This window comes from Rhinolophus ferrumequinum, chromosome 5 (assembly GCF_004115265.2).
Source record: "Rhinolophus ferrumequinum isolate MPI-CBG mRhiFer1 chromosome 5, mRhiFer1_v1.p, whole genome shotgun sequence".
Lineage (NCBI taxonomy): Eukaryota > Metazoa > Chordata > Mammalia > Chiroptera > Rhinolophidae > Rhinolophus > Rhinolophus ferrumequinum.
Genome location: NC_046288.1, coordinates 51,216,930 through 51,276,988, shown reverse-complemented (window position 1 = coordinate 51,276,988; position 60,059 = coordinate 51,216,930). Strand labels below are relative to the sequence as shown.

At 38.8% G+C, this 60,059-nt stretch overlaps 1 protein-coding gene across 1 annotated transcript; it reads right to left on the bottom strand.

Annotated features, from left to right (window-relative positions):
- Positions 1 to 671: 671 nt before the first annotated feature.
- Positions 672 to 51,615, bottom strand: DAPP1 (dual adaptor of phosphotyrosine and 3-phosphoinositides 1). Its single transcript, XM_033106662.1, has 9 exons — positions 51,402 to 51,615; positions 32,923 to 33,045; positions 28,807 to 28,940; positions 18,004 to 18,134; positions 11,761 to 11,808; positions 7,076 to 7,138; positions 6,358 to 6,443; positions 3,594 to 3,681; positions 672 to 2,271 (listed from the first exon to the last, which is right to left on the bottom strand). Exons 1-9 carry the CDS (start codon positions 51,500 to 51,502, stop codon positions 2,203 to 2,205), a joined length of 843 nt encoding a protein of 280 aa, XP_032962553.1. The 5' UTR covers positions 51,503 to 51,615; the 3' UTR covers positions 672 to 2,202.
- Between the last annotated feature and the right edge of the window lie 8,444 nt (positions 51,616 to 60,059).

The following is a 60,059-nucleotide window of genomic DNA, read 5'->3' as shown; positions in this document are numbered from 1 at the left end:
GATCGTATCTCCCGTGGATAACGGTGGACTACTGTAACGTAATTCTTGGACTGTGTCTTAAGAAGTACTTCCTATAAAGATAACCACATTCCTGTTTGGAGACATGGTCTGGCACAGACACCCCACAGGCGATTCCCCCAAACAATCTCACTCAGATCTGGCATTGGCACAAAACATTCTCCCTCATCCTGGACTTGTAGAAGTAGCTGAGGGCCCTTCACCAGGCTCCTCTCAGGTGAAATCACAACCACTCTTCAGGGTGGCTGAGAGCAGGTGAAGCGTCTAGCATAGTGCTAATCACATGGTGGATATATGTTAGCTCGCCCTTTTCATGTCAAACCCGCCAAAACATGGCTTCATCCCACTGCAGCACATCCTCCAGCATATAGCTTCGTGTGCCTCACCTGCAGTATTTATCTTACTTCTGTACATTATCAGGTATTTATTATTATCTTTTCCATATTGAACTAAGAAACGCTTGAGGACCCAGACTACTACTTCAACTCCAAATCCTTTGTTGCTCATGGTCTAATTGACATGAATTCTTCACTGCTATTTATGATATTAATCAGTTGTAATGATTTTAAATTACAGATATTAAAAATATATTTTAATAGCAAAATATTACAGACACAGAAAAATTATGCTGTTTTTAATAAACAGAACCAAAGAATATAAATAAACGTGACACATTTTACAAAAGGTAAAAACAACATCACCTACACAATGAAACATCCTGTATTCTAAGAAAACAAAACATAAAATCACAGCTCAGGATTCATTTGTAACTCCTTACTTTGCAAACTTAACATAATACATTTTAATGTGACAGCTGCTTTATATCAGACGATAGAAACATAGCAAAACACATTAAAAATCTTTTTGAAATACACAAAAATTTAATGTACTTTCTGAGTCCTTGATGTTTAAATAACAGAAAAACTTATTTAACAAAAGTATCCCTTTGGACTGCAAGAGCAGTGTTGTATCACAGCTTTGCACCATAATCTTTTTGTTTTTTGGGTTCCTCCTCCATTTTCTCTCTCTACAAACTTCTATCTTAAAAAGGAGTATTAATAAAGATAACAACAGAATCTACTTATGAGTTCTGGATGACAGTCTCTCATTTCCCCCTTTTCAATCCCCTTATTCTAGTTTGAAAATACTATGTAACAAATGCATCATTACACATTGCATGTGGATTTAGTGTTGTTCCCTCAACTGGCAACAGAAGTTGCTCTTGAATAAGGTACCAGGTGCTCAGCCATCTCAGTGCCAACACCTACAGCTCACTCTGGGGAAGGCATTGTATTAACACACTCTCCTTGAGAAAGCACTTTCAGTCTGTTTGGCGAAATGTTGAATAAAGATAACTTAGTGCTTACAAGTGCTCTATTATTGTTATTTACAAGTCATCTACTACTTTATTATCCTTCCTCAACTTAGGTTTTCTCACTTTTTAAAACATGTCCGCCAAAATGATTCAAAGAGATTTTTTCAGATTATACCTTCCTTTATCATCCTACCTAATTGTCCATAAGACATTTCATTCTCACAGGTTTATCAGTATAAAGGAAGGAAGGACCCACTAGATTTTTACAAAGAGAAAATAAGTACTGCAAACATTTTCCATTTTAGTTTTGGAAATTGTTTTTCAGTTTTTTTAATATAAAGGAAAAACAAAAGCAAAACAACTCTCTCCCCTCCCCCAATCTTTGATGTTTGCTATCTTAATATACTTTCTGAAGAGGCAGCTTAAACCTCAAAGTATACAGCTATTTCCCTGCTGGTCCATAGCACAGCCTGGATGTCAGATGAGCTGTCCAGGACACAGAGTGGGACTCCAGGCAAATAACGTCCACAAGCGTAGTGACCACAATGAGGGAAAACACAGACCCTTTATCTTATGTGTCGTGTTCTAAGAGTGAGCACTCTGTGCATGATGGTTTCATCGGTTTCCATCAGAACGGTGACTACTCGGTATTCTCAAGGAGATGACAGCATCTTGAAGGGCAGCGGTTTTCCATGAGTCAGCAAATGTGGTGTGTTCTGGAAGATCCCAATCAGCATCTGCTTTTGATTTTTTTTTTTTTTTTAAAGAAAAATCCGTAGTCAGCTTCCAGCTGAAGTTTGCTGTGGTTCAGAGCATCAGGGAGCATGCCACCCTACTCCTGGACTAGGGCATCCTTCGTCAAGAAAGGTCTATTTAAAGATGAATGACCGAGATCGGATTGTGCCTTCCCCTTGCCCGAGCTGCTTTCTGATTTGAGACTGTAATAAAACACATATTCGTGTGTATGTATTATTAACCAATTTTAAGACAAGAAACTCTGTCTTGAACAAATATGAAATAAGACATGCTGGCCAGTAAGGAAACCATCCAACTATAAAAATTAATTATCATGTGCTCTCCCTATGTTTGAATCTGGGTTTTTTTGGTATTTTTCTCAGGAGAAATATAATAAAGTGGCTGCTAAAACAGGTACAAATTGGGAATTAGCCTAATACTTATAATAATCCACAAATGCAATACTATTTAATGAATCAAATGAAGATACAGATCTAAATTTATTGATAGGGAAAGATGTTTATAATATATTGTTATGTGGAATAAGCAGGTAAAGAACACTAGAGAATGATTCTATTTTGTTTTTTAAGTATTTATTTGCACTGAAAGTGTGTGCATTTGATATATTTTTACCTTAACTTTTCTATAATGATTATATGCCACTTGCAAAATTACAAAATAGAAAGAATAAAAAATTGATTCATATCTGTGCAAAAGCTTCATATGGCAAAATATTTCCCATTAAATATCAAATACATTGGAACTATCTCAAAATGAGTGGTATGTTTCTTTGGATTTCAAACTGGAAAGAACCAAAAGCAAAAGTCTCAATATCTAGACAGGATCATTCAACAAGATTCTATATATAAGCTAATTTCATAAAAAATAATTAGAAAAGTTGTTTACTTTTGAAAACATCAAGGGTTTCAAGATGGTATCTACAGGATATTTTATAAAGCTTTAACGACAAGCTCTTGGCTAACAACTCACTAACTTACAAACACATTCTTAAAAAGTATGAGATTAGCAAATTCTTATAAACACTTCATCTCCCTCCCTGGGGAGCATATAGACAACAGATAAAGTAAACCACCTTTTGTTCTTGACTTGCAAAAAGTAATGCTTACACTGGAAACTAAGCTAGGCTCCCCTGGCAAGCTTCTTTCTCTGGCAATTTTAAAGGACTTTCTACTGTAGAAATGTATCAGCTTTCCTCTATCTGACCTCCTGGTCCCTCATGTCCTCCTCCTGGCAAATTGGGCCAGCCTTCACACTTAAAGGAAGACGGATAGTCTCAAGTCTAAGGGTGTGGGGCTGGGACCCCGTGCATATCCTCCTTTCTCCTTTTACCCGTCTCCATCCCTTCCATGTCCCAGAAGAACAATAGACTATTCCGCAAGTCTGCAAGTAGACATCCCAGTGATTCCCGGGTATAGTCTGATTCATTCAACAGAAATATGTCTCAAACCATCAGCGTGCCATATCTGAGTACTAGGCATCCACCCAGAAGACTTGTATAACTTACCAATTTCCAACGTAATATCTTGATCCACTCATCAGCTTCTACTCCTGTCTTCGCACAGAGATAGAATGTCCTGAATGGAAATACTAAGCTGATAAGACAAAAGAAAGAAGGTAAGATACTGCAGATGGTTACTTGAACATGTATTAGTTGGACACTAATTAGAGTATTCCAAGGAAACATGAATTGACAAAGGGCCTGGGGAAGCAATGTGAAGAACTGGTATATTTGCAGCTGTTCCTGCCAGCACGCTGCAGAAATGTCGGGGACTTGGAGATTCATGTTATTATTATAGGCCAGACTTATATTCTCTAATGAGAATTCAAGGGAAAAAAGAGGTCCCGGACACCCCCAGATCCCTTTGTTTTTCATGTCTTAGACTGAATACAACATTTCCGTGTTTATTCAGCTGATACGTCAAATGACTCAGAACCTGTGGTATGATTTGAGAATAAACAAGAAAGAGCAGAGAGTTTGATGAAGGAACGCATTTGGGTTATTAGCTTGCTTCAATAAGGGTAACGCTGCCCTCTGCAGTGGTAACTACCGTGTTTCCCTGAAAATAAGACCTAGCCGGACAATCAGCTCTAATGCGACTATTGGAGCAAAAATTCATACAAGACACGGTCTTATTTTACTATAATATAAGACCGGGTATAATACAATATAATATAATACCCGGTCTTATATTAATTTTTGCTCCAAAAGACGCATTAGAGCTGATTGTCCGGCTAGGTCTTATTTTCAGGGAAACACGGTATTTAAGACAAGAAAAAGAGACAATGAAACGTCTCAGCTCGTCACTTTGCCCACTTCCAGCCATGAGTTAAGTCTCTGCTGGAGGAAAGATGACCTTTCCTACTGATACGAAAGACTTGTTCCAGGAATATGATGGTCTTCATTTGATTGTCTCTTGGCTGTAGAGTCAAAGTCACTTGACTAATAGAGGCAGCCCTAACTTATATCTTGCCCATACTTCCTGCCTTACAGTTGAGATGCAAAATACCAATAATCTTTTTCCTTTTCATGAATAAAAAAGAAAGAAAAGCCTTGAACTGAAATTCAGCAGGGTTTCTAAATCCTGAAGCCTAAGCAGCATATTTTGTTTCTACCACTAACTAACGTTGAATAGATGAGAGGTCAGTCCCTGTGTATGAAAGGAAAACCTTGATGTGAGGTCCAGTCGACAGGTGAGTGGACAGTGGGGGGAGGGAGGAAGGGATATTGCACACACACTACAAAACTGGTTTCTGGAATTGCCATTGTTTTGTAATCCCTGTGGGAGACATAATTAATTGGCCATTAATACAGATAATTTTTTCCTTTCTTCTGACTAATAGAACTCCAGGTGATAACTTATTTGTTGAAGCTAATTATAATCATACCAGTCCCCTTTTCTGGCTTCCTCTGTTGTCACCGATGGCCAGGGGACCCAGTCTAGAGATAAGAGGGAAAAATCTGATAGGAGAGTTTCTGGGGAAATATCTGTTTTCTTGATAAAAATGGACAGACATGGTTGATGCCATCCTTACAACTTTCTTCATGACTTCCATGAACTCTGGAATAGCAAGCATGAGGAAAAGGTCAAGAAAATTGTGGAGACACGGGACCTGACATTGTCAAGGCAGCTGCCGGCTTCCCAATTTTATGTTATATGAGAAATACGAACCTCTGGTAGCTCATATGTTCCTTTACGCAAATTTTAAAAAAGATATTCACTACTGTTAATGTTAGAATTAATATTAATTTTTTAGGTGTGATAATAGTATTGTAGTTCTATAGGTGATATTTGTATTCTTAGGAGATACATATTCCAGTAGTTAGTGGTCAAGTTCCACGATGGCTGCAACTTACGTTCAATGGGTTCAGGTAAACAAAGTACATGGAGATAAAGCAAACATGGCAAAACATTAACAACTGATGCATGTATGTGAAGGGTATATGGATATATAAGTCTTTCAAATTTCGTATGTTTGGAAACTTTAAAATAAAAGTTGGTGGAAAGTAAGACACTTCTTTCTCAAAATATTTTACTTCTCCTAGTTAGAAAATTGTCATGGTATACCAATCGTTAGAACAAAACACTTTTGTGCCATCTGCCAGAAATTGTCATAACGATACAAATCACCCATCACTGGAGTCAACAAACTTATAACTAAAATTGAGGGAAGAATTCCAAAGGAATAAAGCTATTTAAAATGTGAATGGTATCCTCTTAGGTGTATCATACCTGTGCAATGTGCAACCTAATCAATTGAATCCAGCAGACCTGCCTATTTGTTTAAGATACTTTCAATGAGGTATTATGTCACACTCAGCTGAAAGCATATGTGTAATATATATATATATAATATACACACACACACACACACACACACACACACACACACACACCAGGCGTGCCAAAAATATATATATACATGACTTGTATTCATCTTTTGTTATAGGTATATATTGACTAATACAATTTTAATACAGTTTTTTCCTTTCTTAAAATGTAATGCATTTTTTGGAAGTATACACACACACACACATATATATTCCAAAAAATGCATTACATTTTTTATGTATATATATATATACATAAAATGTATATAGATATATATGTATATAGATATATATATATATATCTTACACATGCGTTAAACCCATGTCCCTCAGATCAAAACATTTGTACACATTAAAACACACACTTTTTTATTCCTCAGCTAAAGTATGTGTCTGGGAGGAAGACTTTTAAAAATATTTCCTTTAAAAAACAACTTACCAAAAACAGTTTACCCTTTCCTGTGAGTAATCAAATTGTACAGCAGAACATGCTGTTAGGTCTAGGATCCGAATTGGTTCTGGTGACTTAAAAAAAAAAAAAGCAACCTATGTCATCATAAAAAACACACAAATCTGTTCATCACCTATTCCCCTAACAAATCTTCTACCATGTGCAACTGTCAATTTTCCTTTCACCAAGGAGATGGATAATAGGAAACGTACTAAAGGAAGTCACAAACTCCCTGTTTGGAAGTTGGCATTCATGAAACCAGGCACTAAGAAGACACTGATTTATCAATTTAAATTTGATGGAGATGGATTTTAAACAAGGAAGGGAATCATTTTTCTCTTTTGTTTTTAAATCTCTACTTGCTCAGAAATTTTGTATCAGGAAAGTGAGAAGAAACGGAGTAAATTTAAATTGGCTTAATGAAATGAGCCTGGGAAATGGACATGTTTCTAATAAAGGGGAAAATTTCCACAAGAGACAGTTAATACGTTGTGGTACGAGAATAATTTTATTGCCCTAGTTTAACCAGTCCCAGAGAGCAGTTTCCGGCATACACATTTCATCTTTGCAAAAGAACTCACATCTCCACTTATTTATTGGGTATTTCAGGTACTCATAAGGAAAATCTTAGGGATTTTAAAGGTAGATGTTCCTTTCATCTAGAGAGCTGATTTTTAAAAGGCAAATGTATTATCATGTTTCTCACCATCTGGTCTTTGAAATATTTCAGTTCATTCCTGTGCAAGGTGAACCATCTTGTTTTCCAGGTCTGAGAAAAAAAACAATTAAAACATGTAGGTTTTGAATACAGGAGGGCAATATTTGAACTAGATAATTTCCTTTTGTTTTAAAAGTATTTAAAAGATTAGACACAATAAAATACTCTTGTGATGTCATTTCTGAAGAAAAAGTTTTAAAATATCTACAAAAATTAAAATGATTCCGTGCATTAGCTCACAGTGAAAGCAAAGATATCATTAGCATATTTAAGCAAATTAAAAGAAATAGTCTATCATAAATATTCAGGGTGATTTACAACAAACCACTAAATTTTTCATCTTATTAACTTTATAATAATAGATATTATTTTTTGAGCACCTGCTGTTGAGCTACATGCTATCCTTGGAGGTTCATATATATTATAGCCAATCCTTATAAAATGCCAAATATTATTCTTGTTTTACAAATATGCAAATTGAGGTTTAGGAATCTCAGACCACATGATATTCTAAACCTTGGCATTGGTAGCAAAAACTGTCCTTCCTCACTATCTCCTTCTTCTTCTTCTTCTTCTTCTTCTTCTTCTTCTTCTTCTTCTTCTTCTTCTTCTTTTTTTTTGTCTTATTACATTTATTTTTCGACAATTAAATAAACTCTCATTTGTTTTACAAAAAAATTTATGAAATCCTATCAATCTCACATCCTCATTAGCATTGGCTGTTATCCATATATTTTTTAAAGATTTTTATTAAAAATATAGTTAACATAAAATATCATATTAGTTTTAGGGGTACAACATAATTATTTAACATTAATATACCAAAAGAAGTGATCGCCATGAAAAGTCCAGCAACCATCTGACACTGTACCATGCTGTCACAGTATTATTCACTATATTCCCTCTGCTGTACATTACATTCCCATGACTTGTTTGTTTTATACCTGGAAAATTGGAATTCTTATTTCCTTTCACCTTCCCCCCTTTTTTAAATTACAGTTGAAATTATTAACTTCAGGTGTACAGCACAGTGGTTAGATATTTATATAATTGAAGAAGTGATCCCTCTGACTAGTCTAGGACCCACTTGGCACTATACATAATTATTACCATATTATTGACTATATTCCCTGGGTTCTACTTTACATCCCCATGACTATTTTTTAACTACCAATTTGTACTGCTTAATCCCTTCACCTTTATTCACCCTGTCCCCAACCCCTCTCATCTATCACCCCAACAAATCTAGTACCCATCTGACAGCATACATAGTTATTACAATATTATTGACTGCATTCAGTATGCTATAACCTACATCCCCATAACAACTTTTTAACAACCAATTTGTACTTCTTAATCCCTTTGTTTTTTTCATACACACACCACAACCCCACCCCCCAATCTGACAACCATCAAAATATTTTTTGTACCTATAAGTTTGTTTCTGTTAATATTTTGGTTTGATTAGTTTGTTCTTTAGAGTCTATATATAAGCAAAACTCCACTGCATCTGTCTTTCTCTGTCCGATATATTCCACTCAGCACCGTACCTTCCAGGTCCATCCATGCCACCACAGATGGCAACAACTCATTCCCTTCTATGGCCGAGTAATATTCCACTGTATATATACAACATGTACTCTTTATCCACTCATCCATTGACGGACACCTAGGCACCCTCCACATCTTGGCCATTGTAAACAATGCTGCAATGTACATATGGATGCACAGAACCTCATGAGTAGCATTTTGGGTTTCTTCTGATAAATACCCAGAAGTGGGTTTACTGGGTCCTTCTTTGTCTCCTGTTATAGCCTTTGTTTTAAAGTCTATTTTGTGTGGTATAAATATTGCTATCCCTGTTTTTTCTTTTTCCATTTCCATTTTCTCCATCTCTTTATTTCAGTCTGTGTGTGTCTTTCAATCTGAAGTGAGTCTCTTATAGGCAGCATACGTGAGGGTCTTTTTTTCTTATCCATTCAGCCTTCTTGTGTCTTTTGATTGGAGCATTTAATTCATTTACATTGAAAGTAATTGCTGATAGATATGTAGCTATTTCTATTCTATTATTCATATATTTTTTATGGTTTCTATGTACTTTTTTTATGATTACTATCTCTTTGTTGAAATTCTCACTAAATTCCTTGAGCATCCTTATAACCATTGTTTCGAACTTTGTCTCTGGTAGGTTGCTTGCCTCCATTTCATTTAGTTCTTTTTCTGGAGTTTTCTCCTATTCTTTTATTTGAGACGTATTTCTTTCTTTCCTCATTTTGGCTGCCTCTCTGTGTTTGTTTCTCTCTATTAGGTAGATCTGCTATGTCTCCCAGTCTTGGCCTGGTGGCCTTATATAGTATGTCCTCTCTGGGGCCCTGGCACAGTCTTCCTGTTCACCTGCTCCAGGTGCTCCAGGAGTACTGTCCTTTGTGTGCATTGTGTGTGCCGTCCTATTATAGCTGAGTCTTGATTGCTATTGGCATATCAGTGGGTAGGATTGACCCACAGGCTGACTGGGGTTTGGCCACATCCACAGCTTATGGGCTGCTGTGTGGGGAGGCTTACCCCCACTGAATAGGATTCACCCCAGCAGGCTCTGGTGCCTGTTGAGACTGCCCTTTCTGTGTACTGCTTGTGGGGCTAATTGGGTGGTGCTCTGCTGTTTTCTGAACCCAACCTCCAGGTATGTTGGTTCTGGGGCCTCTTGGGTGGCTCTGGTACAAGTTTAGGTCACCCACTGCCTGTGACCAACCGGGGACTACTTGGTAGGAGCTACAAAGTGATTCTCAGTTTTTCACTGCCTGTATTAAACCTAAAGGCGCCTGGGAGAGGCCACACTGTGAACCGAAGACGTCTGCCATGAGTATCAGGCCTGGGGTAGCTCTGCAAAAAGCCAGGACACTGTGAGGTCTGCTGCCACCTGTGTGCTCCTTTAAAGTTCAGCTGTGATAATGCCTTGGGTGGTATGTGTATTGGGTAAGGCAGGATCTCAGAGAGCCATTAGAGTTGGAAGAGTTGTGTTCACTAGGTTAATGTAGATTCTGGTTTGGTGCCAGTGCTGAGCCTGGAGCTACTCAGGAAAAGTCTCAGAGCAAAATGAGGCCCACTTGGGGCCTGTGGTCTCTGATAGTTTTCCAAGAGTGGGTGGGGCTGGCTGCTTGCCAAGAAAGTGCCTATGGCGTTGATGGGGTTGGGTGGGTTGGGGTCTGAGGGAGTCAGCATGGCAGAGCCCCGGACTTCACCAGACCAATCAGATTCAGATTTGGCCGTAAGCGTATGGGAAGGGCTCAACACATTAAAGATGGCAGCCGCCTGCTGGCTGTGTGGAAGGAGAACCTCACAAAGGAAAAACGGCAACTGTCCTCCAGCCCTGCTCTCAAAGCCACACACCTCAGCCTGCTCCCCGCATGCCTCTGATGCCCCTTGGGTCACCATCTCTCCGCTGGAGCCAAAGGTGAGTGCCTGCGAGCGAGTCTGTGTGCAGGCTATTTAAGAGGACATCTGGGTTTTCCACAGCCTTCTGTCCTACCCAGATGATTGAAATCCCCACTGTTTTTCACAGACAGATGTTGTGGGGGCTCCTCTTCCCGGAACCAGTACTCTGGGTTAGGGAGCCTGGTTTGAGGCTGGGGACCCTCATTTCTCTTGGGGAAACTCTACAGCCAAGATATCCCTGTTGATTCTCACCTGCTATACAGAAGTTTGGGGCTGGAGCATTTTGAGTCTCTACACTTCCTACTAGTCTTAACATGGCTTCTTCTTTATATCCTTTGTTATAAAACTTCTGTTCAGCTAGACTTCAGATGGTTGTCCACGTTGATTATTCTATAATTTAGTTGTAATTTTAATGTATTCATGGAAGAAAGCAGGCACAGTGTTTATCTACTCTGCCATCTTGGATCTCTCCTGTCTCCTTATCTACTAACAGAACAATAATCTTATCCTAGGGGGCAAGGTGCCCTGTTAAAAGAAGTAACAATGGATTTAAAAATAAATATGTTATGAATATGATTACTTCCTGTCCTTAGGAAGCATCCAGACTAGTGGAGACACAAATAACTAAATATTTAGGTTCAATTCAAGCAGGCCAGTACCTGTGAGAGACGTTAAGTGCCCTAACTCTTAAAATAGGAAGGAGTAGAGATATTTAATAAAGGTCTTTTTGAAACAGTGAAATAAAACAGAGTAACTTTAATGGTACTATCTAATGGTGCTATCTAATACAGTAGAACAACTCTCCGCCCCCGCAATAAAGTACTAAATTATGTTTTCTTGGGGCTTTTTTAAAACAGTGATGTTTTTGGCCTATTTTCAGGTAACATTTTATACAATTTTATACTTCTTCTTTGTTAAAAAAAGTTAAGAAGAAAAAAAATGTTCTAGAATTAACTTGCTACTTTCATCCTAGATTATTCCATCAAGATAATTGTATTTTTTTTCATGGGTATTGACTGTAAGCTACTCTCATACATATGGCTTTGCCAAAGGATAGTCAAGTAATTTTCCAGAATTTTAACTAATATTAGCCATTAAGATGAACTCTTGAAACAGGTAAATATTATAACCAGTCAAAATGAGGGGCAATTATGCTTCAAAAAGTGTCAAAATGAGAATTGAGTGTACATGATGTGTTCTCTTTCTCTGTGGCTGGCACTAGCAAACACATGCATCCTTACCTTGACTAGGCCCCCCTGTTTGGTGAGGTAACCTTCTTTGGTGCCCAGCTGAAAAAGAAAGAAGCACCAAGTGAAGCCCAGAATTATCACAACATGATTTCTGTCTTTCTGTTTCTGTCCCGTTTTTAAATGAAACACAAATTTGCCCTTGATCTTGAAATAATCATCTTTCATTCTTCACCTAGGCACTTGAAAATCCTCCCTGTGTTGTTAGACCCTCTGGCATAATTCTGTAGCAACAGACGACAATTAAAATACTCTCTTCTAATGGGAGTTAGCTATTTGCACATCATATTGCTTATAAAAGTTATTGTTGGGCAAAGTGTATCATGTGAAACCCAGCTGCTAGGATTGTTGCATATAGGATGTTAGGCACATAAACATGCACACACATGTTGACACTGGGTCAAGATATTTGGAAAACTCTGGATTAAGTGAAGGAAAGGGATTTCTTTACTTTTGAGCTTCCCAGAATCTATATTGTGTTAATTGCTTTGTGAATTTTTAAGAGAGAATATTAGAAATAGCATTTCCAACATTTATTTTATTGCATAATCTTCCACCAACTCCCCACCCCTACCTCCTTTACTTTTTCGTAGACCATCTCTTGAGACCTGTATTCCATGGAACAGACTTTCAAGAGTACAGGTTTATTTATACATGATTCATCCAATAGGGATTTGAAGTGAGAATGAGTCATTTCTTTTAACTCACACATCATTAATTCAAGGGTAACAACATCACACACTTTGAAATATAAGGAATAGTGGGGAACAGTGTTAATAGAAATTTGTATAAAACAAGGACCCTAAGATGAAGAAATTTATAATTTCATAAGTTTCTGCAGAAACTGAGTTCTTGGTAAGATATTTTGTTCTAATATGATGTTATAAAATATGTCATATTAGTAAGAAAAAAAAATAAATAGAAACTGGGAAATAACTTGGTTGACAACAAGGTTCTTTTTATGGGAGTTTCCAGAGTATTTTTTCTGAGGTGAATTCTCCCCACCCAATAGAAAGAGGAACGAACACCAACACTGTAAAAAGAGTTAAAATGAGAAATAATATATGACCACTTAGTTTTAAATTCTTATGGCATTAAAGTAAGGATGAACTTCTCAGGTGTTCATTTAAATAATATTAAACAATATTGGTGAATTTGATTTCATATAATCAATTTGATTTATTTTGACATTAAAAGAAATTGAACTGAATTTTGTTATTATATTATGGAAATAGCAAAAATTAAGATTTTGGGTTGTTGTCTGCTGAGGTAAAAATACTTAAGGGTAAATTGTTATATAGAATACCCTAATAGAATTGTTCATTGAAGTTGCGCTAAGGAATTATGCTACTCTATCTTACCTCCATCCAAAAAATATAAGTTTAGTGATTTTTTCTAAGGTTTTAGAAGTAAGTGGAAGGCTGGCTGCAGCGGGAAGAGCTGAAAGTATTAATTTTATTCATGGTGTCAGAATATAAGAAAGGAAATAATTACATGGCAGATTTATCTAATCTTTGACAAAAAACCTATGATCTTTAACAGGAAAGATGTTTATAAGAGTCCCAAATTGGAAACAACCTAAACGTTTAAAAATAAAGGATTAGACTTCCTATCATCCTTTCTACCTGCCCGCCTGCCTTAAATTTAGTCAAAAGCCATCAGGTGGGGTGGAGCTCATCAGTGTGAGCATGTGCAGGGCATTCATACATCGCAGTACAGGGTGGTCCCAAGCAGCACATAGAGATCAGTGGACAACAGTGGTGGCGGCAGCTTAGTGCAAGGCACTGAAGCCTGGCAGGGTGAGGAGACCTTCGGCCTAAAGGGGTGGAGATGGCAGCCAGGGCACAATTTCAGAGCCAAGTCAGCCTAAGTGGGCATCTGTGGTAGGGGAGGAAGTGGCAGCGGTCAGGCAGTAGTTCCCAGGCAACAGGAGTTTGCTTACATTTGATTGATCACAAATAAGTAAGTGTATTGGAGATAATGGAATTCATAGTCTTCACTGTAGGAGAAGGGAATTACATATATGAAAAGCGGAAAAATTAGAATGAGCCTTGTGGTATTGGATTAGGTTTGGAGGTACTGGTATTAATCCATGGATAGGTGATAGAGATAGATGCAGAGATAGACAGACAGACAGACAGATAGAGAAATACAAAGAAAAATAAATACAGACATCAATAAAGGTATGTGTACGTAGGTATATGCATACATACTTTTCTTAGCTCTGTTCTCAGATCAGGTTGCAAGAGTGACATCCTGACAACAATATGCATGTAGCACCTAGATCTTGATTTTTAAAGTACCACTCTCCAGAAAAAAGGACAGAATTTCTTGGAGAAATTGTTGGTTGTAGAGTTGGATGCAAGCAAATACAAGATAAGCTTGGAACATTTTGCCATACCAGAAAGTGAGAAAATTCTCAATGAATTATGGAGCTATTTGGACACAGACGTCACCTTGAATAGGCTCTTACTGGCCAAATCTGGGAAAATTTGAAAGATGTAAATAAATAATAGGAGTCCTGATTACAATCCATTGATATAAAAATAAATAATTAAAAATAAATAAATAAATAAAAATAAATAATTGCGGACATTCAGAAAATAAAAAGCTTTTCCTTATAGTACAATGACAACTAATAAATGTACAAGGAAAAACAGAATCACAACTTGGCAACAATATAGTAATAATTAAACAGCCAAGAAATATCAATGGATGCTAACATTGGTGGATAAAAGTTTAATGAGGAACAGGATATTTACTTAGTCTCAACTTCCCCAAAATATGTATTAATAACAAAGGCAATAAAGTGATCTCAGAGTGAAGAAACCTCACAGACAACACTTAATAAAGTACTCAAACATACTGTAAAGAGACAAATTGAAATTATGTTCCACCTGAGAGGAGGCACTAAGAAGCACAAAGTATCACCTTTGTGGTATTTCTACTAAAAATGCAAAACCTGAATCTAATCACGAGGCAACATCAGAGAAATCAAGCTGAGGAACAGTTCACAAAATAACTGGCCTTTAATTTTTCAGAAGTGCAAAGTCATCAAATCAAGGAAAAACTGGGGAAGTGTTCCACAGTGAAGAACACTCAAGAAATAGGATAAATAAATGCAACTTTTCGTTGTGGATTGGATCCTTTTGCACCGAAGGACCTTATTGGGAAAAGTGGTGACACCTGAATGAGATCCGGATAGGATGGTGGTGCTGTATCAGTGTTAATTTCCTAATTTGAATGGCTCTATGTGGTCATGTAGTGTAGGCAAATGCCCTTGTGTGTAGGAAATACACACTGAAGTACTGGGGTGGTGGGGCGTTTTGTAGGTCATTTAATCTGTAATAGTTCATGAATAAACAAATTTCTTTGTACTGTTTTGCAATTTTTCTGCAACTTTGAAATTATTTAAACTAACAATAGCATGTATGTTTTCAATAAACCTCAAACAACAACAACACTGTCCCACCTTTTGACAAGAGTCTCTTTTCCTTCAGAGAAGCCTCTGCTCAAATGTCACCTCCTCAAAGAGGTTTCCCTTGCTTCTTTCTTCTCTCCGTAACCTACCTTTTCTTTTTATGATGGATTACTATTGGTTTTATATTATTAAGTTGATTATTATCTTTGATTTCCCCACTGGAACATGAGCTCAATGAAGGCAGAACCTTTGCTTAATTCACTACCAAACCCCCAGTCCTTAAAGCAGTCCTGGGTGTATCGTAGGCACTTAAAAAAGAAATTAAATAAGTGAATTAGTTCAATTTTATCCTATCTCAGGAACCCAACCCTATGCTGTTTATAAAATATGTAAATAGTTATTTCCCCAAATGCAGTTGCCAGAGGATGTTAAACACTGTTACCAAAGCGTCTACATTTCTGGGCAATAGGGTATCTGTTTTCATTTTCACTTTAAGCAAGAAGTTCTTTCTTTTCTGTAAGTTGGCCTTAATTCTCTTCCTCCACTGCCAGAGGAAGTGGAGGACTGCTTGTGTAAGACTTGCATCCCCCAAAAGGAAAACAGAAATCTGGAAGCCCTCGGAACTCCCAGTTAAGAGATGGAGGTGCAGTATCATGTGGTCATTGTGGGTAAGAGGGAAGGTTGAGAACTCTTGTGTTCAGTAAAGGACAGGAGTGTCTGATTAGACCAGAACTGTTTTCCCAGCCAGCTGACCAATTGTCAATCATTCCTCAGTGAGGACTAATAAGAGACACTTCGGTATCCACTAGTAAACCTTTATAGTTTCCTGTTTATATTAATGCACAATAAACTTCATAGACTTCTCATTCTATAGTGTGAGTGCACTCATTCTCAACAATTCACTCACCACTGTTTTACAAACTCCACTATACAAAACCTCGTGTGTATGGTCATATTTGGGCAAGTGAATAGATACTTGGGCAAGTGAATATGTATAACCCGGAGCGAGCACATAAGTATGATGAGGCTTCCAGAATTTGGTCTAAAGTGGTCTATTTCTACTTAAGTATGCGACATCTCATGCCCACCCCAGCTATACAAGTTAGAAATTGCCTGCATTTTACTGTTAATAAAGGGCACACGTGGTAGGCATGGTGTGATTGGCCTTGAGCAGAGATCTTAGGAGAAGTGAAACAGAGGAGAATGTCAAGTTAAACTGAGGACAAATGAAAGAGACGTTGAAGAGATTGGTGGTGAGGTCAGGATGGGAAAAGGGGAAAGTTAGGAATGATCGGGTTGACTGGAAAAGAAAGAACTGGTTAAAGGGTAGGTCTTGATTTGTCCTTTGGTCTGTTCTGACGACTATTTATTATCTTCCTCTCATAAATGCCTTCAGTTCTGAGGTCTGATGTTTCCTCTTCCAATTCTAATAAAGCCAAACTATCTCTCCCCACCAATTTCCAGGATTTTCAGTTTTGAGTAGATGTAGCATAGTGACAAAATGTGATGTGAGTCTTGAACCTGGCTAGGCTATACAGCTACAAAGACAAGCTATGATTCCTGTCCTGAGACGTGTCAGGCTGCTGAGAGGGTGGTTAGCCTCTGGTATGACAATTCCAGAATAAAGCTAAGCAGAGGCTGCTTGGGAGCACAGAGGAGGGGTGTTTTACAGGAAACTAGGAGGGGTCTGGGAAGGCTTCCTGGAAGATACAGATCCCTGATGCAAGATTTGAAAACCAAGGGGGTAGTGACGTATGGGTAGCATTTTAGATGCAGGGCGGGGAGAAGGAGCAGTCAGAGAAATGCACGTTGTTGAGAGGCAGGCTCCACAGCATGAGTGCAGGAGTCGTATGTGGTGAGGCCAGAGGGGTGAGTGGAGTCCAGGCCAGCGGAGAAGACCGTGGACACCATGGAAGGATGTTAAGCATGAAGGAATCTGCTTTTTAGGAGAGATGTCTGCGGTGGCAGAGTAGGAGAAGTACTGCAGGGACAGAAAGATCACACGTATTTTAATATAATTTGTAGCTGAATATCTTCAAGTAATTATTTTTCAAGTGAGGTGGTTGCTGTCTAGAATTAGTTCTTGATACTCCATTTGTGTTGTCCTCTTTATCATCTCCACAAATCCAGATGTCTTATACCAGGAGTGTTCAGCAAACAAAGAAGAGAAAAAGAATAGAAGAGCCGTGACTGTAATGAAGGGAAGAGGGTACTGGAGATGAATCTTTGCAGGGTCATGGCTCACAGAACAAGCGGACTTGGACTCTTAGAAGAACAATGAGTGGTCCGATGCACTGAAGCTGAATAATGGCTCACACTGCAAAGTGCAAGTGTTTTTTCCGTCTGTATCCTTCATTCAGTGAAGGAAAAAAAGGCTCGGAAAAAAGAACATCCCAGGGGGTTTATAGTAAAGTGGAAAATATTTTTCTTCCATAGACAGTTGAAATGAAAAAAAAAAAAAGAATTTTTTTTTCTTCATTTCAGAAACTTGTTGAAGAACAATAGTGTATCTAACTGTGGGAACTTAAACATCTCTCACTCCTTCTACCATGACCTCGTTTAGCGAAGTAAGGATGGGAATTTAATTGTCATTTTCTAAGTATTTAAAATCCTTTCACAATTGCATTGTATTTTTTTACGATTTACTCTGAACCCGATGAACTGAGTCATAGGCTTCAAACCCAATTTCCTCTCCAAGTTTTATGTCCCAAGTTAGAATTTTTAAGTGAACAAACACACTTTAAAAAGTATATTACTCTTCTTGCACGTTATCACTAACAGACCCTGAGAGCTGGGTGAGACCGATGGCCACTTACAGAAGGCGCAGTGGGTACCAGGTCATTTTCTGTCCTTCCTGTCTGCATTGCCGTGTGAACCCGGACGGATTCATAAATGGAAGGTTCTTCCACTTCTCTTGGATAAGGATGTTTCAGAACAATCAGAGTGCCTGAATGAAGGAAACAAAAAAACAAACCGTCTTCAAAGATTTTCCCCAGAAAGAAAGTCCAGATGCTAACAACCGGATTGCAGTCTCTTGTTTTTTTCACGTAGTCACTTGTTTATTTTCTCCATATTGATTGAGTACCATGTGCCAGGCGCTTAAGCTGGACACTGGAGACAGAAAGCATGACGAGATGACTTCCGGCCTCCTAGTGCTCAGACAGAACTATGAATGGATGGCATTTAATGGATAATCATTTAAAGGAATGGGGTCAGGGACCAATGTCAGTGATATGAACAAAGCATGCTGGTGGCCCCTGGAGGCCCTGAAGAACCCCTTCTTTGGAACGCTTCAGAAAAGCTTTGTAGACGTGACACTGGTCTAGACTGTAAGCAATAACTGAAAGTTTTCCAGGAAGCCTTTACAAAAGCCATGAAAACAAAACCCAACAGATGCACTGGGATGTAGGAGGATTTATTCCATTACCCTTATTTCTTACTGGTTTCAGAAAAACTTGCAACAAATCAGTGGATCTCAAAAAAGTGAACTCACAATGTTCTCCCTACTGTCTTCTACGACTCAATTAATGAAATAAACTAAATGAAGACTTTGCTTATCTTAAGTGAACAAGGCCGTGCTCATGCATAATGGCCTTGACTTCCATCTGGAGGAGGGCAGTCCAAGCGGGAAATGGGCTCCGCCCAGGGGCCAGGCTGTGGGGGCTTGGGCACATCATGCAGGGGCTGAGAGCAGTTCTGACTCAACACTTCTGACATTTTCCCCTTCGGATCCTTCCCTCCCCCCAATCAGTCAATCAGAAACTAGAAACTTTGACTGCAGAAAAAGTAAATTAAGAGTTTTTCCCCCTTAATTGTGGCTTCTTGCTTTTTATTTCACTAGGGTCTTTTATACTGCAGGCTTGTGATTATACTGGACACTGGGGGAGATGTAAAGAATTCAGTAACTCGTTCAACAAATATTGACTGAGATTTATGTGCCCGGGACTGTCTAGGCACTGGAGATACAACAGCGAACAAAGGAGCTATAGCATCTGCTCCTGTGGCAGGGGAGAGAGAAGAAAATTTGGGGAAATAAAAGTCAAGCGAGAGAGGTGTTTTGAACAAATAGAGCAAGGTAAAGGAATAGAGAGCAAGCAAAAGAGATGGGGTTGGGTGAGAGTGATAATCTGTATGGGTGGTCAGCAAGACTTCTTTGAAGAGGTAATTTGAAACATTATAGAAAGTACAGGCCTTGGATTGGAGTAAGAGAAAGATAATGAGGAAAGGAAAATACCTCCTCTGCAGTTGTAAACCCCTTAATAATAACGATGAAACTACAAACAAAACAAAACCTTTCTGCTGTGTTTGGAACACACAATGTACTGAAACAAACACAACTGTGGCTTCTGATACCTGAGCCCAGATAATGCACTGCTGTAAAATGAAAGGGAGCATTGCTAAAAGCCAAGACAGTCTCTGAACTTGGCCCCAGAATAGAATGACAGACTCTGGTCTCCTCCTCTTTCTGCATCCAGCTCACGTCAGTAGCTTTGGGATCACAATGAAAAAGCACTTTAGCAGTTATCAGAAGCCCTAGTCCCGCTCTTGTACATTGTCTGCACTCTCTTTTGTCAATGCAATCCTTTCATGAGAACAGATCTCGTCATATCAGGACAAGGGGCCGGTGACAGTTTTACAGTCATAATGAAAGCAGTGACACCAAAATCCAGAGCAGTCATTGTGCAGGCTCAGGGCTATGTGAACACAGTCGTAACATAACATGGCAGGTGCTTGCTGAATTTGGGGCTGGCGCCATATGTAACCCACCCCGGAGAAACACCTCCAGTGGTGTGCCTGGTATCACCGTAGCGTCATGGAAACACCCAACACTGCCACTTAATACCTGTTGATCTTGGACAATCATTCTAGCTAGCTTTTGTTTCGTCCTCTGACAAGTAAGAATAATAAGCTCTTCTTCACAAGGCTGTTTTAAGCACCGATAAAGAAGTGTTTGTGAAAGGATTATAAAAATGTTAGATGTTGTGCTTTGATATAGAGTATTTTAAGTCCTTAAATAAAAGTCCAATTATCACATCTTTAAGAACACGAATTTTAAAATGTGAAGTTAGAAAGACCAATGTGTACCATTCTGCTAAGCATAAAAGGGGGCATGGTCTAGTAGTCACTGACTGCAGCGCTCAGACATATCAGTGTCTATGGAACACTTCTGTTGGACCGTGGAGGAGAGGGGGACTGAAGCCCAGGGATCAACGCAGCTCACACATGGGAAAGAATGTGAAGTTTTGTGATTTATCTTCAAAGTTGATGCCAAATTTTCATCCTATTCCATATGCTGAGTATGAAAATAACTTTTTAAAGGATGCTCTAGGAAAATGCACCTACTCAATCCTCTTTTTGCAGATAACCAGGAATATTCCTGTCTGTGCTAGTTTCTTATTGCTGCTGTAAAAAATCGCCACAAATGTAGTGACTTAAACAACACAGATTTATTATCTTATAGTACTGGGGATTGGAAACCTGAACTGGGTCTCCCTAATGTAAAATCAAGGTATTGGCAGGGCTGCTTTCTTTCCTTCTGAAGGCTCTAGAAGAGGGTCCATTCCTTTGCCTTTTCTAGCTTCTAGAGGCTGCCTACATTCCTTGACTGGTGACCCTATTCCCCCCATTTTCAAAGCCAGCAACAGCGGGTCAAGTCCTTCTGAGGCTGCCATGTCTCTGGTTTTCCCTTTTCTGCCTTCCTCTTTCACTTATAAGGACACTATAATTACAGTGGACCACCCAGGATGATCCAGGATCATCTCCCCATCTCAGCATCAGCTGATTAGTAGCCTAATTCTATCTGCAAGCTTAATTCCCTCTTGTCATGAAACATAACATATTCACAGGTCTGGAGAAGAGATGTGAGCGTCTTTGTGGGGGGAGGGGAGAGCGGGGCATTTTCCTGCCAAGCATAGTATCAGTCCCTGGGAGATAAGCATAGCCACAGGGGCCGGTTGTGCTGCCATGTAAGGATATCTGGGCTGCTGTTCTTGCCTGAGCCTGCAGTGCTATAAACAGTTGGTATTATAAAGTGATTGCCTTTTCAACAGGCACATTTACAAACTCTGAGAGCCCCTTCAGAGCAGGTGTGATTCCAAATTTACTTTTGTATCCCCACCTCCTGAAAAAGTCTCTGACATTTGAAGAGTGGATGGATGGATGATGGATGAATGAATTTCACAGTAATTCAGGTTTAAGGCAAGGAAGAGCCTGGGGTGAACCAGCCTACAAGGTCCACAACCACTGTGGCCTGGGACAAGGACAAGACAACAACTTTGGGCGTGACTCTCTAGACCTCCGTTGTGGGAATCCAAATTCCATTTCAAAAGCCTCTCCTAAAATTTAACCAACAAAAGCTAAACTGAGGGAAATGATATTGCGTCAACCAGGAAAACAGAGTTGACTATACAGTGACTTTAGTAAAGACTCTGAATGAGGCTAAGTTGAATGGTGGAATGAAGAACATGACAAACTACTTCTAAAATGATAACTTTCACTGATAAAAATCTGGCCTCCTAAAAGACAGGTGTCCTTAGCTGACCATTCTGCCCAACCAAGGAAGGGCCAATATACAGACTTCTTTGTATGGCTGCTAGGCCTATGGCGATTTCCCCTTCTATCAAGACTGTCCCCATCCCAGTACGGAGGCAGATCCCCACAGACCCTGGCTCCTCCCCCGAAACACCTCACCTGGGCTGCACTCACTGGACTCACTTCCCAGGGATCTGCTTAGTTACTTCTCTGGAGAGAAGGTCCACTAACTTTAGTTTCTGAACTACACGAAGAAACTGGTGTTTCCTGCCTTTGATGTGAAACCTGGTTTCAGAAACCTTGGTAGAGGTACACTTTTCAAGTTTTCAGAGCAGGATCTAGGCAGGCATTTCAGTTTGCTGAAAGCTTCAGAGTTGCCATGATTACTGCGCTGATTCCTTATTGTCTCTTGTTGTTCAGCTTGTCCTTAAGTTCTGGGAGGAAATACTCAAATCCTTCCAAAAAATTCTATTTCTCTCCCTGCACTCCTCTTAAAAAAAAAAAAAAATTCAGCTGTTCAGGGTTGGTTTCTGTGATTTGCAATCAAAAGAAATGTCTAATGTGGCCACTACAGACTCATAATTTCCACCCAAGTTCCAAGACAGTGCCATGACTCCATAGAACAAGAATCTGGGTTAGTGATATTCAGACCAAATTGACTCCAGCACTTGGTTGGACCACTCAGATAAAAGGCAACACAGGAGGCAGGGCTGGTAGAGGGAGAAGAGAGAGGAAGATTAGCAGCCACGGGTCTTGGAAACATGGCTGCAATTTTATTTCAGTTTCTGAACTGCATAAAGCAGACTATTGTTTCCTGCCTTTGACTGAAGCTTGGTTTCAGAAATGCTTGTTGGAGGTAGGTACATTTTTGAGTTGATCAGAACAGGACCAAAGCATACATTTCAATTTGCTTTGTCTGAACTATAACTTACAGGACACTTACTCTGTATGTGATACTGTGAGATTGCATTGAAGGACTCGTCTTGTATTCCAGCAGGAAGAGTAAGAACAGTCTTAAGCCCCAGACACTGGTTTGATAACTGAAATAAAGTGTAGTGCAAAAGCACACATCGCTCCTGAAAGGGAAACTTTTGTTTGAATATTCTTTTATGAACTAAATCTAGTACTTACCCATCAGGTTCCCCAGCTGGACTGTAAGATGTTTGAGGGTGAGGATGGTATCTGATTCCTCACTATATTGTCAGTGGCTAATAGTGCCTAGCTCATAGTTGGCACTCAATACCTATCTGATGAATTAAATTAAAATAAGATCACATCCATCCATGTTTCATTATTGTCCTCACGCTCAGAAAACAAGCTTTGCAACTGGTGGGTTCCTCTGTCTCTTCCTGCCAATGGGAAGTAGCTTTCTAGGGGGCGGTTTATAGAAACATTCAAGATCTTTCTTCTTTGCAACCTGCTCTGCAAATGGACTTTAGCCCATCATAAAATGGTGATAGTTAAACCACCTTCATTTACATATGAAGGGACTTTAATATTTAATTTCCAGTCTCAAGGGAAAAATATACTGAGGTAGGAGAAACAGATAACCAGGGCAAGAGAAAATAAATAATATTCTGTTAAAATATCCAAGTCAAATCAGGTCACTCTTTTTAGACTAGTCAAAGATTGATCTGCCTTTCATATGAATCCACTATACAACGGGCTTAAAATTTGGTGAAGTCATCAAAAACACTTGATAAATACAAATTCAGTTGTCCCTAAACTAACTCTTCATGATATAATAATATACAGTTCTTGTGTATAATATGATGGGATGAATTATCATAAAGGGGCTTCATTAAATGACAATAGTGATTATTTATGCCATACTAAGAATCATTCTAAATGTCTTCCATGCCTATCTCATTCAATGTTCACAGCAAGTCATGGGTTTTTAAGGTATGAACTATTATACCACCAGCTCAATTTTATAACATGATGAAACTGAAGCTCAGAGAGGTTACATAAATTGCCTGAGGACACACAGCTGGTGAATGAGAGACAGGAGTCGAATTTGGAATTTGTGTTTACTCATTATTCCACATATTGTTCTCGGCTTTGGTGTGGTCACCCCCATGGAGACTCTCTATGGCATGTGAAATGCTGTACTCTATCTATTGTGAACAAGACAGCGTATGCATAAATCAAAATTCAAAGAAATGAATTCTTTAGGAGGCGGCTTCAGGAAAGGAGATGTGAGTTTCTGCCTCAACGTTTCTCAGTTTCTTCATTTGTAAGAAGAAATTAAATAGTCTGAGATCTCTGCCCACTCTAACATTCATAAATCCAGTTAAACACTGAGGTCCAATTGAGAGGCAAGAAACTTTAAATCTTATTTTACTTTCTTGTATTTACATAGACTGTTTTATAGTCTTTTGGGAAAGACATGAACGAGATGGGCCAAAGTATTTGGGGGATGTTTTCTTTTTATGTTTTAAGATTTCCTTTAGTATAATTTTTCAAATGGCAATTTAAGTAGATAAAATAAGAACAGCAACAAATACAAAGGCAGAAGTTCAAATTGATTCATATTCTTTAGAGCAATGGCTTTACATCACATACCAAAATATTATTATAGACCTTAGAGACAGAGGGATAGGACTAAAACACGTAGTGTAGCCCTGCCATATCCTACAAACACTATTATATCACTGTAGCAGAGATTCTTCCAATGCAAATCCATTTAAGGCCATGCTGTGCTGTGGCCATATTATACTATAGTGTTACCATGAGACCAGTTTCAGGAGACAGTAAAGTGAGTGGAAAACATCTATGCTTTAGACCTAAGTTGCCCTGGATTCCAGCCTCAGCTCTGATACTTACTATCTGTGCAACCTTGGGCAAACAACTTAAAATCTCTGAGTTTTGATTTCCCCATCTGAAAATGGGACCACTTTACACATTATTGTGGGTGGTTCAGAAGATTAAATAATTTGATATCTGTCAAAACATCTAATAGAATGCCTAGAATTTAGTAAACACTCTACAAATGTTTGTTTCATTCTCTTCCTTGCCTGCTTTTTCCTTTTTCAAACACACCTCATTACAAACTAAGAAAATATATTATTTTGGCAAACATACATAAGTGAGTCCTGCTCATGGTTTGGCAAAACTCCAAGTTGCCACCAATTATTTTCAGAAATATCACACCAATTTCAAGTTAAAATTAACTTTACCTTATTATTTTAAAATACTATCTGGGTAAAATGGCTGGCCTCACAAAATAAAATAACTGTAGCAGTTATCAAGAGGTTGGGAATCCCCACATTAAAACAAAAAGAGAAGTGGAAATTTGACATTTTAGAAAGAACAAGATAGGATCTTCAAAACTGAGAACCAATTATTATAAAGGGTTAGCACAAACACAGCACTTATGTTATAATTTTTCGTGCTGGTTAGCTCATTAAATTCACAACAAAGTAATTCCTATGATAAAGCACATATGACAGTTTCATACACGTAAGCATTGCAATAGAAACAAAAGGTGAAGGGAAAGGTAATTTTTCTTCTAATACTAGTTGGGCATTTAAGCATAAAGATAAATGCTATTTACATTTTTAAGAATATATATATGAAACTTAACTAATTACAAGAGGATACAGTAAAAATTAATAATGAGCCAAACATATCCATATTCATAAAAGTCTCAAATTTCCAAGTCTATTCAAATTGAATTCAGAGGCCATGTACAAATACGAAGAGAATTTTTCTATGTTATCTTACTATTACAAATTACAGGGAAATTTAATGTCAGAAATTTGCTGGTTGTGGGGTTGCCACGCAAGCTGCAATGCAGGCCTTAGTAATGGGATACCCAGCATCAAAGGTTGTGGATAATTATTAGCACTTTTTCTTTTAGGTGCTGGGATGTAATGGAACAAAACTGACAAAAATTCCTCCTCTCAAAAAGTTTAGGTACTAGTGCAAAGATTTTTTTTTAAGTGAATTATACAATATATTGGAAGATAAAAGGACCACTGAGGAAAATAAAACAAGAGGGTGCATTGTATATCTCTATAATGTACTATAATGGGAAATAATTGGGTGCTAAGAATTACAAACATCTTAAGAATGTTTATAGGTATAAATAAGAAGAATTTAGAGTGAACAGAAACTTTAATGGAGATCAGAGAGATTAAATGCAGATGATAGTAAGAGTATTGGGGAAATTATAGTAATAGAATGTTAAGGTTGTCAAAGGGTTAGATTTGCTTTAGGAAACGTTCGTTCTTCAGGTTAGGAAACAGAAATCCTGAAAGTTTAAAGAATAGACAATAGGAATAGAATAGGAAAAAAAGATTTCTAAAATAGTATTTATCCTTTTAGGCTAACAGTTTTACCTATCCTGAGAAAATATTTTCTTATGACCCAGAACCAAGTGATCTGGGATTCACTCTGCTAAAGATATTATATACAATTATAAAGCAAAAGTGTAAGGTTGTTAGTTATTTGGAGAGCTTCTCCATTGCCCTCAGAGGTAATGCCTTTCCTGCCAGTGGATGAGTGTGAGAAAGTTTCTCTTAAGTAAAGTCACCCTCCAGGTCCTGCAGGCTAAGGCTGGCCTGAGTGGGGCCTGGGCTGCCAGGGGTGACCTGAAATATCCAGTTCTAGTTCTTCTCATTCTGGGAAACTGGAGGTGAGAAGCCTGGCAGGCCTTCATCCTTCTGCTGGCAAGGGCTTCCCCTGGTGATCTTTAACCTAACAACAACTTTAAGAAGAATTTGCCCTTCACCTGATGGTGCACAAGGAATCATCAGCCTGGTCACGGGGAGCCAACACCAGGACCCCATTCTTAAATGAACAAGAGACCTATTTTTAGAAGGTAGCATCCCAATTTCCATTCACTGTTTTTCATGGATCAGAGTGCTGACTTTGGCTTCTGAGGACCTTCAGGACTTCAGAGTCATCATGACTTCAGCCCGTTATCTTATTTCCTGAGGCCTATCACTCCCAGAGGGGCAAATTAGGAACACTCCTCTGTCATGGGTTTTCCCCCTTGTTCACAGGCTCAGTAGCTTTGCCTTCGTCTGGATGGAACAGATAAGAGGGATATTTCATAGAGTTAGTAGAATCTAACTCAAGGGTTGGAAACCAGTAAGTCAAGTGCATATCCACCAGCACCATAGTCCTGTAGCAGGGGTTCAAACAGCTGTAAATTCCCTACTGAATAATGAATAGAACAGAGGAGATGCAAGGGAGAAGATAAAAATCTTAGTTTCCTGAGTTTTATTGCAATAAATAAAATAATTATAGTAATGATAATGATATAGCAAGCTATAGTTTTGGAGAAAACGACTATAGGAGACAGGATTAAAAGTCCTTATAATCTCTAATGCATTAATCTGAAATCTTCTTTAGTTAGATTAATGTATTTACAGGGAATCTTAACATGTCTCAAATTTAATGTCAAGGAGCCTTTACTTTGGAGCAGTCTTAGGTGATCCTCTTGCCTGGTTATTAGATCAGTGCCTGAAAGGTTCAAGCAAAAAGCACTGCATTCACTTTGATCTTAAAATGTTTTGAAACCTGTTGGTATGCAGAATGTGTACTTTTTCCATAATTTCAAGAAAGTTCAGGAAAGAACCCAGAGTGAAAATAGGGTCTAGATGGAGAGTGCAAAAGAGGGAGCTGATTTTGCTTGGAGAAAGAACAGGCTGGAAGATAACAATTATAATGGCTTTGAGGAGTTTCTATTCGTAGTCATGCATTCATTCATTCACCCAAAGTGCCATCCACAGTACCAGGACCAGGGGGACATGAAAAAGGACAAAAATAGAGGCAGACAAAACGAAGTACTTGGCTTCAAAAGTCTCTTCTCCATTGCCAGTGACCAAGAATTGAACAAAAATGAGTATAAGGTTGGACACAGGTGAGAAATAACTCTGAAGTGAAGGGATTTGAGAAACTGAAATGTAACAATAAAAATGAATACATCCAACATAACAATAAATACGTCCAAATAAACACATCCAAAGTAATAATAAATACATCCAAAATAAATACATCCAAAGTAACGATAAAAATAAATACATCCCTACCTGCCATTAGTTTATGAGAACTACTGCTGGTTAAATGATGAAGTAATTTTCAGGACTGACTGGGAGAATTTCCAGAATTTCCAGAAAAAAAAAAATTCTAGTTTGGAATATTCTATTAGAGAACTTGTGTGGTCAGTATAAAGTAAGACAAATATTTTGTGGTTTTCACTGTACTTTTTATCTATACTCAATACTGTATGGTTCATATCAGGGTCTATCCAGGCCACATAACTCGCTAAAAAGGAAAAGCCAACGGTGGCATCTCTTCCTACCACACTGAAATTAACAAAAAGCCCCATGGTCATGTTTACCGAGAAAATGAGTATGTAAAAATTCATAGTAACCAGCTGAGTTATTAAGTTTTGAGTTCCTCTTGTGCCACACGTTCTTTTTTTTTAACTTGAATTTTCCGGTTTGACTGTAACCACTCAAACAGGAAAATTCAAATTTTTCTGGTCACAAATAAGTCCAGTTTAAAAACTTACAAGAAACCAAGACAAGAAAAACAGAATTTTATGATGAAATGAAGGCATTGCTCACGAGAGCAATTGCTAGTCAGTATTTTAAATATTCAGTGATCTTTGTAGACATTTAAGTATGAATTTTATTCTTAAAAATGCTCAAAATTATCTTTTATGTGTCTCTCCAATATGCAAACTACCCATACCTAAAATTATGAGGAATCAAAAAGTTATTCCTACTTTTGCTATTTCTTTGTTCATTGTATATATTATTAAAAAGTGAATAGATTATTTTAAAGAAATTGTGAGCTTTTAATCAATCCTTTAAACAATATTCTGAAAAAAATTATCTATTTTGTGCAAAGTACATTTTCTTCTAAAGATATTACTGAAATAATGAAATACATATAAATATATATAATTATTAATGTAGTAAATGGCACAGTAATTGGAAGTAATGTTTCAAAACATCCAATTGCTTGTCATATGCACACCATTCAATAGAAGTGGCAAATCTTTCATTGAAATCCACCTTGTCCCTCCTCCACTCTGAAACAACGTTTCATAGGTCAAGTTCATAACTTACCTGTCTCGCTTCCAATCAAAGGCTCATTTGCAAAATGCTTAACAAAATCCTTCAAAGATGAGAATTCATTAAAGCCAAATTTAAATGAATATCCGGTATATTCAACATGAAAGTGTTTGACAGAGTCTTTGGCTCTGAAAGAGAAAAAGAAATGTTTAACGTTGTTTAACAAATGAATATCATTTTTGAAGGGAAATAATAACCGTAGGTATGAGTATCACTATTAAACCCTCCTAACAACAGAGAATTATGATACAATCATTGAAATCACCGGCATTTAAAAACAAATTTTTTTATTAGTTTCAGGTGTACAAAGCAACATACTAGTTAGACATGTACACCCCTCACAAAGTGATAACACCCTCCCCCAAGCTACTACCCCTCTGACATCGTATATAGCTGTTACAATATCATTGACTAGTATCTTCCTTATGCTATACTCCACATCTCGTGACTATATACATACACACACACGTATATATATATACATATATATGTGTGGGTCTATATATATATACACACACATATACATATGTATATATATTTAATTATAGTTGACATACAATACAGAAAAAAACTTGTTTGCTAAATGGGAGGGAGGAGGGAATGGGAGAGAAGGTGAAGAGATTAGAAAGTGTAACTTAGCAGACAAGATGTCGTCATGGGGATATGAAATACAGTATGGGGAATATAATCAACAATGTTGTAAAGGTGATATAAGGTGCCAGATGGGCACTGGACTCATCAAGGGGATCACTTCATAGACTGTAGATGCCTGATCAATGCGCTGTACAACTAAAGCTAAAGTAGAAGCCATTGGCAGTTTTAAAGCACAGTTTCCCTTGGCAGTGTACTGTTCCCGTTTTTTCACTCTACTGAAGACAAGAGACAAATCTCCCTGTGTATTCTCTGATTTACTGAAAGAGTCCTTGTACATTAACCCCCTTGAGCGGCCATGAGTTTAAGAAGGGCAGGGAAGAGCAATGATAGAAATGACCTGTCACACCTTCTCCAAATTCTCTTCTGTCCTTTCCCTCCTCCCTTCCTTGTTTGGGAGTCAATCTGAATTCTGCTTCTGTCACCTAATTAGTTATGTGAGCCCAGCCCTTTTCCTCCCATGCTGGTTCCACTGCCTACTGACTTAAATACCAAGTTTCCTACATTGTCATTTTCCACCTGACTTTTGGAATGAGGAAGAGCATTAAATAAATTATAAATTATATATGGTATGTATACTTTGACTCCCAGTATTGCTCTTCTCTCTGTGCAGGGCATGCTCCAATTTTTGCATGTATCAGAAATCAGAATCACCTGGAGGCCTTGTTAAAACCCAGATTTCTGGGCCCTCCCCACTGAATTTCTGATTTAGTAGTTCTAGGCTGGGGCCTGAGAATTTAGAGTCCTACCATGTTCTCAGGTGATGCTACCGGTCTGGGTACCACAGCTTGCCAACTGCTGCTCTAGTCTAGCTGGATCTATAATTGTCCTAGGATTTTGTCCCTTAGTTTACACAGTTCTCTTCACCTGCAACTTCTTCCCCTTTGTTTCTGATCGGTGTCTGTTCAAATACCACCTACTCTGTCAAGTATTGCAAGATTCATCCAGCTTGAGTTACTTGCTTTTTTTCTTCTCAACAACTCAAGCACTTTCTTTCATGTCGTTCACTGCACTCCACTTTGTAGAGAGGTATTTTTAAATGGTCTTATTGCCCATGTGAGGCTATACTTCCTGAGCACAGGTCTTTGAATCTTCTACAATACTTGTCAAGTGATTGGCACAGAATGAATGCTCTTAATTATTTATTATTACTGACTGATTGAATGAACGAGTAAAAACAGCTCATTCTACTGAGCTGGTCTGTGGTTTCTGTCACCTCTGCTGGTAGGTTTTTCTTTTTTTTAGCATTTCCAAATGCTTGTGATGGAAATTAATAATTTATATTTAAAATTTTATATAAATGTATAATATATGCCATTTGTAAGGGACTTATGATCCAATTCTTCAGATAAGACATATATAGGTGAAAAGTTAACATTCTTTGATCCCATAATTCCACAGGTTTGTTTGAGATTTTTGGGAGAGCCTTGCAATAAGGATATACAACCTAACCAGTTGAACTTCTAACATTTGCTGTCGATCAGAAAAAACACAATTCCTCCTAAACAAAATTCAATTTTTGATTAAAAATTTTTTCAAAAATGTTGTTTAGAAAATTTGTAAAGAAAATATAGCAGAGTAACATAAAAACGTTAATTTATGTTTGCTTTTTTTTCCTATGACCCTTTTATTTACCCCACCACCTTCCCACTTATTTCTCTCATTCCCCTTCAAGTAGACTTCCTCTAGACTTCCAATGATCCTAGGAATGAAAGGTTTGGCAGGCAGCATTCTAACACTCAGCCCCTGGAATACATACACCTTTCCCTAGTTATTCAAAAAAATGCTAATGTAAATGCTGCTGGAAGGGATTTTGCAGATAATTAGGCCCCAAATCATTTCACTTTAAAATAGGGAGATTGTCTGAGTGGGCCTGACCTAATCACAGGAGAGTTTTGGTAAAAGCAGAGAGTTTCCTGTGGCTGGTCACAGAAGAGGAGTTCAGAGAGACATGGTCTAGCTGACCTAGGAAAAAGCAAACATCCATGTGAACTGCCTATGGGGGCCACGTGGCAAGGAACTGCGGATGGCCTCTAGGAGCTGAGAGTGGGCTCGGCCTCATAGCTACACGGGAAATGGGGAGCTCAGTGCGACAGTAGCAAGGACATGAATGGAAAGGAATGAAGAGGACAGGAGGGAATGAAGAGAAAGGACACTGAGTCCCAGATAAGCCACCGCCTTGGCCAACATCTGCATTTTTCTCTGGTAGAAGCCTGAGCACAGAATCCAGCCACATCATGCCTATACTTTTTTTTTTTTTATGCTTATAGTTTTGATATACAAAAACTGTGAGATAATCAATTTTTGTTGTTTGAAGCCATTAAGCTTTTGTGTAATTTGTTATGTAGCACAGAAAATATGGAATGCCTCAAGTCCAAAGAGAAGATAAGAAAATATGTTAATTCTGGCTTTTGAGCTCAGCTCAGAGAAGCCTGTCATTAATTAAAATCAAAAAAAAAAAAGGTTGCTGAGCTGGATAGAAAGGATAGAAACGAAGTTTCAGAGATAAGGGAGTTGCTGAGTTAGTGGCAAGGAGACCTGGACCATGTGGAGTGGGAAAGAAAAGAGAAAACCTTCAGCACGAGGGACTGCAGCATGAAGGGAACCTGTGACTTTCTTTCAAGGACATATGGAGGCACCATCAGAACAGTAATAAAATAGTAACAATTTGAGGTTAAAAAGGGATGAGTGGCCTAGGGCAATTTCATGGAGTCTTCTCATCCCCAGATGGAGCCAGGGGCAACTAAATGCCCCTGAGCCCACAAAGACTTGCTACATGCCAGCAGAAGCCAAGGTGACAGACGCTGACAGACCAATGGCTCCCTCTGATTATCTCATGGGTATGTCAACTTCTCTGGTAGTTCAGCCAGAAGGAAGGGGTGAAGAGAGAGACTCTGGAAGGACTGGACAATTACTCTTTTTGGCTGGGTATACCTGGTAAGGACTACATTAATTCAGGGGAGATGGAAACTTGAGAGAGGAGGTCAGTCCATTTAGACAAAAAAATTGATAGTTTCAGTATTGCCTGCTTTAGTTTGTGATTATGAAAGTTGCACAGCCACAAATCACTCTGATTTTCCAGAGGAAGCAGGGACTATTCAAAGGGCACTGGGCGAGCGTTCAGGATCTGGATTCTGATGCTATTTCTGTCGCTGATGAATTGGGTGCCAGACACTTAACGACTTCAGATTTCAGTTCCTTCATCCGTCAAGCAAGAAGTTTGGATTAAACAATTCATAAAGACTCCTTCAATTCTAACATTTCCCACACTGCCAATGGAAGGAGCGAGAATGTTTTTTACAGTCTCACCCCTCAGAGCTTGGAATCCTTGGCTCTGCTAGTCTAACAAGAATCAAGAAAATTTTGTTATATGGCAATTTGAGTGTGATGATAAAGTCAATGGCCATGTAAGTAAGAGATGGAACTATCTTGAATGCACAGGGTCTTTAAGCATCCTACCTCACGGAGAGAGAGTACAGCCCAGTCCTTTCATTGCTGTCCCTCAGAAGGTAGCTACCATCACATCCATTTGAAAGGAGAAGAGCCTCCGCTGCGTGACGAGTGAGGTTGCCGTGATACCACCTAGGAAGGAGAGAACAGTGCTTTTACTCAGAGCAAACCACAGAGGGACTCTTCCCTCACTGGCATTTCCTCTCAGAGATTACCTCAGCAACATTCCCCACATAAGTAGCACAGAGACCACGCTTTCAGCCAAAACATCTGGACCAAGAAATAGCAGCGCGAGGCTGAAAATTCATACGTTGAAGTCCTAACCCTCAGTACCTCAGAATGTGACGTTATTTGGAGGCAGGGTCTTTAGCATGTTATAATGAAGTCATTAGGGTGGGCCCTAATCCAATACAACTGTGTCTTTTTGTAAAAAGGGGACATTTTGGAGACAGACTTGCAAACAGGGAGAATGGCATGTGACTGTGGTGATGACCATCTACAAGTCAAGGAGGGAAGGCGGAAACAGATCCTTCCCTCACAACCCTCGGAGGGAACCAACCCTATTGACACCAGACATAATCAAGGAACCAACTCTATTGACACCTTGATTTTGGGCTTCTGGCCTCCAGAACCGTGAGACAATAAATTTCTTCTATTTAAGCCACCCATTTTGTAGTACTTTGTCATGGTAGCCCTAGCAGACAAACATACAAAATTTCTTTGTAAACAGAAAAGAATTTCAAAGTCCAAGTCAAAAATAACCATAAGAATAGGCTCTCGCCAATTATTCTTTTCCTTTCTTCTCTCTCAGTTTCTTTTGCCAGTGTGGTACCACCTTTTGCAGTGTAGAAAACCACTGAGCTATTATACTAGAGTCCATTGTCATGAGTGAAATGAAGTTGAGTACAAGGAATTCAGATGTTTTATATGGAGACGCAAGCTGCATCAAACAGTCTTTCAAACTGACAACTATCTGAAGATCTGGGGAAGTCCCAAGGAGATTCAAATTGACGTATGGGTTTAAAAAAGTTTGTTTTAGAAAAGATAACATATATCCATGGTAGGAGAAAAAAAATCCAAATACCATTTAAAAGAAGACATAATGAAAATAAAGCTTTTTTCCCCCACCTTTAATCGTCAGTCCCCCTGTTTCTTTCTCCAGTGTTAACCATTTTCCTGTGTTTCCTCATAAGAGATATCGTATGCATCTAGAGGCATTCGGATATGCCCCCTTCCTAATTCTATGGAAATAAGAGCGTTCTAGGCACACTGTTCTTCACCTTGTTCTTATCCCCTAATGACAGATTTTTCATATTCTTTCTAATGACTTGGTGGAGGCAGTCCAATGCAGTGATTAGAAAGGACTGTGACCAACAGAGTCTGTCCTTAGTCTCTATCCAGGTGAAACTGCATGCTAGCTGTACAAGTTACATAACCAATCTGAGCCTCAGTTTTCTCACCTCTAAAAGAGGATTAATAATAGTCACACCTCCTGGGTCAATTGTGAGTACTGATCACATTGACACACATATAAATGGTTAAAACATGGGTTGCAAACAGCAGATCTTAGTACACATCAGTTGTTCGCATGAAACCATTGAGATCCCCAAAGCCATAACTTGTGATGTGTTCTGATGCATGATTTTCTTGTTGCTCAAATATAATTTTTTATTACTTTCAATTTATTTCAGATAACAGAAAGCTAGGTACCAGGGGTAGTTGCTACTGCAAGGGACTCACAGTCCAGAGCAGTGGAGAGGAAGGGGACACAGACAATTACACAAACAATGTCAATGACCTCAGTGAACGAAGGACTGTTAATGAGGTGTGGAGAGTGTACAAGAACTTTACAGAAGAGCCCGGCTCTGGGAGCAAAGGTGCTATTGTCAGGAGCCACGCTGGCATCCACTGTGACATCACCATGGTCGGAAATTTTAGCCTGATCATAAATAAAAAGTAAACGGAAGACCATCTGTGGAAGGAAGTTTCTACATAGGTTTCCAAGCTATCAGTTTTCTAAATCTGCATTTCCTAATGTGTGTTTCTTTAGCATATTTCCTCTTTGGGGCAGAGATGCCTCCATCCTGTACTAGAAATGTATCTGCTAGCTGAAAGTGATGGCAATGAAAAACATTTTATAAGAAAATCCATTGAGTTATTTACCCACAAAGCAGCTTCATTCATTGAACTGATTCACAGACAAGTTCAAATCTCAGTACAAAATGCTTCAAAAGGACTATTGGAACCTGAAACTAATATAATGTTTGTGTCAGTTATACCTCAGCTTAAAAAAAAAGACAATTGGAGGAATTAAAAGTGAAGCTTTAAAAAAACTTCAGGCTTGGCTACAGCCCAAATTCTAATTCTTTTGATAGGTGAAATCTCCACAGGGTCACAAGTTCTTAACTACCTTTTGCCAATAATTAATTTTTGATTGAACATGTCAGAATAAGATTAATTTGAGCCAATTGATCACGTATTTGAAGCAACAAAATTTGATGAACAAAATTCTAATATGTAAAGGATTTGGACATTCCTCTGGACTCTTTCCAATGAGCTCTGAAGTCTGTGTTTAAAGCATTTACAAAATTCTTCTGATAATTACAGCTTGAAGGCAGTTTTTACTAAGAAATTTTTATGGTAATCTTCTAAATAATAGCTATATACCATAAACACATAAAAATACTTGAGCATAAAGCAAGAAGAATCACATTGTGCTCCAATTTGGAACATCTCAGTGAATGTTAATTTCTGGATGTCAGCTTGGTTGAGTCGATCTTGATGTCTGTTGGATTTTGTGGAGTCCTGGGCTTGGGTAAACCTAGGACAGAGACTGCCACACAGCCACCGACACTTCATGATGTCTATGGGGCAGGGAGACGCCTCATTACCCAAATAGCTCTTACACAAATGCCTAAACTTCCTCTTTTCATTGATTTAAGCATTTCTTTCCCAGAAACTTATGATGAGTATGTCTTTCAGGGAAGTCACTAGAGATCCAAACAACATTACATATTCTTTGTAGGAATGTATCTACTTGTGTCCATGAAGAACTAAAGGTTGAAAATACAGTAGAGTGAAGTTGTCAGTGTCCCCATAATCAACCATCTCTACCTTCTATCATTCAGCTTTATAAATCTTTATTATTAAGCTTCAAATCTGTGCAAAGCATTGTGCAAGGCACTGTAAGAGGAAGGTCAAAAGGGACAAAAATGGAAAAGCCTCACGCTGGGCTTCAGAAAGTCATTAATCTAGTCAGGAGCATGAGACAAATACTTTGCAAACTATATACCAAAGAGTGAAGTACCGTACTTCCTTCCAGGAAGAAAAATCAAGACAGTTCCCTGAATGAGCCAAGATCTAAGTAGGCCCTGAAGGACACATACATTATTTTTTAAAGTGTGTATAATTTTTTTCCGATTATAAAGTATATGTAGTAAAAATTAAAATGTATACACATACAGAAGAGAAAGTAAAAGTCTTTCACAGAAGAGGAATTATGTATTTCAAATAAACAGTCTTACTACCAATCAGAGAAATGCAAATTAAAACAACAATGTGCTATTTTCGTTATCCACCCGATTGGCTAAAAGAGTTAGACACTATTAAGTATTGGAGAATCTAGGGACAATGGACATTATCATCTACTGTTGGCAGGGGTATATGTTGAATTTAGCATAGGTAGTGTAACTGAACATGCACAGGTAACCAGGGATTCCACTTCTTGCATCTACCTAGTGGAACACTCACACACAAGTAGAAGGAAAGATGAACAAAGGTGTTTGTGGCAGACATGTTTGGGAGAGTAACAATTTGGAGCCATTTTAAATATCCAGTGACAATGAGACAATAAATAAAGTTGAGTGCTCATAAGATGATATTCTGTGAAAAGTTAACCAAAAGTGTTTGAAAAGTTGTGAAAGCATTTTGGGTTGTCAAATAATGAGGCCAGGGAATTGGGCACTACCAGCATGTGGTGAGGGGGTGCCAGGAATGCTTAACATCCTACGAAGAATGATGCAGTTCTGAACAACCAAGAATTGTCCTGCTCAGAATGCCAACTGCACCCCTACTGAGAAACACTGAGGGTGTTGGATACACATAGCAAAAGGTGATAGATCCCAAAACATACTGTTAAGTTAGAGGAACTAACTGCAGTATGATACCACTTAGTTTTTAAAAATCACCCCTTTTCCCCCAAAACTACACAACACATATATGTGTACATATAAAGATATGCAAACATGTAAAATAAAAGTCTGAAAAAAATATACATCAAACTCATAAGTATGGTTTCCTTAATGGAAGGAACCAGGGTTGAGGGTGTTGCTAAAGAAGATTTCAGTTCGATCAATTTTTCCTAATGTAGCTCTTCTAATGAAACCAGTAACAAAATAGATTAATGTATTTGTTGGGTAACTAAAATTTGGGGAAAAAAAGTGTTAATTGCATCCTTAATCCAACTTCCAGAGATAACCCTGTTAATAATTTGCTTTATTTTTTCATTTATTCAACTACAGTTTATTGAATGTTGGAATTGCCTCAGCACTTGGGTAAAGGAGAGAGGGGGAGGGAGGGAGGAGGAGAGAGAGAGAAAAAAAAAAAAACAGGGTTACCCTGCGTGTGCGCAACAGCGACTTTTTTTCTATTTGAAGTCTGGTGGGATTTGGAGAAAGAATTGTTCAGGGAGCTGTTCCATCGAAGGGAATAACCAGAGCGAAGGCTTAGAAACAAGAGAATGCCAGGTGTGCGTAGGATCAGAGCACTGCACAGTGGTGTGAGTAATTCAGGTGAGTGTGAAAGGGCAGTGATAAGGCCTGTTGACGTGAAGCCAGGAGACGGAAGCTGTGTTGGGCGTGGCATTGGATCCCTACAGGTCCTTGGCTGCTGTTTTAGAGGCTTTACCAGGCTCTTCTAACAGCTCATTGCATACAGTCCTAATCTCAAGGATCTAAATTTCCTGTAATTAGAACTGTGTTTAAAAATTTTTTATTTTGTTATTATGATTTTTAGGGAGAAGAGTCAGATTTTAAGGGGCTTGTAAAATTTGGAAGTCTCATTAAGAAATTTAATACAAAATTACAAAAAATAAGAAAATCATAATAATTTAGAATGAGAAATCACAAAAAATTACAAATTAAAACAGCTGACGAAAACCACACACATCACAAATCTGAGAAAAATAACTTATGTTCATTTACTGTTTAACACACCCTATATTTTTCCCTCTGTATTTTTGGCTATATTGTCTTTGATTATCCCTTCATATAATAATAATTTTATATAATTTTCTAGAGAAAGAATAGGACAGTAATTCAGTCTTTTACATGGAATATTTTTAAAAAATTATTGACAGTGTAGAAAAGTTATTTTCAGCTTTATTGGTAATGGAGTTTTTAAGATTGTTGGCAAATTTGGGGGCTTCCATCAAGTTTCTCTCAAATATGAGCTGTAAGATTCCAGGGTATTTTAAATGTTCGTGTACAGGGACTAATATTAAATACCTTTCGAGGTGACAAGATTTATTAACTACATCGCCAGTGTCTGTGCCAGGGAGGGGCCTTGATGATGAAACTTCATTGTCTTCACAGTAAACTCACCTCTGATGATTATACAAATCATATATGCTTTTTATTTTTTAAATTAAACAATTTAAAATGTTTAACATAATAAATAAAAGCCACACATAATCCCCCATCGCAACCGTCAGCTTGGTTTATAATTCTTTTAATTTTTCTACAGCATGTGAATAAAATCTAAACCCCGACATGACTCTCATCCAAACGTTGCCTACATACTGGTAATGACGGGGACTCACTACTTTATAGGTCAACTCATTCCGTACTTCCATGATTGATGCCAGAAAACTCTTGCCTGCACTGAATTGCTATTTCCTGCTTTCAACTGGTGGTCGAAGGCTACTTCCTAGAGTTAAACTTAAAAAAACATAAAATGATACTTAAATAGTTGAAAGCATTTAGAATGTACTCTCTTCTCTTTCCATTATCTTCAACTTCTCCTTTTGTGACAGGCTTTCAGTCCCCTTATCACCCAGAAGCCTTATTTCCTTTGAATACTTTCCAAATTTTTATCTATTTTAACACTAAGGTCTGACGTGCAGACTAAAGCCTCACAGGTCTCCCTTGTTCTAGCTGCTGGGTGCACATTACAGCATCCCAAGACTGCATTAGTTTACAGACAGTTCCATCATGCTACTGACTCACACTAAACCGACTGTTGATGAAATCTCCCAAGTAACTCATTTTTCTCTGCTGCTCTATCCAGTCTCCCCAGCTGCAGTAGAAGGGCGATGGTTTTAGAATTAAGTACAAAAAGAAACCTTTTTACTGCTGGGTAATGCCAAGTGAAAAGCAATGCTAATAAGCAGCTATGTCCGTGAGAATTTTGGGGAGGAGAGGCCACGCCTTTGTCTCCAGTCATTTCCTCATCTATCCACTCCTCGGACTTCTGCTTGTTAGCAATGTGACCCCATTCAAGTAGCAACCTCAGTTTTCTCATCTGTCAAGGTGACTAATAATAATAGCTAGGAAGGAAAACCGCTTATTTTCATATGTTGGAACACAGTCTTCTTTTATAAACGTTTTATATGATTCTTTAACTTTTGCAGAAGAGAACAAGATATAAGATTTGCTAATTATACATCTTATGAATATGCCAGACATTGTACTAGGTACTGAGAATAGTTTGGAATAAGGTTCATTTTCCTAAAACTTAAAAAAAAAAAATCTTTTGGTCTCATTTTCCCTGTAGAAATAAAAAAGAACAAGAAACTACTATTTATCACAATACGGTCAAAGCAATGTTATATTCTCCTTTCCCCCCTGGGCCCACACATTGCCATTATTATGTCTCAAGGCCAACAGAGGCGACAGAGCAGAGACTCTTCAAGCTTCAAAAGAATATTTGCACTGGATTTTTGAGACTATCAAACCCAGCAGTTGACCTTGAAGGAAACAGTGGTATTATCCCTTCCATGATACAGTAACAAATTAGGAAACACCCACCCACTAAAGAATTTTCATAGCTGCCTCTCAGGAAAGTACAGGAAATAAGCTCCACCACAGTGAAGGCAAAGTTATATCCAGAAAGCTGGTCCCCAAATTCAGCCTCTTCTCCTTTCTTTCCAGTGCCCCTTCATGCTAGAACCTTCTGGGAAATTGCCCCAGCATATTGGAACCTTCATAGATTCTTATTCCATTGAGTTTTACTGTCTTAATTTGCTGATATCAGTTTTATATCTCATTTTGCACTGTACTTTAAAGGAGAGGCCTTTAAACTTTTTGAATTGTCTCATGATATAAAATACATTTTTTCTTTCCCTGTCTCTCTTTCTCTCTATGTATATAAATACACACATACACACACACACACACACACACACACACACACAGACACCTATATTACAAACACACACAAAAAGCCAAAAAGTGTTACTGTGTTTCCCCGGAAGTAAGACCTAACCGGACCATCAGCTCTAATGCGTCTTTTGGAGCAAAAATTAATATAAGATCCGGTCTTATTTTAATATAATGTAAGACCGGGTCTATAATATAATATAATATAATATAATATAATATAATATAATATAATATAATATAATATAATATAATACAATACAATATAATACTGGGTCTTATGTCAATTTTTGCTCCAAAAGACGCATGAGAGCTGATGGTCTGGCTAGGTCTTATTTCCAGGGAAACACCTTACAGGAAACAACACTACTCTATATGTTGCTTACTAATTTCTTTTCTCTTCTATTTTTTTTTACAAATATTGATTGTCACTCACTAAATTGACTTTAAGAACAGTAATGGCTTGTACTTGGTGTTTAAAAATAATGCGAAGTCTAGCTGCTCAGTGTCCTGGGATATTGTTAACAATTTGCATTCTCAGGTCCCCTACTACACCTGCTGAGTTATAATCTGTATTTGTCAACAGCCTCGTGTGATTGATCTACTGTTTAGAGCTTAAGATGCATGGAGGTGAAGGACTCTTTTTAGAATTAAAGAAAATTAATTCATTTCAATTAATTAATTCAGAATTAAAGAAATTTAATTCATTTCAATAACCCTGATGGTGTGAGTTCACAGTGCATGGTATCTGAAGAGGAGGACAAAGAGGGCAAAGCAAAGCACTAAGTGGCTCTGCAGTTCCAATGGGGAGGAAAAGAGAAGGATTTGCAGTCCAAGAGTGTCAGAAAATCCCCCAACAGTTGCCACCTTAGTGATATGCACAGTAAATGGTACGGAAGGGGACCTCACAGAGGGCCAGGATGATCAGGGTAAGTTTCATGGAGGAGGAAAATCACGCATCGGAGCTTGAAGAATAAATATAGGATTCATTAGGTAGTGAGAGAAAAAGGCATTCCATCAGGAGCCATGGCGTAAGCGAAGGCACTGAGGCTGACATATGCATGGCATATTCAGGAAACAGAATGCTCTGCTGTAACAGAGGGTCTATGACAAGGAGTAATGCAAAATGACGCTCGGAGAACAGTGCGTGTTGAAACATGAGCCATGCATCCATTTAGATTATGTATTTATTGGTGAGAAAATTTCTTAGTAACCCATGTCTACAGATGATTCATGTATTTAATAACGTATTTCTCTCCTTTCTGGCAAAAGGAAGTAACATAGAACCTGTAACATAGATTCCTGTCCCATTAGAATTATAAAGACAACATACATTTCAACCCAAAGCAAGAACAGAAGCTCCTGATTGTGTGAACGCAGCTAAAAGGCCCTGGAGTTGAAGCCAACAAAAGCATTCTTCTCTAGATAATTTTCTCTTTTTCTTCATTTTTAAAATTATTCTTCATTTTGCATGACACTGACACACTTTCTGAGCTCTGTAGACCAAGGAAGACAAATGTATAGCATACGTATATGATGGCACTCTCCTTTTCTAAGGCCATGGATAAAGCTCATTGATCTGTCTTCTTTCTTGCTAAGCCTATACTCAGCCTCAGAATCCTTCTGAACACAGTGGTGATTGAACATAAGATGAATCTATTAGGCAATCCCACGCTAAAGAATGTTAAATTGGGTTAATCTGTCCTTGAGTCATTCCATGGGATTGCTTAACTGCTGATTTCCTTCATGTTCATTGGTTTATAAAGTTGGTGCTAGATTCTTTGAAAAATAAAATTTTTGGCCCTCTATGCCATCAAAAATCATGGATGTCATATTTGCTTCAAGAGTTGTCAGTGCTGCAATTTGCATTAGAGTCAGGCTGTGATGTATCTAAGATAAGATGGTATTGTTCCTACATGCACATTAAGTCCCATATTTACAAATGTGGGCTTATCTTTCCATTGATCATAACAGTGGACCCTGCCCAAGTAGAGAGAACCAAGCAAAGGCTTTGCATAAGGGTTTTGAAAGTCCTGCTGAGGCCTCAGGCAGGCATAGTGTGATACATAGGGGAGGCTCAAAGACAGACTCACCACAGTCTTTCCAATAAAGAGGTTTCCATGAGAAACCAGCCTTTCTATGGCTTTCCATATTGCCATTCTAAATTCCCACATTTGCATATGCTAATAGCAGAGCTAAATGGTGAGGCCAGCTGCTCCAGGCTTGAGGAAGCATACCTGAGTGATGACAGAGGCAGAAGAGTGAGTATCTGGTCAAACAATGAACTAAAGGTGAGCCCCAAGTTTGTTTGTTTGTTTGGTAGGAGTCAAGGCTCAGTGAAAAGGAAACAGGACTGAAAGAAAGAAGAGAATATTGTGGGAGTTAGATACTAGGATAAACCTGTTCTTGAAGAAGTCTGAGGAATGATGCAAGAAGTTCTGAAAGATGGAAACACACACACACACACACACACACACACACACACACATACACACACAAAAAGGGGGAGAAAGAGAGAGAGAGAGACTCAGAGATTCAGAGACATAAAATGGTACAGTCAGAGACACAAAAGTTAGCAGCTGCAGACAGAAAGAACGATAGAGACCAAAACTTGGAGACAGAAAAAGGCACACCAGTGCACACAGATAGCCAGACAGTGACAAGAACACAGATACAGACCCAAACAGAGTGGTCCAAGAGACAGAGGAAGAAGCCAAAGAGAGAGAAGAACATAGATGCATAAAGAGAAACCCAAAGAGCCTGACTCAGAGGTAGATCAACACATTCAGGGTTGTCAGAGACTTGGAGAGATGGAGGGGCAGAGCCACTGACTGGAGGAAGGAGGGGCAAGTTGCATCTCATTCTAGCAGAGGTCCCATAGAGTCCCCAGGTCAGCCTGCACAGTGTAGAAAAGGCTGCACGACCCAAAGAGCATCACTACTGCCCCAGTGGTTGGGGCCAGGGAATGTTTGATTTGGACTGGGACCCAAAGCTCAAAGACTGACTAGAGAAAATATTTTGTGGATAAGAACTTGAGGAGGACTAGAATGGTTGCAAAGAGTCAAAACCAGAGGTTCTCTCAGGAGGGCTCATCTGAGTGGAATCAAACTTGACACTGCACTTACTCTGGGTACTCTTGCAGCCTATACCTCACAAAAGGCTGCTTCAGACTGCAGTTGCCACTGACGACTCACCATTGATGGCTTACTATTGTGGGCTGGTTCAGGAGACAGAGTGGGCAACTTTCAGGAAGAGCTACAGCTACAGGAAAGAGCCCCAGACATTGAAGGATGTTAAAAAAAAAAAAAAAAAAAAAGCCCAGACAGATCCTTGTTTTATTACTTCTCTCTATTCCATTATTTAGATGATGCCGCCAAATAACATCATTTTTTCCCACCAATAAAAATTTTTGAGTATAAGAGGACTGAGTGAGTCACTGTTGGTGTAGTGCAGGGCTGAAGTCAGGAGCCTTGAGTTCTGGACAATTCAAACATTTAGACATCTGCTCTTTGTCATGTGGTGGGCTTGGAAGGAGCAGACAAAGGTGAATAACCTACAGCCAGCCATTCGCCTAAGGAGCTCACTGTCAAAGGGAGTTCACTGCACTTGGCCTAGAGCAGGTAGCCAAACCTCTTATTGCCTCAGTATTGACATCTGTAAAATTGTTCTAGGATTACTGAGGAATCAACCCAAAATGTAGACTCTACTGGTGGTGAGTCAGAACCATAGGAGCTGTCACCCAAGCAACTTTAGCAATATATAGTGATAAAGCAAACAAAGAATAAATTATAAGACATTTATAATATTAAAGTTTTCAAAATTTCTTTGGTGCCATTTTGGAAAACCCTACAAAAGCATTCAATAACCATACAATAACATTCTTATTGGCATGCGAATCACTTACTGTGCTTAGCTCAATGGAATTACTGGCTCCTACCCCTATTCCTTCCTTGCTATTCCCAAGTCATCCGTCCAGTTTCGTATTCACCGATCTGTAAATTCCCTTACTAATTAGTTTCCTTGGTTCTGGAGCCACTGCCACGTATCATGCTCAACTACCAGCTTAATCTACCTAGAAACAAAACATAACGACCATGTAATTCCACATTCCTATCAACGCTCAATGATTCCCTATTGTCAAATGGAGTTTGAACGAAGTCCAAACTCCTAATCTATTTAAGACCTTCTGGACTTTGGACCCACTGCAATATCCAAACTTTAATATAGGAAAACAGACTGGCCCAGGAAAGACCAGATCCAGAACCTGCTTTGAGACAAACAAGGAAGCAGATGATCAGAAAATATCCTACTAGAAAGCAAGAGCAAAATTATATATATAGTATGGCCACAATTCAGTGTGTGTGTGAGTGTGTGTGTGTGTGTGTGTGTGTACAGAAAAGGATTTCCAATAGACTGGAGAGAAGTTGAACAATGTGTCATTTTGATTGGTGGTACATGACAGACTTTTTTGGTGCTTTTCTTTATTTCCCAAACTTTCGATTATTAACACATACTACTATTATTTTCAACTATTTCTTATGAGTAATTTCAGATATATAGGAAAGTAGAAAAAAATAGTACAAATAATACTCTCATTTGAATAATATCCACATTTTAGGTAGAATAAATTTTAACCTTTTGTCACATTTTCTTTATATATTGTTGGATGAACTTTTTTAAAGTTAATTACAGATATCATGGCACTTGAACCCTAAGTAATTCAGCATGTGTTTCTAAAAATAGTTACATTTTCTTACCTAACTATGCTTTTATCAAGACAGATTAAATTATTGCTCTTATATTTTTAAAATTCAAATATTTTTAAACAAAGAAGGTCTAACAACAGATAAGGGGGGCAGACACTAGTGGACAGGAAGTCAGGGGGAACACGGCCACAGATAATTAGGAGGTGAACAAGCAACAGAGTCAGACTCAGTTAAGACTGTGGTGGTTTCAGACAGATCCGTATCAGGGCGTAGAAGCCAGAAGTGTGTGCACTCAGAATAGGAATTTATTCTCTAAGGGAGTTAGTGGGCGCAAGAAATTAACCCAGTCTTTAAAAAAAAAAAAAAAAAAAAAGTGAAGGGTATGGTAACGACACCAGAAACTAAAAGAAGAAAGCCAGGTGGAAGCTTTCCCATTCAATGTGGCTGAAGGTAGGGACTCTCAGAGGTCAAGACCAGAAGCAAACTGACGCTGATTAACCACTGGGTCCCAGAGACTGGGAGGATCTGAGTCCAGGTGGGCTTTTTTTGTTTTCTGAATGCTCATGTGTCCTGCCACTTTCACCACTTTCACAACAATTTATTTATTTCTCATTAGAAAATGTCTTTTTTTCTGACTTCAACTGACCAAAATCCTATTGGTTCCAAGGCCATCTTCTCCACGCCCAGTGATCACCTTCCACCTGCAATATGTTGTGCGTTTGATCTAATTACCCTCGGCCCACTCTACCCTGTGTTCTCCAACTATAGGAACATGTATTCTCTGTCCTCTATACTGTGAACTCCTCAAGGGGACAGCCATTTCGTCTTAATTTTCGTATCCCCCACACTGCATAATGTCATAAACAACAGATGGATCTGTGAATGAGTGGAAGAGTGAATGAATGAAACAAAGTGACCCCACGGAGTGTGGAGAACCTGTGGACAGATATCCTCGTGTAAGTAGAAGGAAGTCACCACCACCCAGAGAGGAACAGAAAACACAACAACTGAAGAGGAAATTTGCTTGAGTCAAATAGAGATCAAACTTTACGCTAGTTACATATTCTCCTACAGCGACAAGAGACTCACCTTCCGTTTTTAGACTCCAAGACTACAAAATTGTGCACAGAAGAGGAACCAGTGTTATTGCCCTACTTGCTATCACAGATCTGTAAACACGTTCCTTTAAACCTTTGACTTTACTATGCTTTTCTTAGCCTAGTCAATTTGTCTAGCTCCGAAAAGTGAAATCTACACAAAATTCAATGAAGTTCTCGTTAATTAGCATATTGACCTGGTTTTGTGTTCATGTGCATTTGTAATATGTGAAGAATGTGAAATAATGTCTTTTCGTAATAAATTTATTGGTCATAGTAATCACAGAACTTTTCTTTTCCTCTCTCAGTTTATGCTAGCACTAATATATCGCGCCAATATAAGAAGAGAGAAGTTTGATGGAAATTGGGAAATTGCATTAGTGGACAGGCACGTGGGCTCTGGAGGAAAACTGGATTTGAAGGTTTTTGAGCATGTCAACTTGGGCATGTGATAAAAGCTCTGTCCTTCACTTTATTTTTTCTTTCAGTTTCGTAACAATTTATTTATTTATTTATCTATTTATTTATTTTATTAGTTTCAGGTGTACAAAACAATGTAACAGTGAGACATTTATACCCCTCACAAAGTGATAACCCTCCCCCCAATCTGTTATCCCTCTGTCATCGTATATAGCTGTTATAGTTCCACTGACTCTATGTTCTATGCTGTACTCCACATCCCTTGACTACATATATATTAAATTATCGTGCCATTCAGTATTTTTCAGCTTCAGCTTCAAGGTGTACAGCGCCGTGGTCAGGCATCTCCACCGTCTATGACAGTTTGGGGAATATAATTTGTCCTTCACTTTTTTCCATCTGTAAATGGGACTGACGTTAGTAGGAGGACTACCTTATAATGATGTGTGAATTTAATAAGTCATACATGCAAAGGGCTTAAAATAATGCCTGGCACATGGTGAGCATCCAGGAATTACTAATCGCCATGATGAGAACATATATATACACCTTACTGAATCAGTGACAGCTTTGGGGCACTCCCCTAGTCATGTCCCTCAGCTGCACCACTTATGTCAGTGACCTGGACACAGTTCCCTTAACTTATTTGAAGTCACCCTCTGCATCTACATGAATGGCATGGCACTGACACAGAGTAGGGGTCAGTGCAGAATGACTATCGCACAGGAAAGCATCCTGGTTTGGTGGAATAAACACAGCCTGGAGACCCAGATTCAGTGGGACGTCAGGCAGCCTGGTTGCTCTGCTAATGAGCCTGCTTGTATTTAAAGCTGGAATACCAGCAGCTTTTGAATACCAGAGCTAGTGTGTGCAAAATGTCTGCCTCATCAGACCAACTCATTTGGGTTACTATCATTTATTTCTTGGGTCGGCAAATCATCACCTGAGAGCCAGTTCTTGCCAGGCCATGTCCTTTTGTATGGACTGAAAGCCAAGAATTGTTTTATGTTTTTTAAATGGGTGGTGGGGAAAAAAAGAATACTTTGTGACCCAGGGTAATTATGTGAAATTCAAATTCCAGAAATAGCATTTTATTTGAACACCATCACGGTCGTTGTTTCGGTGTTATCTCTGGCTGTTCTCACACAACGGCAGATGTGAGTCGTCTGGGCAGAGCTCATAAGGCCCGCAAAGCCTAAAATATTTATTATCTGGCTGTTTGCAAAAAAAAAAGTTTGCTGATCCCTGATCTATTCTAACCTTCTCTTATATGTAAAGATTAAGGGGCAGAGAAATGAGAGGCCTTTCTAATTATTTACTTAAATATCCAGAACTTAGAGTCTAGATTCTTGACACTGGCCAATGCAGCCAAACACCAACACTTTCTCATAACATTTGAGATTTGGGAAAGTATATTAAAAAAGAATAATTATTGTATTTCTCACCTGAGGGAATATGTCTGACTAGATAATCTGAATATCTAATTTGAAAATATCCTAAAATATTTGTATTTCACATTATCCCTTTTGTGTCTGTAGTTATACAGTTTATGAAGGCTTACCCCTTTATAAACTAGATAACTATACTGTTCCTACATTATCTCATGAGAGACTTTGTTATAGTCAAAAGATTTCTGGAATTTTAAATTATTAACTAGTTTGTTACTAGTTAATAGCAAACACTAGTTTGTTACTTAGGTGATGCCTCCAATATTCATTACTTTTTTCATTTCCTCATCACTTCATTTTGAAGGCAACAAAGAGCCTGACTGTTCCCAGCCTGCCTCTTACTTCTCATGGGCCATTCTGCACCCCCTTTCCCCTTCCTCCACCACTGTTCAGTCACTCCCAACCCCATACCACCAAGGTATAAGTGAAGCGGAGTGAGAAGTGCAGATGGTTTTGTCCCCTTGATGTTGGACACATTAATATATTTAAAATGAAAGAAAAGAAATGTTTTTAGATTGACACTCTATAAATGAGACACAAATCCATCTGAGTTACTTGATTTAAGCATTTCAGAAGGGAATAAGCCTGTGCTCTGAGCAAGTCATGTGTGTCCTAGACAGACAAACAATGATTTGCTGCAGTTCAGGGTTAAATTTACAGAGCTTACATATTCTAGAGTCTGAGGAAAAAATAGTGACAGAAGAACAAAGATGTATGCTATCGGTCTAATTTAACCACCACATTATCTGTTTATAGCTATCACAAATACAAACATGAGAATCTGCCGAATCAAATAACCTATTAAAATAATTTAAAAATTAAGTCATTAAAACCAGCTGCTTTTTATCTACCAAGCACAATTAAATCACTTTGTTTTGTATGGAGCTTTCTAAAAATTAAATTAACCAGAAGTTTTGGTTCCTAACCAGTGACTTAAGGTTGGAAGAAAGTTTCATTTATATTCAGAATTTTGCCAGAGACAACAGGTCATTTTCAAGTTTTCTCAGCTATTGCCTATAAAAGGCATATCAGTTATATCCTAGAGGAGTAAGTACTGGCTCAAGCTGATTATTCAATTTTCAGGAATTTTGCAAGCTGATTGTTAAACTCTTGGCAGCTTGACATTGCCCGTGGTAGGAGTATTTATATCAGAGAAATAGGCAGACTCCAGAAATCTGGGCTACCCCTCGCCCAGATGGTTTACAAGCACACCCTTGAGTGTATTTAAATAAGCATGCTCCTGAGGTTTCTTATCAGGGGAATGAAAATGTTCTAAAATTGATTTATGGTGATGGTTGTACCACTCTTTAAAGTTACTAAAAATTATTGAATTACATACTCGAAATTAGGGAGTCTTACGATCTCTAAAATATACCTCAATAAAATTTTCAACAAAGTGCTCCCAGACCAACAAATAAAATGTCAACATTTATTAATGGCTTTCAGATTCAGGTACATACCCAATAAATGGAAAACAAAGCCACATGTACTCAGCGCTTCTGATGGATTTATATTCTGTGCAGTGATACTCAACCTTGGTCTCACTCTGGAATCACTTGGAATGCTTAAAAGAAAAAATGCACACCCCCAAGACGTTGATGTCATTTGTCTGGCCTTTGCCCTGTGTAGGAATATTTAAAAACTCCTTGGGTGATTCTAGTGTACAGCCAAGGTTGAGAATCACAACTAGGAAGTAATTTCACCAGATAATTGCAGCTTCCTTTCGTTACAGAAACCATCCTCCAATGTTTAATAAATTCCCAGGCCTTCTGAAATAGTGAAGTCTGGACATAAAAACACCTGTTTTGATTGTTTCTGGGTTGTATTGAACATCCATTCTTTGAACATGGAAGGGAAGACACAGATTTGTTTCCTTGTGGGTTTCACCTGTAGTCGCTTCTTGCCACGGGCATTATGGTGGGGAGAAGGGACGTCATCTAGCTCATCTTGTCATTCGAGTGCCAACGTACTCAAACACAGAGTCTAGACTCAAGGATTGTTGAATTAAAGGACTGGAGTTGAATATCTCATTTGTCTGTCTTCTTCTTTGGGTCTTCCTACTGATCGTGGGGTAAGAATCTAGATCACGAAGCATGTAAAGAATTATAGTTTAATAATATATTAAGGTTCTAAGTGAGACCCAAGGGTTCAGCTTCAGTACATGGACATTGTGACACCCGTTTTGGGTGCTCACAGGGACATTTAATTTCTTTGGGGATTCAATCTAGAAGGATAGTGAATTTCCAAGAAGGGGAAGTTGCTTTCTAGAAAACTCTAACTGTAAGATCTAACTTATCTTCTGAAGGTAGTGTTTGATTCTGAGACCCCAAATTTAAAATCTAAAGACAGGACTTACTGAGAACTTTTACAATAATTCAACACAAAAGACACAATCCCCGCAGTCTTAATGCAGAGAGATTTCACCTAGTTTCAGTGTTTCTCTGGATAAGAACACAGGCTTTGGCAGGTGGGAATCCCAGCTTTGTCATTTAATTGACCTGTGATGTAGGCAAGGTACTCAACCCCTCTGGTGCTCATTTTCTTCCTCTGTAAGTTGGAGATGATAACAGTTCTTGTGTGATTGCACTGTGGCGAAGATTAGAGCTGTTTATTAAGACAAAAGGTGCAGGTGTGCCTCTCCGGAAGCACAGGTGTCAAAACCAGCCTCCTCAGGATATTCCCAATGCTTTAGGGAAAAGGTTCAGTGTCCATAGGGAATTCCCTACCCCTCTCTTGTGTATATTTGTCTCTTTGATTAAACATCCTGATAAGTTGTCTCATCTTGTCTCTCATAGATGGGGCTATGATGACTCCACCTACCCAAACTTACAACCTGTTTGAGGCAGAAATTGTGTCCTCTTTCTGACTTGTTAGTATTTAAAAGGCTCAACAGTGTCCCTGCAGACATGCAAACACACAAGAGCTCACAAATTCGATGTCAGGAGAAAGAAAGGAAATGGGACATTGCTTCAGATACTTCCTCATTCTTTCTCTGTTGAAAAAGTCCCTCTCCTGTACAGGAGGGTAGGCTGTCTGTTTATCTTACCAACAACACAGTCCTCTTACTGTCAACAGCTTAGAGCTCAAAATTTTTAACACCAAGCACATTTATCCATAAACCAGATCAAAATCAAGAAGACCAAGCAACATCAACTCACACATCCCAATTCTGTCCCTAGTCTCAAAGAATGTCCAACATTTGATTTTAATCCCATTTCCTGCATCTACATGTTTTCACATCTGGAAAAATAATATATACTTTTACATTGCAATTGACTCCAAACAGAAAGACATCTAACAGACAGAAAAGAGTGAAGTGGAAGGGAGAGAGGATTGGGGCACAGAGTGGAATGGTAATCATAATTAAAGTGAGCATTTGGTGAGAGCAGGGAGTTAATGTTTGCCCAAGAAGCACTTTGAAATGGGGATCAGCTCCCTTACCCCAAGTCCTGGAGCAGCTCCGCTTCTCCATCCAATCTGCTCCACAGATCTGAAGGATCTTGGGTGCTCATCTTCCCTTCTAGAAACTCTGCTCTGCCCATTCGCACTCCTCACGTCTGCGAAGCCCCTGCCAGGTGCTATGGGGAAGAGGCAGAGAGACCGGCTCTGCTGTTCCTTACACTCCTCCTCTGAGAGAGAAACCAGCTGTGGCTGTGAGTCTCCAACCAGCAAGGAAGTGAAACTTGGTTACTCCTCCCACTGACACCAACCACCCTGGCCCCAAGGCATTTGCAGGAGTGTTCTGTCAGTCAGGAAGTATGCAAACTTAGGTAGCTAGGTAGCTCTGAGGACACCCACACTTCATCACGCAACTGGCAGTTTCTGTCAAAGGAAATAAAAATGACAGCACTACAACTGGGATTGGACTATTAATTCAAATTCTTTTCTTGAGATCAGGTCACAGTTTCTCCTTAGTGCTATTTGCCTCTGGTTTGTAGAGAAGGGACATGCATACACTCATTCATCCCTACCTTCCATGTATTTCTCTCTCTCTGTCTCTGTCTCTCTCTCTCTCTCTCTCTCTGTCTCTCTCTCTCTCTCTCTCTCTCTCTCTCTCTCTCTCTCTCTCACACACACACACACACACACACACACACACACACGAAACACTGGGGAGGCTACTATTTCAAGAACATCTTTAGAGAGGGTAAAGAAATCAGTCAAGCCACTAGCTTTGATCCTGAAGTCTGGTTTTCAGCATTTTCTCAATATTTCTGCTTCAATTATCCAAACTTTCCAACATTCCCTTGATGTTCAGGTTGGCATGATTGAGAGACAATTATTGTTTACTCTGTAACAAAGGATTAGGTGAGAAAAAGTTAGGAAAAGTTGGCAGGGATCAGACTGGTGCCAACTCCTGGGCCGGGTTAGGACGCCCAGATTCTTTGAATGCCACTGTTTTCCTGGGCTTATTCACAGCTGATATTGCTTTGTGTCCAGATTCATGGGCAGAGAATTCCATCTGCCTGAATGTCCTGAAGGGAAATTGCCATAACTGAATTTTGGGGAACTGGACAAAGTACAGAAATAAATGGATAAAGAACATGTGCTGTATAACTTGCTTCTCCCAGTGCTACCTGGGGACCCAGGGGCATTGGACTCACTTGGAGCTTATCAGAGCGCAGAATTTCGGGTTCGTTCCACCCCTTCTGAACGAGCACCAGGGTTTTGATCCAGATCCCCCAAGGTGACTCCCTGCACTTTCAAGTTTAAGGAGACTGCTTTATGGGACACCAAGACAGAAGAGTTCTTCCTAAAGGAGCGGCTGATCTGTGCCTAACATCATCATTCTATCTTTCTTTAAGGTTCTTCCTTATTACCTCTGCATGTCAGTGATTTGTGAGACCTTGGCTTCCTCTGATGGCCAGGGAGAAATTCCTGAGTGTCTAGAGACAGCCTGGGGGAGGCTGAACTCTGATAACACACACACTAACTGATTGTTTCTGAGCATTTAAAATTCTGTGGGCTACAGTTTGTTAGGACAGAAGTGCAGAATCCACTTGCAAAAAGGCCAGTCCTGGCCGGGGAGGTGCTAAATGTTCCTGTGGCAGACATAGGGGACCAGCCAAGCAGCAGATTTCCTGTTCCCTTTTCCACAGCCCTTTGTTCAGTGTGTTAGTATCTATTTTGTTTCTGTTTTAGCAAATTCTGGTTTTTCTTTTTTTTTTTAGCCTTTTCTCCACCCCAGGAAAGTAGCAGCATTTACGAAGATGACCCTCTTCCCTTTTTCAGTCTTCCTGCCACTGTCCCTTTCTCATTTTGCTATCCCATCTGTTGTTCTCTCCTGCCGTATCATTTTTCCATTTTGTCACTTATCCCATTTTCCCCAGGACCCTTCCCTCCCCTGTCATCCCTCTGTTCCACTAAGTACACATTCAGCATTGTAGTGGTACCAGTTACTCAGTGTTACTAGATGGGTTTCAACAAAATGCTGGTCAGTCGTAAAAATATCTGGTAATATATTTTACATTAGAGGGTTTGGATGGTGTTTTTTTTATATTAAAGAAATCACAACTTTTGCTTCCACACACCTTCCAAGCAAACGCAAGTTATATATTTAAAAACCACATAATTTGCTTCTTATTTATTTCAATAATCTGTTGTCAATAATGCTGGTTCATAGCACTTAATTCTGTCCATACTGGTATTGGACATAGAAATGGAAACAATCAAACTTTAACAATTTTAGAACATCTTATTCTTTGTTGGAAAATATTTGATTTATCAAAAGTGTTAGACCTCTTTTGGAATGGTGATCATATTCAAATCATCAGTTTTCTCATAAAGAGACTTCCGAGAGAGCTATTTTATCCAGATTTGAATTTCTTTATCAGAAGAATGGGCATCTAACACTTGTGGCTCCACTAAGGAGATCTTTTTAAAAAATATTTTTATTAAAATATAGCTAACATACAATGTTTTATTAGTTTCAGGTGTATACAATAGTTACTTAACACTTAGATAACTAAAGAAGTGATCACCGTAAGTCCAGCAACCATCTGACACCATACTATGCTATCACGACATTATAGACTATATTCCCTATGCTGTACATCACATCCCCATGACTTACTAGTTTTATACCTGGAGATTTGGACCACTTATTCTCCTTCACCTTTCCCCCCTTTTTAAAATTTTCAATTACAGTTAACATTCAATATTATTTTGTATTAATTTCAGGCGTACAGCATAAGTGATTAGAAATTATATAATTTATATAATTTAGAAAGTGACCCATCCTGACTAGTCTACTACCCACCTGGCAATATACCCTGCTATTACCATATTATTAACTATATTCCCTCTGGTTTACTTTATATTCCCATGGCGATTTTGTAACTACCAATCTGTATTTCTTAATCCCTTCACTTTTTTCACCCTGTCCCCCAACTCTACTCCCATCTAGCACTCTGACAAATCTAGTACCCACCTGACACTATACGTAGTTATCACAATATTATTGACTATATTCCCTATACTATACCCTACATCCCCATAACTACTTTGTAACAACCAATTTGTATACTTCTTAATCCTTTCCCATTTTTCACTCACCCTTCAACACCCCTCCCATCTGGCAACCATTAAAATATTCTTTGTATCTAGTATGAGTGTGTTTCTGTTTTGTTTATTTTTTAGATTCCACATATAAGTGAAATCACATTGCATCTGTCTTTATCTGTCTGACATACTCCACTCAGCACAATACCCTCCAAGTCCATCCACGCTGCTGCAGATGGTGAGAACCCATTCCCTTCCCTGGCCGAGCAATATTCCATTATATGTATGTAACACCTCCTCTTTATACATTTAGTCATCAATGGATACCAAGGCTGCCTCCATATCTTGGCCATTGTAAATAATGCTGCAATGAACATATGATTGTACATGTCCCTTAGAAGTAACACTTTGGGTTTCTTGGGATAAATACCCAGAACTGGAATTACTGGGTCCTTCTGTGTCTCTTGTTATAGCATTTTTTTTAAAGCCTATTTTGTGTGGTATAAGTATTGCTACCCATGCTTTTGTTTTTCTATTTCCATTTTTATGAAATAACTTTTTCCATCCCTATACTTTCAGTCTATGAGTGTCTTTCAATGGGAAGTGAGTCTCTTATGGACAGTATATGTAAGGATTTTGGTTTCTTATCCATTCAGCCACCATGTTTTTGATTAGAGCATTTAATACATTTACATTGAAAGTAATTGTTGATAGATATGTAGTTATTGCTATTTTATTATTCATAGTTTTTATCTTTTTGTTTTTTTATCTTAAAGATGTCCCTCTAACATTCCTTGTAATAATGGTTTGGTGGTGATGAACTCCTTTAGCTTTTTCTTGTCTGAGAAGCATTTCATCTGTCCTTTCAATTTTAAATGATAGCCTTGCTGGGTAGAGTAGTCTTGGTTGTAGGTCCTTGTTTTTCATCACATTGAATATTTTGTGCCAATCCCTTCTGGCCTGCAAAGTTTCTGTTGAGAAATCGGCTAACAATCTATGGGAGCTCCCTTATAAGTTACTAGTTGCCTTTCTCTTGCTGCTTTTAGGATTCTCTTTGTCTTTAACCTTTGCCATTTTAATTATGTTTCTTGGTGTGGGCCTGTTTGGGTTCATCCTGTTTGGGACTCTCTGCACTTCCTGGACTTGTATGTCTATTTCCTTTGCCAGATTAGGAAAGTTTTCAGTCATTATTTCTTCAAATAGGTTCTCAATCCCTTGCTTTCTCTCTCCTCCTTCTGGTACCCCTATGACGCAAATGTTGTTATGCTTGATGTTGTCCCAGAAGTCTCTTAAACTATCCTCATTTTTTTTTTTTATTCTGTTTTCATTTCGCTGTTCTGATTGGGTGTTTTCTGCTATCTTGTCTTTCAAGTCACTTATTCAATCTTCTGCTTCATCTAATCTGCTGGTGATTCCTTCTAGAGCATTCTTCATTTCAGTTACTGTATTTTTCATTTCTGGTTGGTTCTTCTTTATGGTTTGTATGTCTTTTTTTATGATTACTATCTCATTGTTGAGGGTCTCACTGAGTTCCTCAAGCATCCTTATAACCAGCGTTTTGAACTCTATCTTTGGTAGGTTGACTCCATTTTATTTAGTTCTTTTTCTAGAGTTTTCTCCTGTTCTTTCATTTGGGATGCATTTCTTTGTTTTCTCCTTTTGGTTGCCTCCCTGTGTTTGTTTCTCTGTATTAGGTAGATCTACTATGTCTCTTAGTCTTATATAGTAGGTGCTCTGTAGGGCCCAGCATCACAGTCTCCCTGGTCACCTGTGTTGGATGCTCCAGATATGTCCCTTCTGTGGGTTGTTTATGTCTTCCCATTATATTTGAGCTTTGATTGCTATTGGAACATCAGTGGGTGGAACTGATCCTCAGACTATTTGGCTGTGGGGTTTGGCTACATCCACAGCTTATGGGCTGTTGTATAGGGGGCTTGCCACATGGAGTGGGATTTGCCCTGGCAGACTCTGGTTCCTGTTGAGACCATCCTGTGTGTATGCCACTTGTGGGGTTAATTGGGTGGTGCTCTGAAACCAACCTCCAATGGGTATGTTGTTCTGTGGCCTCTTTGGAGGGGCTCTGGTGTCGGTCCAGGTCAGCCACTGCCTGTGACCAGCTGGAGACTATCTGGTAAAAGCTACAAAATGATTCATGGTTGTTCCTTGCCTTTGTTTACCCTGGAGTCACGTGGAAGAGACAATGCTGTGAACCAAGGATGGCTGCCACCAGTACTGTATCTGGGGTAACTCCACAAAAAGCCAGGATACACTGAGGCCTGCTGCTGGTTGAAAGCTCCTGTAATGTTTTGCCCCCTATAAAGCCCCAAGAGGTATGGAGTTGGGTGTGACAGGATCCCAGTGAATCACCAGGGTGGAGCAAATGGAGCTCACCAGACCAATCAGATTGAGATTTGGCCTGCACCAGACAACCATGGTGCATGTTCTGTCTACGTGGGTGTCAGGGCTCCTTCCTGATCTCCAGAGTTCCTTACAATAGCTACTCAATCTGATATGTACCATCCTTATCTCTACAGAGATATCTCCAGATCTCTGTCTCTACATGGCTCATTCTTTTATGAAGATGTGCAGTGAGGGGAGGAAAGTTGTTCCAGCATTGCACTGGCTGGAGATGACCTATTTCTCGAAGTTGGTGAGTTATAACTATGTCTAGACAGGCTTAACATAGGTACCACCCGGGAACTGGATAAGGTTAGGTTTGAGAGTAGCAGACAACCTTTCAATGCTTCTTTGTATTGTTTCTATATTTTCTAAATTATAAAATGTCACTCTGATAATTAGGAGATATGGAATAGAAAGTCTATTTTTAAAAAAATAGAAAAGAGTTCTTAGTCACATAATATTAAGCCAGAGGCCGGATAGTACAGGAAAGAGGGGGAGGGGAAGGGTGAGGGTGGTCTGCCCCTGCTGGAGGATTAGCGTCACTGACATTGACTTGCTGATAATAAAAGCAGACTGACTTCTCCTTTTAATGGGGTTTATTATTTTTTCTCAATTCTTATTGACTATTCTTGGGGTTTGGTTGCTCCCAAGCCTTATTTACCCCACCTTTGTAGTTACAGGTGAAAGAATTTTTATATTTGGAGGAAATCACTTTGAAGATTCCTTTTAACTTTGAGATAGTGTGACCTTTTGGAAATGATCATGCAGTGTTGCAGAAGCTATGCACACGCATGGTGCACATTACATTTTGTGTTGCATCTGGGACCACACGCGTTTAACAAACCACCTCTTATCACAGTGAAGCAACAAGCCTTTAGACCCAGCAGTGTTTGTGCATTTTTCCAATCATTGTAACAAAGCACATGTACGTGTGGTTTAAGAAGAGGGGTTTATTTGACATATCTCCTCATTTTCTAGTACTGCAGTATGGCTTTCTTATCAAGTAATACAAACAGAGTAAGTGATATTATGCTCCCTTTTGCCAAGCCTTTATTTCAGCACTCACTTTACCATTTTAACACACTGTGGCTTAAACATATGCAAACATCTGCATTTGAGGGTTAGTGTGACAGGTGCTGTTTGGGCTGAAGAGAGGCACCATCTGTATGGAAAGGTCATGCTTAACAGTCTTGGCACTGATTTCTGAGTAAGGAAAGCACAGACTGAAATGAAACCTCCAGCACACCAGCTTTTGTTATTAAGTTTGCAAGAGTAGCTGTTAACTCAAGAAAAAGAAACTATAGTTTCATACTTTTGGATCTTGTGGGCCTTATTCAAATCTTTTCTTGTCTTCTTGGTCTGACTTCATTTGAAAAGTACTAACCAGTATGTGAAAATGACAAAGAGCAAAACTTATTTGACAACAGGCCAGCTGAGATACTCTGGGTGCCAGGGTAGAATCAGGTTATGAAAATGGGTCAGCCTTGAAACTACCCATAATCATGTGTGTGTGGGGGGGGGACTGGAAGAGTGGGTAGAGTGGAGGGAGCAGCTCAGCTAAAATTTCAAAACACTTTGGTTACTTTAGGGTGGAAATTAAGAAACAGGAAAGGTCTTACGACTTTTCAGGGAGTGCATCTTAGAGAGAATCTACTTCAACTCCTCTAACAGGTTGGGCAAATGGGTGGAAACTAACACAGTATTTCCCTGAGATCCTCCACCTGGTCGGGCACAGCTGAAATCTGACTTAGCCCACTGTTGTTTCCTTACTGATTCCAGTGATACAAAAATCAGCAAATTTTAGTGCTTTTAAAAAAAAAATCACAAAGCGTTTTCTGAACTAGAATTAAATTCATAAGAAACTTGAACCTCAGATATATATCATCTGTCCGTTTGGAACCTGTGTGAAATAAAGATAAACTCCCTAAAAGTGAAAACCGCGGTTTTCATATCCTCATATGTATAACTTTTTTGAAACTGCATTAACAAGTATAGACCTTAAAATATCCCTACAAACTATGCGAGTTGCCATTATAGAAAACACAACTTGACTCTCGTCATCTGTAGTTTTAGTTTGCCGCTTCGCCCTGCAGTCCAGGGGATGCTGCAATCCCTCTCTTCCACTTCCACTAGGCGGGACTTCTGTGATGAGGATATGCTGCCGCTAGGTGGCAGTCATACCGCATTGGTTTAGGGGCCCTCGTTGCTTTTCCCCCCTCCTTTCTATAAAAGTATAGCTCTTTATTCAAGAAGCTGAATTTAAGTAATGTCACCCAACATCACATTTATGGGAGACACATTCAAAATCAAACTATTAACATGATTCAGGTATAATTCATAATCTGGCTCACCAAGTTTTAAAAGCTTCAATTCTTAATTTCTTTCTCCCTTCCCTTTCAAGTTTTGGGAGCTTTACCAAAAAGATTTGAATAAGTGAAAAGTGATTTGAATCTAAAACTTCAATTTTATATCTGAAAAATGATGTTTTTGCTCCTGCAATTACAATGTGTTTTAAGCATTTACTTTCCCTCTTTGTTCACTAGTAAATATAAATCTTCAAAGCATTTCATTTTTCAGTTAAAATAAGGAATGCAGGTGACTATTGTTGCTAGAGTGGACTCCTTTTATTGTAATGGTGTCTGGGAACAGTGAAAACAACTTCTTCAGGGTTCTCCATCTCACAATGAAAGCAGTTTGAGAATAGCCGCCTGTTTGCTGGGAACATGGTTTGGCCACAGCAACAATTTTGAAACAGATGGAAGTTTGTCACTGCTTCTTCCTCGCCCTTCGGTCTGAGGTTTCTCTGTTAATCATAAATAGGGAGGCTTTGGTATTTTAAATCTTTTAATGATAGCAAAGAGAACTTTCCCTTCAAACGTAAATATGTTTTATTTTGATTTGATTTTTGGTCTGTATAAAGGGGAGTATTACAAAGGTAAATTTTTTTCCAGAGGGTTAAATGGAGGGAGGAAGCAGGAGGAAGGGCAGAATTATGAGGAACTAGAAGAGGGTTTTAGAAGGAAAAAAAAAGAAAAGTGAAGGGATCAGGGAAACTGAAAACGAGAGTCCTGGATAAGCTGGGGAAATATGGAAATATGTGTTCAAACAATAATATACCAGAAGCAAACAAATGAACCTACTCCTGAGGGGCCTTGAAGGATCTGAAGGCCACATATAGGAGCAAAACGTAATGGCCCC

Bases quoted from the DNA above. Each gene is read 5' to 3' on its own strand.
- DAPP1 (XM_033106662.1), bottom strand. From the start codon at position 51,502: ATGGGCAGAGCAGAGTTTCTAGAAGGGAAGATGAGCACCCAAGATCCT. The intron at 11,809-18,003 runs GTAAGTGGCCAT...TTTCTTTTTCAG, and splicing joins TGGTACCCACTGCGCCTTCT to CTGGGCACCAAAGAAGGTTA. The intron at 3,682-6,357 runs GTAAGTTGTTTT...TTGTCTTATCAG, and splicing joins GAAAGGGTAAACTGTTTTTG to CTTAGTATTTCCATTCAGGA.